General features: G+C 35.3%; 1 protein-coding gene across 1 annotated transcript; it reads left to right on the forward strand.

Moving 5' to 3' along the window:
- The first annotated feature begins 24,926 nt into the window (after positions 1-24,926).
- On the forward strand, positions 24,927-60,546 carry LOC149794875 (ubiquitin-like domain-containing CTD phosphatase 1). Its single transcript, XM_089964525.1, has 9 exons — positions 24,927-25,132; positions 28,971-29,062; positions 31,475-31,560; positions 34,073-34,188; positions 42,248-42,346; positions 48,514-48,650; positions 52,482-52,595; positions 53,695-53,822; positions 58,518-60,546. Exons 1-9 carry the CDS (start codon positions 24,964-24,966, stop codon positions 58,603-58,605), a joined length of 1,029 nt encoding a protein of 342 aa, XP_089820651.1. The 5' UTR covers positions 24,927-24,963; the 3' UTR covers positions 58,606-60,546.
- The last annotated feature ends 7,335 nt before the right edge of the window (positions 60,547-67,881 follow it).

Raw genomic sequence — 67,881 nt, forward strand, 5'->3', positions numbered from 1 at the left:
ACTGGGGCATCATGTCGCAGACATGTAGCATGATGTCCCACCCAGTCACATTATCCTGACACCAGGCCGACCAGTCATAACACTTACCTCTTAATGCTGAACGCCAAGCGAGGTAGCGGTTAGTACCATTTTTGTAAGGGGATCAAACCCACGACCTCCCGCATCCTAGGAGGACGCTCCAACTACTAAGCGACTGGAGCGGTTGTTTCAAAATGTCATTGCACTAGTACGCATTAGTAACTTTATTTGGTACAGTCTTCAGGTGTAGATTTTAAACGAAACCTTTGCAGTACAACAAAGATTTCGTTTCCAAAATCGATTGAACACTTTTTTTTTTAACTCCTTAACAACTTTCGTTACATGCATCTACTCTTGTTCTGACCATTAACCTAAACTATGTTTGTGTGTCAAAAAGCGTATATATATATATATATATATATATATATATATATATATATATATATATATATATATATATATATACATATAAACTAGAAACATCAATGATTAATCATATAATCATTTAAAAATAATCTTGTAAGACTTTAGTATTTTTGTGCTTTTTCTTTGTCTTTTATAGTACGATTTGCCCTACAATTTTTACTGAAAGATAAAGAAATTTGCTATTTTGAAATGGCTCGCTTAATTAATAAAAATTAGTATTTATCGGTTCTCAATAAAATTAGACCAGTCGGTAGATGTTTAAAACTGAACTTCTCATACTTGATGCCTGTTGACTTTGGAGCAAAACGCTTCACGTGAAATAAATACCACCATCGAAGGTGAATTAATATTTCCAGTCGTGGATATAATGTCGATACGGGAATAAACTCAACATAAAATAAAATACAACTTTAATCACATAAAAGAAGTTTATGGTTTGATCATTCTCACGGAGGATTGAATGTCGAGTTCATGTTTCATTGCATACTGAGTCAAGACTGTAATGCAGTTACTATTATTACAGATTTCTTTATTCTTTCATTTGTTAACATTGTTTTTTAAGAACCTTTTCTGTAACCATATGTTTTGACGATATCACTCTAACGTTTACAGCCACGAGGTGCATTCCACCAACCTTCCGAAAGAATATTGTCCACCTATTTTGGATAATAATCGTTTGCTTCCCGACACTTCATTCCCGTTATTCCAACTTGTCTTTCCAAGATTCTCCTTCTGTCATCCCTCTCCCGTATTCCTCACTGTTTGAAAGCTTGATACAAACGTACTTGTCATTGTAACATTATAAGCGCTGTTTATCGGAGCTTCCTTTTTTATTCTCATATGGGTGATATGTTGACACATTCAAGTGTACGAACTGACTTCATATACTTTCACACAACAGCCTTCAATCAGCCAACTAATTGTTCCATCGATCAATCAATGAATCAAAATTTAATTGCATATTCAAGCTCTTAATTTTTATACACGCGAAAAGAAGTTCTTTTATTTTATTTTTTTCAACTTAATTTAACTGTACGTAGGACCTTTGAAGTCTGTATATAAGATCTCTCCATCTTCTCTTTCCACTGCTATTATCTCTGTGTGTCTTGAAATCAGAGGTGTAAACGGATAATAAGAAGGTTGAACTTCTAATTCATGGAAGACAAATTCTCCGTTTTAACTTAACATCCAACAATATCACCTGTCAAATCTATTTTACCCCCTATAGAAAAAAGGTTACCAGGCTATTTCATCCAGTAGGTGCAGTAGATCCAATTTCAATATAATCAACTAAAATTAGCACCATCAGTGAATTTTCCTAATGCTGGTTTGAAATGTTCATAAATCTTGATTCAATTCGTTATTCAGTATTATAAAAGCTGTGGCAGATCAAATTGCTGAAAATTAGTCCTTTGAAAGCGTGGCGTGGGGTGTTGTTATGCCGCCACTGTGGAAGGTGTGTTATGGTTGGGGTGGGGTGTTCCCAATATTCTATTTAAATTATTACAGAAGTCCCACCCAGGCTATATTTTGGATGGAAATTAAATTGGTGAAAGATAGATGTAAAGTTTCAAGCCCCCAATCAGCAATGCCAACTGTTAAATGATTGAATATACAAAAAGTGAAAATTGATCAAATAACAATTTCATGACAATTCAATAGTCAAATGATTAAAATTTCCTAGGTACTCTCCTTCTGCTCGACCCTGTGATAGCCTATTGCATCATTTGATTAGTAGTGTGAGATAGCTTTCCACCTGTCCTTGTATTCAACTCATCTGTTTATTCTTCTCTCCTGTTCCTCCAATTCCTTCCAAAGTAAGCATGTTCTAAGAGGAGTTATCCAAAGAACACAAACTCCATTTAATGAAGGCATCTTTTAGCTAGAGGAACTGCGTCAATAATAATAAAAGTGATCTAATACGTCTCTCTAAAACCAAACATTGTAGTCGTGATATATAGTAAAGCGTAGTTTTTACCAAATTAGTATTACCTTGAACATGTGTTCAAGCGCATGGTATATTTAGTGTCGTTCATGTGAAAGAGATTTGCAACGAACGGTTTATTTGGCTACCATTGGTCAAATTTTGTCACATTCCATTATGAAATTTTTGCCTCGTCTCTTAAAATGTAAAGTGTGTAAAACCGATTGCCACAACAGTCACTTGTCAAATTTTGTCTAAAGCTTTTTCATAGGACTAGTATAGTAGACTACATATATTTTGTTTCATTTTACGTCTTCAAACATTTAATATATCTAGTTTTCAGATCTTTTCAAATCTAAATTCTCAGCTTACGTATATGTAAACCTCGTCATTAATATTACATCCAGAGAGCTGACAACTGATAAGCAATTCAGTAGCTCTTATTAAAATGTGGGAAATCATGGAACCTCCATACCTGATGTCACAAATTCGTTCTATTAATGTATAGCAGGACGTCCTTCTTAACCAAACCTGTAATAATTTGATTTTAAAACATGATAAATAGACAAACACAAAAAATTGGGCATTTTAATAAGGGTGTCTAAAAACATGTAATGTAATTGTCTTGAAACGTTTTTTATGTATCTTCCATCGACAAATTATGAAACAGATGTTTCGTATGTTGTCACCCAAAGGTAGTGACAGCAACAATTGTGAGGTCAACAGTATACAGAAAAGAGCGAAAACAAACAAGTTTTGTAGAAGTCAAAATAAATTTATTTCCTTATAATACAAAGTGAAAATTTCAAATGAACTTACAGTATTATGAATTAAATCCCAAATAGTTCTAAAACTGTTTATCACGAGCCCAACTATTGTTGTGATATTAGAAGGAAAAAGAACTTATTATACCCATCATAATATTCGGAAACAAATTTGTTCGGATAGAAAACAATCACAGCTCCTCCCAGGTAAAGTGAACAGCATTTTACATTTCCATTCCTTGAATCACTGTTAGAATTAAGCAATGTGTCAATCAAGCAATGTTTCACATTTCCTTTCCTTAGATCACTACAAGAAAGCAATGTGTCGCATTTTCTTATGTGTCGCATTTCCTTTATTGGATCACTACATCAATTGAGCAGTGTTGTGCATTTCTTTTCCTTAAATCACAACAGAAATTAAGCAGTGTGTCACATTTCCTTTCCTTGGATCACAACAAAAATTAAGCATTGTGTCACCTTTGTTCTGAAAAATTAAAGAGGTGGTAGTTTCTTTACGGTCTTTTAATCAATATTTAAATCATTAATGTAAAACACAGTCGGTAACGTAATTAGCATTTGAGTTGGTTTTACACCACGGCTGGACAGTGCCACTTTATCTTCATCTTGTTTAATTAATATATGAACCAATACAAAAGTAATACATCCGAGTACTGGTAGGAAGGTAATCCCCACCCTTTTTTCTTTCCCCATATCATCCTATCAGAAAAAGTATTTGAACTGCCATGTTCTCATCCATTTTCTTCAAGTTCAGCAGTAAATATACTATGGGGTTAAGATGGTAAGTTAAGTAAATAATATTTATTAATCCCATTGGAAATGGGACATATACTGGAGGCAGAGATTGACAGAACAGATTTTGAAAAGGAAAAGCACTGTGAGACGGGACATGGAACATTTCAGAACGAAAAGCATTGGGCCACAAATAATGATATCAGGATTAAAAAGTGCGTTGCTAAGAGCAGTATACATCCGCTGGAGGAAACACATGACCCCAGGACCAAAAAGGGTGTTGATAAGTCCAGTACTTATCGACTGGAAGACAACACATGATTTCAGGGCAAAAATTGGATATGTTTATAAGAGCAGTTTTCATCTGCTGGGAAGTCGCATATGACCCCGGAACCGAAAAGGGTGTTGATAAGATCAGTATACATTTTAGTAGCTATACTAGGCCACGGTAATAGCTTTATCCTTTTTAGATGACAAAACCAAACAAGTAATTGCAGGTGGAACACAAAAGACTTTCTCCAGGTAGAAGGTCATAATTAGTTTTGTATTTCTCAGCACTCGTATAATTGATGATTATTCAGCGGAAGTATAGCACACCACTGCGCAGCTGACTTCAATTTTGCAAGTTTATCAAAATTTTGATCTAAAACTGGGACAGTTTGCAGTCCTGTAATGACAGCTGAGATATCATCGTAGTTTAAACCTTTACGGTTTGGATCAATAATTGAACGTTGTGGTCGAATGATAGTAAATGTCACATTTACAGAGTTTCAGAATTTATATCCGGCGTGGAAATAAAGGGTAACAATTCATTAATATTGCCCAGTTTAAAGAAAGACCATCATCAATGATTACAAATAATTAGAAATGCTTTGACCGTCTTGTCACCGCGGTACCTTGTCATGGTAATGTCACAATGGCCTTTAACTTTCGGTCGTTATACAAACACCATGATGTCTGGTCTATTTGAGAGAACCATTGATCGGAAGAGAAGTCCCAGATGCTGACTGATACGTAAGAGGAATTCCAGATGCCTGCATTGATCCGAAGAAAAGTTCCATATGCTTACAGATAAGATTTACGCGGTTTACATAACTGCAGTTGTTGGCAAAATGGCACAGGAAAATGAAATGTATACACACAGGAAGACTATTGAAAAATACTGTAGTTATGTAAATAATAAATGTCTTCCCTTGATTTAAAGTTCAACAATCCGTTATAAAACTGCAACTCATCCATTGTAAGGCATATACACCTCATAACAAAGTTGTAAAAGTAAAATAGGATGGCGGCCAATAAATAGGAGTGGCCACTCAGATACAGGACAGGGGAACCATGTACAACTGCTTCTTCTTGAGAGATGAAATATGGTTAGTTGATCTGGTACACCTTTTGCCTTTAAAATCATTATCTGTGACTTTCAATCCAGTATGAAAGTTGTTACGAATTCTGAATGTTCACTTTTTGAATTTCTACATTGGAAAAGATAAAACAAATGTAAAGCTTTGCCTTTAAAGGACTGTTGAATAAAAAACACTAAAACTATTTTTTTGCTTGAACTGATATTTTTAAACGCTGTGTTATAGAGTATGTATGTATGTAAGTATGTATGTATGTATGGATGGATGGATGGATGGATACATGTGTGTGTGTGTGTGTGTAGGTTGGTACGTACGTACGTACGTATGTTGGCTTAATTACATCTCGCTACATGAACAAAATTGTATTTAAAACCATGTGCTAAAGTTACTCCAAGTCAACAAACGTCCTTCTCCCTTGGATAGATCCTTTGCTTCCATTTCAAATGACTGCCGTCTTGTCAGGTTACCCGGCAGTGACAGACGAAATAAGGGTCACTGGTCAACATGAAGGCCACTTGCCAAATGACCGGCGGTGGTAATAAGTTGAAATGTCTGAGCGAAACGTTTCGTCCTATTCTTGCCGTGACCGAGCAAGCTGTGAAATATGGACAAAAGATTGTCACCCAAACATTTGAAAGTTCTTAAAGTGGAAAAGAGATCACGTTAGGGTTCGTGTTTGATCGCATGACAGATTTCCAAGCACGTTCCGATTACATCATATCTACTATTTTTGTTTTCTTTGCATGAAGACAAGGGGGCATATTTGTGTTATTGCTGTAATTAGTGCGTGGTACATTACAATAATATTTTTGCTTTGTCTAGAATTTCTAGAATTTAAATGAGGTAATTTTGTGTGTAAATGGAAAAGTATATGCAAAACAAATTTAATCTCAAACTCTCGCGAGATCTTGGTAAACGAGTATTATATGAAGATTATTTTGACGATAAATTCGGCAAAAAGTTAGAATATCTGGCTCCCAGTAGATGCTGATATTTCATATTTTGAACAGATTGTAAATTTGATATAGATAAACAAAGATAAAGTCTGTCCAGTTACTACGATTTTCCATATTTCAAGTCTTTTCATCCATTTCTTTTGCCTTTGGTGACAATAGATTTGTGATTTGTGATTTGTATTTTTAACGTAGCTTTAACAATTTTTCAGTCATATCGCTACGATGTCTGCAATGTGGCAGTTTATAGTGATGTCTAGCACTGGGGCATCATGCCGCAGACATGTAGCATGATGTCCCACCCAGTCACATTATCCTGACACCGGGCCGACCAGTCCTAACACTAACCTCTTAATGCTGAGCGCCAAGCGAGGCAGCTGTTAGTACCATTTTTGTAAGTCTTTGGTATGACTCGGCCGGGGATCGAACCCACGACCTCCCGCATCCGAGGCGGACGCTCTAACCACTAGGCCACCGGAGCGGTCTGGTGACAATAGATAACAAAGCCACAAATTCCCACATATCCTACTGTAAACGTTTAAACTGTTAATTCAACCGTTGGAAAAATAGTGCAATTAATCTCTAACTGTGTCTAAAATCCAGCTCGAAGCTGTATATGAGAACATGGCAGTTGGCATTAACTCATAATATACTGTTCAAAATATTCAATTCAAAAAAAAAAAAAAAAGGATGAAATTTTAAAAGAAAAACCTCAGGAAATTCCAAAATTTATTTGCTTGTTTGCTATCACTGCCACACCAGAGTGGAACAAGGAAAAATAAATTGTCCTGACACAGAAACTGTTTGAGTTAGTATAAATGAATATATCTGAGTTTGCCTTTAAAAATAGATTTTGTGTGAGTTTGTCTTTTTAAAAAAAAATATGAAGAAACTGATGTATTGAAATCTGGACTAATTCTCCATCACAGATTCTGATCCCTTCATCTGTCAAGCTCTGCGAGTTATTTTATATAGCTAAAAGACACCAGGTTTTAGCATTCATATTTCATATTTCACGGCAGCCTACGTAAATGTGCATAACTGGGACTAAAATAAATCACTAATCGAATTGTAACTGCTGCATTATAATAAAAGAACATGTAATAACAAGAATAAAAATCTGGTATAGGTTGAACATTAATATAATTATTCAAAAATTAAGAGCACAAACATGTATCCATTTTAGCAACCAGAGTCTGTGTGATTTTCTTATTTATGTTCCCGCACGGCTTTAGGCATTGCTTAATATAATTGTGGAAAGCGGAGAATCATAACTCAGTTACGAAAAGGTTATGACCTCGAGTGATAAATTTAACTTATGCTTCATCGTTAAGAAATATTACAAGGTCTGTTTTCCGGAGTTTTACGAAAAGTTACGAACCGTAAATACCATATCTTTGTTTTCCAAATAAGGTCACCTGCCTAGGAACTTTCAGCTCCCGTTTAACTTCATAGTTCACAACCTTTCCAATACCTGTCCTTTAGATTTACACACGTCATCACAGAAAAATCGGCCCCAGTAGCACCTCATCGTGACTGATGATAAAAGCCGGCCAAGGAGAACTTGCTGATAAAGAAGAGTTCTTCCTGTCTAGACTTGTACAATAGTTCTGATTATATAATTAGCTAACTTAGAACACAGAATGAAAAATTATAATACACATTTGAATTATAGTAATAGAAAAAGTTGCATTGAATACGAATTCCTTAAACTTCAATCCCAACATTTACATGATAACGATTAGATAGAGAATTGTTACATATGCGTATTTTAAAGTGTTCTCGAGTTCAAATAGTTATTTACAAAAGGATATTTGTTCACAAAGTTTAACATTGAAATATTGATTAAAGAAGTGAAGTGACATATTTCTCTCGTTTCAGTTCGCTGTTAGCTTATCAGGAAAGATTGATTCTTTCACCTCACCGAATAGGATGCTCTTTCGTGAGGCTGGCGCTTGGACTCATGATATTAATGATATGAAAGAAACCAGTCTAGAAATGGGTGTGACCATACAAGAGACTATATACGGGGTTGTTTTTTGGCAGCTTATCCTAGCTGTAATTGAAAGAAACAAAGACACTGATGTAATGATGGAATTTCATTCCATTTACAGAGTTGAGTTTGGAACACTCATTACTGAAATTAGCACCTGATTCTTATTAAAGAATTGAAAACACATTCTTCAAACACAGGTACGCCCAGAACAAAGAAGCGGCTAATATAGCTTTCTCTACACAGAAGCCTGCATCAAGGATGTTTCAAGGCTAATAAATATAGATTTTATCATGATCATTCAGAAATTTTAAGTTACTGAATTTTTAATACCATGGTGTTTGCATAGGTTTACTATAGGAGCTGACTTATTACCTTGAGGCCCATAAAACAGACATTATAGCACAAATGTCATCAGGGCAATAAATGGATGACTGTGACAAAGATCTCCTTTAATCATAAGCAGGCGAATTAGTATAGCCGTAACTGAATAATTAAGCGTTAATGCTAGAAGTGATATTTTGTATATATTGAGTCCCCCTTTTTTAAATTGTGAACATGTACACAGAGGAACTGAATATTTGGATAACAAGTATCTTAAATCAAAATATATGCAAAATTTTCGCAGACCATCCTTTGAATGTTATAGAAGGTAATGGAAAATAACACTTGGAATTTGAGTATTCAAGGAAAACGAACACAGAGACTGTGTTACGATTTTTCTTGGCATTATGCCATATCAAAGAAAGGGTGTTAGATCCATTTCAGATAGTTTGTTTGATCCATATTTATTGTGTGCATTTTGAAAAAAATGGATTTGTAGTCATAATATCATCGTAATCGTCGTCATCAGCATCACCATCTTTTATAAAATTTCTAAAGTTGTACAAAACTTTTGCTCTGTATTTTCTTAATGCAGATTTTGCCACATTGTGCAGATGATAACACCCGTGGACCGTGTACTATTAGCGCAGTTTTGCATTCATAGGTTTAACACATGTAGACTGTACTTACACAGTTTGCATCCTTATGCATAGCACAGGTAGACTGTGTACTTAAAGTTTGCATCCAAAGGCATAACACATGTAGACTGTGTAATTGCACAGTTTGCATACTTAGGCATAGTACAGGTAGACTGAGTACTTACAGTTTGCATCCATAGATGATGATGATGATGATGATGATGATCGTCCATCGGTGTCGATGAGGACCATTTAATGTCATCGATTCACTGGGGGTGGGTCCGGAGATGGCTGATCAGTCCGATCCGGGCCCGGAAGAGTCTGTTGCAGTGGGGACATGGATGTGCAGGTTGCTGGCCGGAAGTTGCGTAACTGCTCTTCCTGGATTTGCGCATAGCATATGTAGACTGTGTACTTACACATTTTGCATCCATATACATAGCACATGTAGACTGTGTACTTACACATTTTGCATCCATATACATAGCACATGTAGACTGTGTACTTGCACAGTTTACATTCATAGGTATAGCACAGGTGGACTGTATACTTACAGTTTGCATTCAAAGGTATAGCACAGGTGGATTTTGAACTTGCAGTTTTGCATCATTAGGCATCACACAGGTAGATTGTGTAGTTGCACAGTTAGCATCCATAGATTTAGCGCAGGTGGACTTTGTACATGCACAGTTTGAATCCGTAGACATAACACAGGTGGACTGTGTACTTACACAGTTTGCATCCTTAGGCATAGCACAGGTAGACTGTGTACTTACAGTTTGCATCCAAAGGCATAGAAGAGGTAGATTGTGTTAGCATCCATAGACATAGCACATGTAGACTGTGTACTTACACAGTTTGCATTCATAGGTATCAATCAACGCCATCATATGTTGCTGGATATGTTTTGTTTATTTAATTTACTCTTATAAACACCTACAAGGAATAATTTTTTAAAAATAATTAAACCAATCGTAGAAAACGAAGAAGCACATCAACGTTAGATTGTCTCCTATTTGTACACATTGTATCTGGATCACCGCGGCATTGGGAATCATTTCCGAGTTTTAACAATATTTGTTTAGTATCATTAAATGATGTTTTGTATTGAAATGGTGGGCATGGCGATGATATGAAATGCAGTGATTAATGAGTGGGTGATACAAACGAGCGGTTGATTGGGCATGGGCACTACAAAATAAATTGCTGTAAAAAGCAATATAAAGTCCCATTGAAATAGTCTGATCCAAACACGGCACCACCTGTCAATCAAACTGTCCAATGCAATCTTTACCATATCAGACACTATAGGTGGTCACAAGTTTGATATCAAGTCATATGGTCTCTCCAAGTATATGCAATGTGCTAGAAATAATTTATTTTGAGATCTTTCAACACAAAACCAAAAAAGAAAATAAATTAAATTATTTACATAATTAAACAATAGAATAACGCCTCACACAAGATATAGAAGGAAAAAAAAGAGGGTGGGACAAATAAACGCTCTAAAATACCAGTATAATTGAGATATAACTTCATTAGAGATACAACTAGGTACACTAGAAGAAGATTAATTTCTAATCATCTTTTCACCTACTTTTTTGATTTAGGATGTTTCGTCCTTTAGATATCTCGTGTCTGTCCTCCCTATTCACCATTTTCTTTTCTGAAATATTGGATAACGTTTCTATAATACAAATTTTAAATTATATAAAACAACTTTAAACACTGGACTCTTTGGGGCTAGAGCAAGAACTAAAGCTTATGAATATATATATATATATATATATATATATATATATATATATATATATATATATATATATATATATATATATATATATATATATATATATATATATATATATATATATATATATATTGTTACTAATCTATGGTCTGAAACTAAGTAACATAAAGAAGTAAAACTAACAAGTTTAGTAAAATCAACAAATAAATTTATTTCTCTGTGTTACAAAGTGAACATTTAAGAGGAGCTTACAGCATTGTGAATTAAATACCATATAATCCTAAATGTTTTTTCACAAGTCCAAAAGTATATATTGTTCTGAATGAATTCCATTATTGAATGTGCTGACGTACCCAATGGTCTTGAATAGGTTGACATAACAACATTTTTGACGTATCAAAATGAAATAATCCAGAATACACTTGAATGAATACACGATAATCCTAAAATACAGATTTAGTCCAAAATGTCAATGAGCACTTTGTAATTCTAATGAATAATTCTTAAAAAAATGACTCTTCTTAAATTATATTTGAACACAATAGTAAATAATTCTACAGACTGAACGTAAAGTAGGAATGAATTATTTTGTTGACCGCAACCTTATATAATAACCTAAAACACAATAAAATGACCATGATGTGGACCACAAGCTCACTTCCAGAACATTCTAAGTTGTAAATAAGGCTAGACCTTGAACTCAAATATCAGTAAACAATATGTTTAAAACTATAAATGTCTGGTAGACCATAACTATTATACCCTTAATCACTTACAAAGGTCAAGCACACAAAAGATATAAAATATACATAGCAGTACAGATACTGATGTACAAACAAATCTTGCAAACAGATGGACAAACATAAAGACGTTCACTCCATCGAACAGCCTTAATTACAGATAAAGGATGGGATACACATATGTTGTGTCTTTTAAATCTGATAGTGAATGAACAACCCGTCAATCATGTTTGTGCGGTCTTCCTGTCACATTCTAAAATTTTGTTAGTTCAGTTCGAACCTTCAAGCTTTGGTAAATTGCCCACGACGAGAAAAAAAGGATATTAAAAATAGGCTTTTATAATTTCTCCTGGCAATAAAATTGGAGAAAGGCTCTTTCTATCAAGGCATTTTTAAATATCAGTAATACAAATTTCACTCTACTGAGACTCTAATATTTTTAATATGGGGAAAATAGCAGTGTAATTTAAAAAACTAATATCAATAACCTAACCAGGTCACTTGTGTTACATGAGGTATCTAGTTTAAGAGCTCCTCTTTAAAGAGGATAACAAGCAGGGTTTGGTTGTGCACACCTGCGTTTTTCTTTCTCCACCTAAATGAAATCTGATAACCTTAGCTTAAAGTGAGAAAGGCTATCAACCACCATGCTGATAAAATGATTGTACTGACATTTCACATGAAACATGTACAAACCTCTTGTACTAATCTTTAACCATGTTGAAAAATAGAAAAGAGACGTGTGACTCTAGGGACAGATGATAAATATTGGTATCCATAATATTGATTCTCTCTCTCTCTCTCTCCGGGCGTCACATTTGTAAATTGTTTTTGACAACTTGAAGAATTCTAATACATACACAGATTTGTGGAGAACATTGTATTGTAAGGAAATACAGGCAAAATGTGTCCATATATGGGCTTTGCTGTTACATTTCACACACACACACACACACACACACACACACACACTTTGTCACAAGGCAAAAATTATTTCGTATTTAAATAGATTTTCGATACTATAAAGAATTACAGTGGATAAGAAACATTTCCAAGAAGAGTGATAGAAAAGGCATTAAACAACCTCTACTAATCCCATAATATTATTGTATGAATTACAGTGGATAAGAAACATTTCCAAGAAGAATGATAGAAAAGGCATTAAACAACCTCTACTAATCCCATAATATTATTGTATGAATTACAGTGGATAAGAAACATTTCCAAGAAGAATGATAGAAAAGGCATTAAACAACCTCTACTAATCCCATAATATTACTGTATGAATTACAGTGCATAAGAAACATTTCCAAGAAGAGTGATAGAAAAGGCATTAAACAACCTCTACTAATCCCATAATATTACTGTATGAATTACAGTGCATAAGAAACATTTCCAAGAAGAGTGATAGAAAAGGCATTAAACAACCTCTACTAATCCCATAATATTATTGTATTACTGTATGAATCTAAAGTACAATTCTTATTATCTGTTTTCTCCCTAACATAGAGTGGTCGGTCACATGGCTCTGTCATCGACACCAGGCTGAGTAATGAAAGGGAAATAAATCGTTCAAAGTAAACTACTTTGACGTTTTGTGTTGCCTCTCTTTCTACATCTTCGTTTAAAGATTTACGTTTTCGGAGCATTGACATACATATAACCGAAACAATAACAACTTAGTAAGACAAAGGGGACTAAGAAAAGACAAATGCCATATACCATGTATTTTCTTAGATAAGCATTGTTATAATTTATTTTCTCCTCCTTCTGTATTATACAGGGCACAGTGGTACCACACACACACACACACACACACACACTCGTCCGGTCTGAATGTGTCGTTCGGAACTTATCTTGTAATAAAGTATTGGACTTAGCCTTGGTTTTCGACGTTGTAAAGCTATTTTAGTATAGAACTTATTTGTGAATTTTCTTGCATCAGTTAATTGTTAATCTAATGCGGTGATTTTTATATTTGTTAATCATGCTGGTCGATTCCGGCGCACCACAACAGATGAAGTCAACGACATAAAAACATTACAATAGCAGTTTTTATATTATAAAATTAGAGAATAATGTTTATTTCACAGTGAAAGGTTTACTAAAAATTCTTCTCCTAGCATGCAAGTATTACTACGATAAAAACAGCAGCAACCAGCTCCATAGACCTACTTTCTTCTCAGCGTAGAGGTGAGGGCTTCACACACATACCTTTCACACCCTACCACCCTACCATCAAAACACCTTCAAGAAAATTATATTAAATTATGTTTCCCGGAGAATACTTACCCGACCAAATTAACATTAGGCATGTAACCCGAAAAGACGACAAAAGTTTGTTTACTGTCTATGTCATACAAACAAATGATAATAACTCTTGCTTATTACCTCCCCTTGTGACAATTCGGTGTCATTAAAACCAGATAATATCGACGTTTCGAACTGAGAAACCCAACAGCTTTTCACGTGTGTACGAACTGATCCGATGTTGATTGGCGACATCCTTGAATCAACCGATTTCATTCCAAAACTGGAACACAAGATTTGATGACATCACCGTTGTAAACATAAGAAGTCCACACCATTCTATATCAGATTGTCTTAAGCCCTAGATCGCCTTTTAAAGAATTACAACGCCCAAGGGATTTCACCCCTTTCTTAATTTTATCTAATGCGCAATTATCTTCTCAGAAGCATTTTAACAAAGCGGGCTATCAAGTAGAGTTTACTAATTGTACTGAGACTACTTTGTGGTACCAGGACAACAACATGGATATTGACTCTGGCTAATTGCCTTCTTCGCGGGCATACCTATCTTCATTCCATCTCGAATCAATTTGTCCTCTACGTGCGAATGTTATTGTCATTAGATTATACAAACTGGAAGACTGGACGTTGCTTTTTAGGATTACACTACTCACCTCCGTTGCATGCCGAATGGGCTAACAAATGTGCCCCAAACATGCCTGCTTCGCCTTAACCCTGGTCAGCATACACCTTAGAGATCGAAAACCTAAAATGGAGACAAATATCACGAAATTTACCTTCGGTATCTGAGACGTACGCACACTTATGGGCAGTATATCTGCAGATAGACCAGAGCCAAGAGCAGCTCTAGTCTGAAGGTAACTGGCCAGAGTCAACATCCATGTACTTGCCCTTAGGGAAACTCGCATGCCCTGGTACCACAAAGTAGCCTCAGTACAATTAGTAAACTCTACTTGATAGCCATTGAGGATAACATGAGTTTGAAACCGTGTTAGCAGAAATGTAAGTCGACCAACAACTTCATGCACAGACAGGGAACCAAGAGGTTAAAGATCCAAAACAGGCGATGAATTTACATTCAATAAAAATTTGGTAACTTTGCTTGGGAATTCACTCACACAATGATCACCCTTTACACTAGACAAGGAGTCAGAACTCACCGGCCGGCTCAAGAGCCGGCTACAACTTATTCTGGACTAATGAAGAGCAATGTGAAATTGGTATTTGGTTTGCCATCATATCGCATCGAGTCAGCAAGCTCATAATCCACCAAAGGGCGTGAAAGACGGACTAATTTTGGAGAGTACTCAAAGTGGGGCTATTAAATGAAGCCCTGGTCGTGAACATATTTTTCACTTCTGTGTCTTTATCCCACTCATCTCTTTAATAGTCTTACTCATTTTAAACAACATTATCCTCATAGAGTGCATATATATCCAACTTTTAACGCATTTTCCGCGACCTATTTATTGTCTGCATCACGGTCATCGTTACCAGTCCATAAATTTATGTTTTTACCTCCCATATTTAAGGGATACGTCAACGTAGTATCCATTTTTAGAACCATGTTATCCTTCACATACCATTTAATAACTCTTCTTTTCATACATTTTAATTATATCGTCTTGAGCATTTGCATAACCTTTTTCAACCCCACTGGAAGGCTGATCTTGGAAATTCACGCGTTCTTTTTACCGCTGCACCTACATAGTACTCAGAGGTTGCATCCTGAGAATCCACCGAGTTATCCATGTGAACGACCTGGAACAATTTTCCAGATTGTGAGTAGTCATAGTATCTCTGGTCTTAGGACTCTCCTCATAATGTTTTGAAGAAGGTCCTATTCGGCTGCATTCGAGGTAGGTTTTAGGACCTCATGTTCGGCCGGAAATACTGGCGTATTAGGCAAAATCTGGGGTACTTTCAACGAGTTTGAAAGGATACTTTGAATAGAAAAATCTATTGGTGATATATTAAGTCCAAGAACAGCTATAATCATCGAAACAGTATTTCCATGCTTACGGAAGAAAGTCCGCAGTCTTTAAGTCAGAGGTGGATATACCTCCAGACGCGTTCCAGCGATTCTTTCAAAAGAGTAAGTTTTGTATTTATACTTTTGCTTGATGGTACTAATATTTCTTGATGTCAGATGTTTGCTGAAGCTAAACTATTAACTGTTATCTATCTTCATTCTGAGAACCACCAAACCGTGATAGTATTAAAGCTTTGATAGTATAGAAGCTTCTTCGATTGACAAAGTTTCTTTTTTTGTTTGCGTATTTTCCTTAGCAGTGCGAATATTTTTGAGAGCGGTAGTTTCTATCTTAGTATTACATACATTTAATTCCCACATTTAATAGTTCTGATAATATAAGATTTACATCGGTGCTAAAAAGTTTCTTACAGAGGGTTTACTTGTGTTATGACTCTATGTTCATAAACACGTAAAAGCAAAACCAACACGATTCGTTAAATTCAACAAATAATTTAATTCTTAGAACAAAAAGTGAAAATGGAAAGGAAGATCTGAATTAAATCCCGAATAATCGTAAATGTTATATCACAAGACCAAGAGTAAATAGTGTTCCGAATGAATTCCGTCTTGAATGTGCCCATGTACCAACAGTCAGAATGCTGTTGAATGAATTCACAATAATCCCAATGTAGTTTTAGTCCAAAAGTCAATGAGTACATTGTAATTCCAATAAACAATTAATAAATTATCCTTTCAAATTATAATAGAAGATAATTAAAAGTGATTTCACTAGATTGATATTAAGATCGGAATGTACAACCTTGTTTATCAGAACCCAATATATAAACCAAAGGCACAATAGAATCTTGGTCATAAATTCGCTTCATGAATATTCTAAGGTCAAAATGCCATGTCAACACGTTTACAAATATTATCTTAAAAGTACATCCCTCAGTCATATACACAAGTTAGCTATAAAAACGTATTTTTACAAATGTCCATTAGCTTAAACTACAACCTATAATCAATAATAAAAGTTAAACACACAATACAGATATACCTCACATTTGATTAGTTTACTCTGACGGTATTATTACTTATGGTGGATTTCTTACTGTTGGCGCCAAAATATAAATATCTTCATATACCGTCCTTATCGAATTTTCCGACTCCAACTATTCCTATACAAAGGAGGAGATGAGGATCGATTCCGCTATGATCATGCCCTGGAATCTCTTCAAGAAGCGAAGTCAGAACACCAACACCGACAAACTGAGCATTACCTCTACCTTTCTGAGGAAACACCAGGAGCGTTAGGACTCTGCGAGTATGTGTGGTGGACTCTCTTGCATGAAAATACATCATGACGAAACATTAGCTCGTTTAGGTAGAGCAGTAGGACCAAACCAAAATTTCGGACTTTTTTTTTACATCAAAATATGAACAAATATTTATTTTGGCGCCTTGGCTGTTGTTGCAATCGTCGCCTTGGTGTATTTATAAGCGATAATATAATTACGATTTTGAAAATAATGGAATAGGTACTAAAGGTGTGATGCCAAAATTATGAAGTTAGCGGACGCAGCTTTTAGTGTCGCATGGCAAAGCAAGGGCTTGGCTACACAAACAAGATACATATCAAATTTTTCTTGCGGCTTCTAAAAATATTTCTAGGCCTCAGTTTGGTGTATCCGTTACCAACGAGTTACATCTGGCTTGCGTACAGTGTCGACCTCGCTATAAAACTGGGAAATAGAAGTATAAATACGTAGTACATGCTATGTTTAAGAATGGTTCGCTACGGTGGCTTCCTTTTCAGTATGTTGATCCCCAATATAGAGTTTATGAAATAAGCGTCTCAACTGTTGGCTAAACATCGTGTCCCGTTAAGGCGAGGTAAGGCGAGTATCCATCAGGGACATACAATAGTAAAGCGCTTTAAAAGCAAGATGCATAACGATTGTTTTGACGCTAGTAAGCCCAGGAGATATTATTATCAGTGACTGGCGGTGTCGAATTAGCGATTGGCAGTCGTGGCACATGCCTTAACAGTAAGGTAACACGGTCTAGTGGTAAAGTGCCCACAGGCGCTATCAACGATCTCCCATAGCCTTTACCATGACAAAACGGAACACGTGGAGGAGCTGCGCCCACCCGTGTTTTCCTGGATACGCTCTCTGTATGCGCCCGATGAGTTGGAAGGCGGTTTGCGTCGTGCCACTGATTCGATACGGTGTCTGGTGGTTTACAGTAAGACTTTCCAGCTCTTACGGGGAGTGCGATATTAATGTGAGGGTCGAGGCTACAGTCTTTTTAGAAGTGACCAGAAATTCCTCAAAATGTTAGTTATAAATAGCACGTCCGTCTTGAGGTGTGCTGATGGTCCTTTGAAAACACTGGTCAACAGTGAAATCATTACTGACTTGAAAAGGCCCTAATCTGTAGTATTTTGGTGTGCCGAACACGAATATAACCGTGAAAAATTTGTATTGGCTCTCGTTTTGAAGATATTCATATACCTCATTTTCTATGTTTCACTGTGTAAATTTCTCCAGTAGGACTGCAGCAACATCCGGAATAATGATGTAACATTGCATAATACCATCATGCTCACATCATCCACAGTTGATTGCATCATTTTCTGATGCAATGCAATACTAATGCCATGCGGCTGCTGAAGTAAGTTGACGTCAGCAGTGTACTAGACATGTGTAGGCCTATTATACTAATGCCAGGCGGCTGCTGAAGCTGACGTAAGCAGTGTACTATATAAAGCCCAATCAGATAGGTTCAGCATTTAAAATATTTTAGACGTTGTGCGAGACAGTTCAAGCTACTGTTACATAAAACTTATTATTTTATCCATTTACGTACAATAAAGAACAGTAATGCCTCGAAAGTGTGTTAATACCGCGGACAATTTTTGCTATATTTGTGGGGAAGTGACATTTGCCAACCAGAAGAAAAGTATCAATTCTCAAGTGAAGAAGGCATATCATCTTTACTTCGGATGCAAGGTTGGTGACCAAGACAAGCCTTGGGCTCCGCATATATGCTGTGCTACATGTACAACACAGCTTTCACAGTGGTTGAATTGCAAAAGGTCATCAATGCCGTTTGCAGTCCCAATGGTGTGCAGAGAGCCAAGCAACCACCTAAATGACTGTTACTTCTGCTTGGTTCCTCCTCTTTCCGGCGGAATAACGAAGCGAAAGAAGTCGAGAATAGTCTACCCAAACATTCCGTCTGCATTGAGACCAGTTCCACATGGTGAGGGACTTCCTATTCCAGAACCTCCAGCAGAATATTCTCTTGATTCATCTGACGAAGACAAAGGTGAGTCGACCTGTTCTTCTCCTGGTCCATCAGCATGCAGTGATCCAGATTTTCACTGTGGTGCATCATCAACCCCACACAGAATAACACAGGAAGAACTAAATGACCTGATTCGTGATTTGGACTTATCAAAGAACAAGGCAGAATTGCTAGGATCAAGACTCCAACAATGGAATCTTCTAGAAGAAGATGTCACAATTACTGCATATCGAAAGCGCCACCAGCAATTGGAGCCTTTCTTCAGAAAGGAAAGTAATCTGATATTCTGTTCCGATATTGAGGGCCTCATGAATGCTTTAAAAATCACTCATGACCCACAAGAATGGAGACTATTTGTGGACTCTTCGAAACTGAGTCTCAAGGCTGTGCTTTTGCACAATGGAAACATTCTTCCATCTATTCCAGTAGCGTATGCTGTCCACATGAAAGAGACATACGATAACTTAAGGCAGCTACTGAATTCCATTGAGTATAACAAGTACAGCTGGCACCTCTGTGGTGATTTGAAGGTAGTTGCCCTTTTAATGGGACTGCAGCAAGGATATACAAAATACATGTGTTTCTTATGCGAGTGGGATAGCCGAGCAAGGGAAATGCACTACATGAGGAAGGAATGGACTCACAGGCAGAATGTAGCCATTGGAGAGAAGAATATCCAACACCCAGCTCTGGTTGAGGCTCAGAAAATCTTGCTACCACCCCTTCACATCAAACTAGGTTTGATGAAGAACTTCGTGAAAGCCATTGACCGGACTTTGCCAGCATTCCGATACTTGCATGAAAAATTCCCTCGACTCAGCGAAGCAAAGATTAAAGAGGGAGTTTTTGTGGGTCCTCAGATTCGAGAGCTTTTCAAAGATGACCGGTTCAACAACTTGCTGGAAGGTGACGCGAAACAAGCATGGAATGCTTTTCGCCTAGTTTCTACAAACTTCCTCGGAAATGTTAGGGCAGAAAACTATAAGGAACTAGTAGAAGACATGTTGATGAAGTATAAGAAACTTGGCTGCAATATGTCTCTAAAGATTCACTTCCTTCATTCCCATTTGGATTTCTTTCCTAGCAACTGTGGTATTGTTAGTGATGAACACGGCGAACGTTTTCATCAAGATATCGCAACAATGGAACAAAGATACCAGGGAAAATGGTCCACTACAATGCTGGCTGACTACTGCTGGACACTCCTCAGAGATGCTCCCGAACAGCTGTACAAGAGACAGGCGAAGAAATCTAAGATGTAGTCAATGACTTGATTTTTTATAGGTAGGCTATTACAGTTGACCTTTTACTATTGGAATGCATTTCGTTATGTAAACATTAATTTCTTGCAGATTACAAAAAAACTAGAGCCAATTTTGCAATTTGACTGTCATATTCGTGTTCAGCACATACAAATTGATAAGAATTGACTAATTTTATTTCAGTAACATGACTTTTGTAAAAATTTGTTGTCCAGTGAAATCTATCCTTGCGGTTGATGATGTTACGTAAGGCCTGTAGTTGCGCGTCATCAAACCGATCCCACCATATATACACTGGTACAGATATGCATTGCTGGTAATTACACGGGGAACATAGTGAGCTGTATATCGACGGGTTATACGGTATTCGTCCAGACGGAGGGTACCAGTGAGCTTCGCATGACTGCAGGATAAGATTTAATAGCTCTTTATAAATCGAAACTAGACCAAGCAAATGGTCATACAGTGTTCCATGTTATTGGAAATGGTATCAATGTCTGCCTTTAACGTCGCTTCCAGAACTGATATAAACAGATGGCCGTCGTAGTACTGTAGGCTTAATCGTAGCCGGAGGCTACAGCTTTCATGGTAGGCCCTTCGGTATTAACCGGTAATAGTGCACTAGTCTCTTGCCCTGGCATCACTCAGTCACTTTTGGTAGATGTGACAGACCTGAGCCACTTCAAACGCAACAGTGTTTACTGGATTCATTACCAAAGGTCGATGGTTGGCTACTTCCTCTCTAAGGCTTACCATTTCATTCTCCAGGCATTTGATACATTGGCCTAGCACGTCTGTCCCGCATTACGTTACTGCTGGTCTATATCGCTGAGCAGTTTAAACTACACCTTGGGTTTTGACAGCAATGCATCCCGGGCCATTCCGGGCGATGGAATGCCTCGATCTGTGTTCACGGAATTTCAGTAAACATTTCCCTGTCGCTCGTGTACGCGCAAGGATAGATTCCTTTACGAGTGAGCAAACTGAACTCCCTCGTGTCTGTAGGAAAAGCATCATCCTATTGACAGGGCTGCTCACTAGTTTATCAAAACCGGAATTCAGAAACTTAAGTGAGTCAGTGAACTGCATACAGTTGGCCGAGCCAAAACGTCATAGAGTTTTCATGTGTTTCGGATTACAATTATTGGTACATTCAATATTGTTGCAAGTGATTCAACTCTTAAGTGTCTGAAGCACAGCAAGAGTTCTAGTTTTGTTTGAATAAATTCGTAACTGTAGATTGCAAAGGCTGTGTGCATTCCCTCTATACGAACGAGTGACGTGTAAGTGGGCACACACTTTTCATCGATAGAGCTGGAAGGTTTGTTGTAGATACATCAGCGAGTGTCTCTGGAAAACTAGCTAAAATGTTTACCTTTTGTAATGATCATATAAGAGAACGAGAATTGTCGGTGTCTGATCCATTTTACAGTAACCTCGAGCAAATAAAGAAACATTTCAAAAGAGACCCGGCCAAAATATTTAATTGGTGGCTCATTCAATTCATTATATCTAACTACAGTGAAGCAAAATCCGCAGGTTATATATTACCAGCTGAAGACCGGTTCATTATATTATTCCAACAGTCAATAAATCAATCTTTGGCGACCGTCGATGACACACAAGTTGAGAAATTTGATTCACTTCCAAACGCGACTGAGAAAATTAGATCAGAGCTGTCTGACAAATACGAAACAAAAAAGATTGAGAATGTGCGTGTAAGACATTTGAAAAAAGATTATGTCCGATTGTAAACCACTTGATTCATTCAAGGATTATATCAAGGACGAAGTCAAAGGCGAAGTCAGTGGGTGAAAGTGAAAGCGCTGTCGCCAGTGACTGTGGTAACAGCTACACAAAGTAAAAGTTGTGACTGATTATGAAAGTGAAAGTAGTGACAACGTCACTGGCAAAAGCTAAGCAAAGTGAAAGTGTGAAACAATGGAAATAATTCGTCTCTGACTATAAGTTAAAAAAATTATTTTTTTCTGAATCAGAATATTTGTTTTTATTTTTATTATTTTTATTCTGAACCAGAATATTTATTCTACTATTTGTTTAAACTTATCAAATTTAGTACAGGAATGTGCATAAATCAGAAGCTGATCTCTATCACATACAGCCGTAATAATATGTTCTCTTTGCAGTTCATTTAACTGGTAAAATCTAAAAAAAGTGAAAGAGTGAAACAATGGAAATAATTCATTTCTGACTATAAGTTAAAAAATATATTTTTTTTGTTCTGATTCAGATTATATGTTTTATTTTCGTTATTTTTAGTCTGAACCAGAATATTTATTTTTTGTTCTGAATCAGAAAATTTGCTCTAAGCTTATCAAATTTTATACAGGAGTGTGCATATTTAAAATCAGAATCTGGTCTCTATCACATATAGCCGTAATAATATGTTTTCGTTGCAGTTCATTTAACTGTTCTTGTGTTAACACATATGTTTCATCGCCGTATTAATCAATAATTGTATTAACACTAAATTTCTTTTTGTGGTGGAGTGTCAAGATTGTTCTCACTGCACTTTATAGTACCTCTTTATTGTATACAAATACTCTCACGTGTTGGTACATTATATAATACAACACAAATAATTATTTGCGAGTTCGTAGAACTTCGACTCAATAGCAGAAGCATTTTTATATTTTACACAATCCTGTATAAGCGTACATACAAATTTATATTAAAAAAATATCCTCTTCAATCAAGGTATCCGCGCTGGTCAGTAAGTTTGAAATTTATCCATGACAATAGCGGATTATGACATCGCAAAATAAACTGGATTAACGGGTGCTAGCACAATAAAAAATCCGGGTGGCGTTTGAGGTGTGAATGTATATAAAATGTATCCCTGCTGGGCCTGACTGGAATTTTCAAGGTCTACTTGATAACTGCCATCAATTGCATCACATACATGATTAACTGCGATCGTTAATGTGATCGCGACAGCACCTGGTGATATATGACAACATCCAACGTAAGGATCATTGTTGTACTTGATGATATTTGCCGGTGGGGTTATTTTTCCCCATGCTTCAATCATTTTTGGAAAGTTTTCATCGATATCATTGGTGATTTTTAATAGCTCGAGGAAGTAAAATCCTGGCATCGTGAATCTTCTTAATTCTGCTTCGGTTATTTTATAGTGTTCGAGAAACAACAGTTTAAGTGTTGTTGTGTGTGTGATGGGGTGTGTGGGGCGAAAATCAACGAATTTATCACCGGTGTCAATCACTGTTCCGACGATAATCCGATTAACAAAAAAGAGGTCTGATTTAACATTTTTTAGATGTTGTATCGTTTCAATGATCTGTTGACGCGTATCATCGTTGTAGCATTGTGCTATACTGGAAAATAAACTTTGTTGATAACCGAATACCCATTGGTATTTAGATTTAATTGCGTCGGACAATGATTTTATAAGTTTTTTCATCTGTGATCAGCATTTTATCCTCGTCTTAAATATATAGAGTTCTCGATAATCTAGGAAGCCTTTCACCATCAGATGCAATAAAATAAGTGGGTTTTTTTTTCATCGTTTACCCATGTATCCCATGTATCCACGTATTTCCACGGAAATTTGTTTCGATACTCTTGAAGTTTCAAAAATATTTGATTATCTAAAGCATAATGAAATCGATTCAGCTGAGGAATCTCTGTAGGTACTGGTGGTTGTATCTCCGGCCATTCTAACACAGTTTGGATCGACGACTGATATACTTGCATTTGATTTAAAGATAAAGTCTTGGGGCTTAGACCTACAGCTGAAGAAATTTCCTAACTCCCCATAATGATACTACTAGATGCAGCATTAAAAACACTGTTTAGACTGTTTATTATTATTGAACGTTTCATGTAGAGTTGTCACTGATGTTCAGAAGTGGTTCTTTGTTATTATAATGTGTGCATATTTACGGGAAAAATAAACTTGTTGCCATAATTTTTACAGTTAAATCAGTAGTTTATATATTATGGCAAATATGGCAGATAGGCAGTTCTACTTTCAACGTACATTTTTCAATTTTCTTTAACTGACGCAAGTTATTTTGTTTTGCAATTTGTGGACAGCTATAACAATATTAATAAATTGAAATAACGCTTCTTCTGTAACTTCATCTCTTTTGTGCTTCATTACTTTTCATCGCAGACCACCCCGATGGCCTACTGGTTAAAGCGTCCGCCTCGGATGCGGGAGGTCGCGGGTCCAAACATCGGCCAAGTCATACCAAAGACTTATAATAAAAATGGTACGAACTCGGAACTGCTACCCGCACAACGCTCAGCATTAAGAGGTTAGTGTTAGGATTGGTTAGCCTGGTATCAGGATAATGTGACTGGGTGGGACATCATGCTACATGATGTTAATTTATAGCATCGCTAAGGTCATTTCATGTTGTCAGAGATTTTGACGTACTTTATTGATAAACCGTCTGAATCAGGGGGTGCTACGATAAAATACAGGAGAAACTACAACATCAACAACAACAACGATGGCGTCGGACGCTGAAGTAGCAGAGTTAACTATTAAATGGAGTGGCCAGGAGTACAAGATAGGTGGTCTCAGTGGAAACAAGACAGTAGCGGACCTAAAGGAAGCAATACAAAAAGAGACAGGAGTGCTTACAGATCGTCAGAAACTTTTAGGCCTGAAATATAAAGGTTATAAGTTACCCACATTCTTAATATGTATAACCAGTTTTCGAGGTTGCATATTTGGTTTAGAAATACGTCTCACTTCTATGATTTATTTCGGATTTTCATACATCCTGTCATGTCCGTAAATGATGAGTAGATGTGTTTTTTAAATATAAAACGGTATCGATGGAGATTGACGAAAGTAAAATACTGCAATGCTTACCATTCGAAATAAGACAATTGTCACCAGAAAATTCAGTTCAAAATAATATTAATTTTGGACACACGGGATACCACCAGCGTGTTTTCATGACTCGCCATATGTCGGCCTATTCTGCGCACAGCTTTGAAAAGATGTTTATCCATCGGGCTATAGAAATGAAATACATTACTTTGGACTGTTTCTGTCAGCAGTTCAGTTGAGTAATTAGGTCAGGTTTATAGCTAATTTTACAAAATTCAACGTTGTTGTTGTTATTGTAGGGTTTAACGCCATTTTTCAGCACACGATAGGCTATACATGGCAGCCATTATTAATGCAATAATGGTGGAGGAAGAACCAGGAGAACCCAGAAATAACCACCGACCCACGAGAAGCTGCTGGCAAGCTTTCTCACGTAACAGTGCCAATAAATGGAAAGAGTTTTAAGCAAACTTAACTGATCTTGTACAACTTTTTAAGTAAAGTTCAACATTTTTAACAACAACAATGAATAGGATGTAATGTGTTTGCAACATCTTGTCTATGGGGAAGAATTACTAAAGAAGTTAGAAACAGACTATGCGCCAGAGAATTTCTTGAGCATGGTGTTATAGCAGCAAGTTGACATTGACTCATTGGCAACCACTAGTTCTTCTTATCTGGAGATTTAGCTACTTCAGGTATGCCCATTAAGCTTCTAAAAGGGGACTGCAAGTTTTGCTGGTGGGACTCCTATTTTTCCCCAAATAGATGTCCTGGACTCCTAGTTTTAAATTTTAGTGAGACCTCTGGATGTAATTAGACTCTTGTAAAGCAAGATGATGGATAAGACTAGTCCTGCAATGTAAGATGCCTCCCCAGATATTTGTTTTTTAGGTTGCTGTCTTGCAGCATAAATAATGGCACTGTGTAGCTTGTTTCAAGTTAGATTAACATCTGGACGAGAGGTCAGATTTTCTGGAATATCTCAAACACTTTGCAGCCTATATTGATGCTTTTCTACAAATTAAAAGTCATTGCTTTAAACAAAATTTCCTTACTTTGATTTCTTTTTTTAAAAATAAATTCAAATTCTCACATTAGCAAAAGGAGCTGTTTTAAAGTTTCATTAACCTACATTTCTTAGCTGGAATGAGATGGAAGCCAGGAATACTGAAAGTGGATAAAGTTGAAGTATGTTTTTAACTGAAATGAATAAAAAAAATATGCAAATATTGAAGAAATTGTTTAGATAACTGCATTTTGTTTAAGATACTTATCAACCTTTCAACTGATTTTGGCATTCCCTGCTTCAATCGGATTCCAGCCAACTGAAATGTAGGTTAATGGCTCTTGAAATCATGTCCATTTGCTTGTGTGAGAATTTGCTTTCGTAATTCAGAATATATCATCCTGACTGTACATTAGAATCCATGTCACTTTGATGAACTCCAAAATGAAAGCATGATCCAGTTGAAATAAAGAATATAAATGAATGTTACTATTCACAGTTTCAGTGTCACACATTTTTTTACCTGAAAACAGAGTAGTAAGTTAAAAGTCAAGAAAATTCTTAACATCATTCCTGATGATGGTTAAGGAGTTTAATCTTTATTAATAATTCTATAAGTTGGCACTGACAGTCCCCAAAAGAGTGGCCCAGAAGTTTATATTTATTAAACTGGTGATAAAAATTCCTATTAGAATTACATATCTGGTGATTGAAGTTTTTATATGGTTTGCCATATTTTGGTCCAAAAGTTATTCTGCTTTTGCAGTGCAACATTTTATAGCTTTAAGAATGACATTAATAATTATAGGTACTACTTCTGCATGTTGACATTGCATTTTCCAGTTTGGATTACAAGCCTAACCCATTTAATTCAGAACTCAATTTTAGGCAAGGCGCATTAGCTAAAATTGTCAAGAAATATCTTCTGAAAGGCGAAAAAAATGTTCTTTCTAAACCTGTATACGTTGAGTGCAAATTGGAACATTTCATCCCTCCTTTACCACCTGACAGCATGTACTAAAATTATAATAAAGCCAGATACATAAGGATTATGGGTTTTACTTTGCATAAATACCAATAATTCCATGCAAAAAGTTAAAATATGAGCACAGGGAATGGAACAAAAGTAGTCCTGTTTTGGAGTCTAGATCAACTATTATTTTCTGAAAGTTGCTTCAGGTTATTCTTCCGTTGCTTGAACATAGCTAAAAATAATAAAATTTGCTTTTAGATGTAACTCATTATCCTGCAGCAAGATTTTTCAGAGAATAATCTAAATTTACTCTCTTGCTTTCTCTGTAGTGTACTGAGCCAATTATTATTTTTTTAAATAACTGTAAATATATTAATATATCCTCAACTTGCCATGCCCTTAACATGACTTGTAACAGTTATTTGTAATACTGTGTGAAACTATTTAATTTGCCATAGAAAGTGTTCAGCTATATCTACTTCATTTATTTTTGTAAAAAGTTTATAAACAATACACATTTTTTGGCAGCTACTAATTTTCCTAGCATGTCAAAATTTGTCTATTTCCAGAAGTATGTCCATGGTTCGTGCCCCTGAAATAAATGCAGTATGACATAAAATTGGAATATGACAAGTAGGCCAGGGTGTAGAAATCAATAAATTTTGATGTTGCTGTATTTTTAATATATGCATCTGTACTAGATTTCTCTCAAATGCATATTAACTGCAATAAAGCACTTGTAAATGATAATGACAAAATATCTAAGATTTAAATACATGCTACAATTCAGATCAAAGAAAACACGATGAAAATGTCTATGTTACTAATGCCATAGCTGTCACAAGTTTGTGGCCTGGAGTGAGTGCTAGCTGTTCAAGTCAGGTATTTTTCACATGTTGGTTTACTTCACCATTTGTTTGCAGGAAATCCACAACAGATAATTTTTTGACAGCAAAGGCAATGCAGATACTTGGTTACTATAACATGCACTTTTTATATCACATTAGGAAAAAATAAATCTAATGGAAAACTATACATTATGAAATTTTTCGTGTAACAGATATGTGATTTCTTATGAAAACTTGCACTTTTCATGATGTCAGTTCCAACATTTTGTGCATTAACTGTCATTTTCAATGATAAAACAAGTGATATATCATAGTTTCATTTACCATTCAGCAGAAAGGGACCAGTTTATTATGTATTTTCTGTTTGAACAAAATAGTATCCACACCAGACACTGTTATAAGTGGGTTCTTGAGTTACCAGGGAGCAAGTTATTGAGGGAGCAGTGTATTAGGATGTCTGCCATTTTGGATGGGCATTACTGATTGTTAGTTTATGCACATGAAGATTTCAGTTTTAAATGACACCATCTTTCTCAGAATATATATCTGTTAAAAAATAAGAAAGCAGTCTACATTTTTATGATGTTCAGTATGTTACCATTTTTATGTGCAGAAATAAATCCATGACCGTGGAACAGTGAGATCACCAGAATTATTAGAAGACTAGTGGACTACATTAAATTTCAATCTCCATGCAAAATGTGTATGGTATTAACTTTTTGTCGATATAAAATGGTAGACAGATTTCATATATCAGAGAATACCCAAGAGTTTGAACGCTTATAGTGACATTTTCAGAATTTCACTGCTAAGACATTGTTACATAACCAGGTGCTTTTTACATTTAGGAAAAGTGCCAGATGATGATGTGAAATTGAGTGAATTGAAGATTAAACCAAGTACAAAAATTATGATGATGGGATCAAAAGAAGACGACATAGTAAGCTTGATCATTTTTCCATTTGTTCTGGCATGAAAAGCATAAAAAAGTGATGCCCAACACATGACAGTATTTAATCATGTATTTTGATACAAATAAAATATTTTATAGTTGCATATTGTAAGCATGTTTTGGTTCAGAGAAAGTGTTTTAAAATAATAGCCCATGGCAGAAGCAGTGCTAATTTTCCAATGAAGCGTTGATAAGTGAATATGTTGCCATGTCATTGTTAATCCTGTGTCTTATCAAACAAGTTGCTTTGTTCTATGAATTGGTCATTTGCTTCCAGTGTTTACTAAGGCCAGTACCAATACTCATTGGTCTATAACTACAAATCTTAATTGAAGTTTTATCTAACACATTCACTCAGAAAACAAGGTCATACACATGCAAGCAGATCGCACACTGTCAAGCCACTGAAGCTACCGCTAGGTAAAACATTTACACACAATCCTAGGTATATGAGTTTTGGTTCCAAATTGAACAGCAGTGTGAGGATAAGGTCTTCATATGTAAAATATTCTCACCCACTTTAATTCATATGGACTTTGGTTGACCATACATATTTGTTGCTCAACTTGGAGTGACCATACTTTTTTTATATGGACTTTGGGTGACCATACTTATTTTATTTGGACTTTGGGTGGCCATGCTTACTTTGTCAGGACTTTGGATGACCATACTTATTTTGTATGGACTTAGTGTAACCATATTTGTTGTATAATCGTAGAATTTACTACCAGTTTTAGATGTCAATTTTTTATTGGAATTGGGGTGGGGTTAATTGATCTTGCGCAAGATAGATCGCTATGCCTACCAAATCACGTGACATGACGCCTTGCTAACCGCTGACAAACATGCAGTATTTGGCAAAGAAATATGTTTCAGCTTAAGTGAAATGTTTATTGAAAATGATTTGTATTTTTGTGAACGATTTAAAATTTCAAAGTTGCATAAATTATACTGCAGTAGACATTATTTATATCTATTGTTAGTATAGTAAAAATGTAAGTATGTTATTTCAGTAAATAAATAAATCAATTTTAAAGCTGTTCAAGAACTTGTTCATTTACAAGGAAATTTGCTTCAAAAGCTTCTAATGTATTTAGTATATAATCTTATCCTTACAAATTTTATCTGGCTTATGTTCATGCTGCCTTGAAAGTAAATGAATTATAAATTAATAACAAAATCGTAAATAATTGCTATTTAGAAGTATACTGTTGTACATAATAATTTTAAAGTTCTACTGTGTTCATCAGATGGAATTTTGATCAGTGATGTCTGTTAATGTAAACATGTAGATGCATGTTTAATATATCGGATGATAATTATCAGAAACCATTGTGTTTGTATTTCTTGATCATTACATTTTTGTATCCCCACCCCTTCTTCAGACCAATGAGAAATTAAAGAGTCACACAGATGTTTGAAAAATTGAGACGATAAATCATTATTTTTGTAACAAGTGAACATCAAAGTGTAAATTTTCAAACTTTAAAATAATGCAGTTTGGGGTTCAGTGCTTTTTATACAAGAAAAATTATATTCATCAAATCCCATAAGTTGGGGTGGGGTTTCCACCCATATTCTAGAAATGTTTGTTTTTACATATATTTTTCAATTTCAGTTCTTTGTTTTACTTCAAGACATTGATGGGACATTCTTTTCTACATACTTTTATGCAAACAAATGTTGTAATTGCCATCATTTGTTTCCATATTCAGCCGATCATACATGCGATCACAAAATAGTCTTTATCCATCAAAGTTTTGTCTGTGTTCCAGGAAAGGAATAAATCTAATTCCTCCATTTAAACGGTCTGGATATTGACAGTCAGAATTATGGGGCTCCTATTCTTTTTACCCTGATCAATCAAGAAATCAACAAATCATTGCAAAAATTGTAAATACCTATCATAAGTCATTGTTGCCACAAGTAGCTTGTTGGAGGAAAATGGCAGATGTAAGCAATGTGTGGAGGTGTGTCATATTTACACTCGCTGATTGGTTAATTGATCAGCATGATTGACAAGTGGTTATAGGTCAGTTTATCCTTTCCTTTGTTCATAACCAGCATATTAAAATATTAACACTAAAGCCTATAAATATAAATTCAGTCTTTATTTTAAATTATTTTATTGCCACTGAAAAAATGAAACACACACATAAATTTTTTTAATTCATGATCAAATACCATCAGATAGTTTTTGTTTATCATTGTGGTACTGTGTTTATTTTGTATTTACAGTGGAACTGCTTCAAAACATTCGGATTTAGCCAAATGTTGGGATCTAGAGTAATTTATATCCAAGTTATTATATAATTCATTTTCTGTAAAGAAATTTGTCGTTAACAAACAAATATAACTGTTCCCTCTGCTACTGTGCATGGTTTGCTTTTTCTTTGACAGAAACAGATGTCTGAACCTATTCCAGATCTTCCAGATGTGATCAATGATTTTGATATAGAAGAAGAGGAAATTTCCATTGAGAACAGGTTACACAATAGGAACAAATCCTGAAACATTATTAAAAACATTGTCTAAATAGTTTTTTCGTGTTTAAATTTAAAGATCTTGCACACTTCATCATTGCATGTGTATATGTGTTCTCATTCATCTGTTTGTATGTGTGTCTACACAGGCATCCTTTTTAAAGTCAGTGAATATCAGATCAACATTTGTTAACATCCTATTACAGAAAATATAAAATTTGTACACAAATTTATTCATTAGACAAGGTCACATTGTAATTTAGTCATTAGATGAGGCCTTATTGTAATTTAATTTGTATATGAAGACATGTTGTTATTCGGCCAGTTGATGAGGTCATGTTGTAATTTAGTGGGTGAGTTTATATTGTAATTCAGTCATTAGATGAGGCCATATTGTTATTTAGTTTGTATATAAAGATACAGTGTTATTTGGCCAGTAGATGGGGTCATGTTGTAATTTAGTGGGTGAGTTTATATTATAATTCAGTCATTAGATGAGGCCATATTGTTATTTAGTTTGTATATAAAGACATGGTGTTATTTGTCCAGTAGATGAGGTCATGTTGTAATTTAGTTAATGTATGAAGACATGTTGTTATTTGGCCAGTGGATGAGGTCATGTTGTAATTTAGTTTGTATATGAAGACATGGTGTTATTAGGCTTGTAGATGAGGTCATGTTGTAATTTAGTTTGTATATGAAGACATGTTGTTATTTGGCCAGTGGATGAGGTCATGTTGTAATTTAGTTAATGTATGAAGACATGTTGTTATTTGGCCAGTGGATGAGGTCATGTTGTAATTTAGTTTGTATATGAAGACATGTTGTTATTTGGCCAGTGGATGAGGTCATGTTGTAATTTAGTTAATGTATGAAGACATGGTGTTATTTGGCCAGTGGATGAGGTCATGTTGTAATTTAGTTAATGTATGAAGACATGGTGTTATTTGGCCAGTGGATGAGGTCATGTTGTAATTTAGATAATGTATGAAGACATGTTGTTATTTGGCCAGTGGATGAGGTCATGTTGTAATTTAGTTAATGTATGAAGACATGTTATTATTTGGCCAGTGGATGAGGTCATGTTGTAATTTAGTTTGTATATGAAGACATGGTGTTATTAGGCTTGTAGATGAGGTCATGTTGTAATTTAGTTAATGTATGAAGACATGTTGTTATTTGGCCAGTGGATGAGGTCATGTTGTAATTTAGTTTGTATATGAAGACATGGTGTTATTAGGCTTGTAGATGAGGTCATGTTGTAATTTAGTTTGTATATGAAGACATGTTGTTATTTGGCCAGTGGATGAGGTCATGTTGTAATTTAGTTAATGTATGAAGACATGTTGTTATTTGGCCAGTGGATGAGGTCATGTTGAAATTTAGTTTGTATATGAAGACATGTTGTTATTTGGCCAGTGGATGAGGTCATGTTGTAATTTAGTTAATGTATGAAGACATGGTGTTATTTGGCCAGTGGATGAGGTCATGTTGTAATTTAGTTAATGTATGAAGACATGGTGTTATTTGGCCAGTGGATGAGGTCATGTTGTAATTTAGTTAATGTATGAAGACATGTTGTTATTTGGCCAGTGGATGAGGTCATGTTGTAATTTAGTTTGTATATGAAGACATGGTGTTATTAGGCTTGTAGATGAGGTCATGTAATTTAGTCATTAGGTTAGGACACCTCTCAGGTGATATTTCATTTTTGTCATTAGTTGAGGTCATATTGTTGTTTAGTAGCTGAGGTCATATTATAATTAATAGCTGAAATTATATTTTAATTTGATCAGTAGATGAGGTCATATTGTTTATTCTTCAGCAATATTATTAGTGCATTTTTTAATGCTACGCAGCATAATAGTACATCATGCAGTGATTGTGTACATTGCTAAGATTTTAATTTAAATATAACAGTTATGTCATTTACTAGTATGTGCATTTGATTTTCTCAAGAAAAGAGAAAAGCATTTTCTGTAACAATTAGATTAACTTAATTGAAAAATTTAAACATGTCCAGTAATTTTCTGTAGCAGTTGTAGCCCTTTAGTGAAATAAAGTTAGGAATTGTCAACACACAAGACAGTCAAAGGAAATTGCCCATTACATGTTGGCAGATAAAAAAAGAAGCTATGTATTTACCCATTTTAATTGTTTGGTTTTACTTTACTTATCAAGTGTACTTGTAACCCTTACAGGTTGGCATCAAAAGTCATGTTGTCACGGAGAGACAAGATGTCTCAACAATGCATATAAAAATGCTTTTTTCAGAAATGAATTGCTGTGCAGGTGCCTATTAAGATTAATGTCATCTGCATAAGAAGGTAATCACTTGTTTCTGTTTTTGTTTATGGGGGAAAAAACTTCAGCAAAATTTGCTCCCTTCTCCTGCTGGAAATTTATGTTTGCATCACAAGTTCATTATAGCACAGATGAGGACTTGGCCAATATTTATGCGAAATAACAAAAAATTTATTTTCATTTTAAAAAAATCATTATTGTCTAATTGCAGGGAGGAATACCTGGCAAAGATAGAGAAGCGAGTACGAGACCTAAAAATAGATATCCTAAATGAGCCACGTATAGGAAAAAAGCTTTTAGTTCTAGATGTAGATTATACCTTATTTGGTAAGAACTGTAATTTCGAATGAATAATGATAGAAAGCACAAAAGTTCCATCATTGATCATAACTGTACTAGGGGGAATACAATGTACTTTTTTTGTCTATAATCCTTGATATTTATTGATTGCTGCTGGCATTCTGTTAAGTAGTTGTAACTGAGGAAAATGACCTAGTACTTCTTTATTGTAATGATGCACATTAGTGCCACAAATACAGTATTAAATGATGTGAAACCAAATTTTGATCGGTTATCATCAGCTCAAAGATGATATCAGATGATGCATAAAGTAGTACGGATAGAACTTACTATAGGGATCCATGTACATTCTTGCTGTATACAGAGAGGTTTATTAGTAAGGAACAACTAATAATTCTGATTGTGGCATCGGTCATAATAACTTTCAACTTTCAAAGTATTCAGTGATGTGAGTGTACAGAATGCAAAATATTGAAACTAGAAATGTGTGGGGGCTGCTTAAGCCAATCTTTGTAATATAAAATATGCTCTGACATTCCGCCCCAACAACTATACAAGTATCGCAAATAGGCATGTAAATGGTCAAAAGCTGATTTTTGACATTACCTAACAGGATGTTGTTAACACATTGAGTTGTGATTTTGTTTATATATTTAAACCTAAATAAAATTCTGATGAAGCTAAAAATTGGCAGTTGGCATCACAGTACTCATCATAATAATGTCATACCTAGTTTTACATTATCACATGACCATCTTCGCTTGTGTTCAGAATTTTGGCATTAAAGGTTTCTTTTTATAAGAGTGCTATTTCATTTTGGGATTTAGCTGCTAAAAAATAAGAAAAACATGGCTTTAATGTAAATGAGCACAATGTCTCATAACATTAATTTTGGTTTTCTGATGCAGCCTTTGATGTCAACATTGAAACTGATCCAATGTAAACCAGGTAAAACACTCCCAGTCCTCCTGGATATATAGAATCTATGCTGGGGTTTGGACCAAGACAAATAATGTAACCCCATGACTGGGATTTCCTTGTCTTGGTTCAAACCCCAACGTAGATTATTTTTCTCACCCAATGTTTTCCTTTAAAGTAAAAAATACGCTTCACTAGTGTAATATAGTACATGACCATTGCATCAAAAGTACACAGCTTATATGCATGAGCAAAGAAAAATAACAACATAAAACTTCTCATAGTAATGAGGTATTGTCACGTTTAATAACAGTAAATAATTAATATTTATTACAATAAAATGTTTCATTTTCATCAGTTCCAATTTTGAGAAGTTTTATTGTAAATAATGAAACGATGCTGGGTGCACATCTCTACCATAGTTATACTTAGTACAAGCTGTCACAAAGAGTAACATGGTGCATTAGATTATTCTTTGGTAATTAGAGATTTGTGTCACTATCATATATAACTTTCCTTTTCTTTGGAGGAGGTGAAACTGTTTGTGACATACTTGTGTTGTCCTTAACATTGTAAAATCAACCCCCTGTAAGAAAGACCCTCCAAATAGGTACTACATTGAAATTTTCTTATGGATTAATGTATTGATGGATAAATGATTCCTTCTGGCTGGTAAGTGCATTATTTGTCATTAATATTGTAGGTATATTTTTCATTCAGCAGGAACACAATGGAGATGCTTTAAAAAATTAGAATAAAGCATATTTGACATAACACATTTCTGGCTGTTACTAAGTTTTCCATTGTTAAGAGAGTTGAGATGCTATGAAGTATATAGGTCTATAGTCTGTGTGCATGGATTAGTGTTTTCTGTCGTAGTTCATTTCACACAGCATTGAGAATTGTATCCTATCTGTAGCACAGTCGATTTTCAGGTCAGCATCATTAAATGTAGCTGACAGTGTATAATTTGTTTCACATAAAGTATTTAAAACTAGCTAGGTAGCTTTAGCTACATTTAATGATGCTGACATGAAAATGTACTGAGCTGGGCATGCATATAGGATAAAATTGACCATACTGTGTGGAATGAACTAGCATAATACGGAAAGGCTCGACATCATGTGCATGTGTCTTTGTCTCTCTCGAAATGTTTTTGTATGGTGTGATCTCAAAGATGGATTGGCCAAAAGTTACTATGTTTTTTATGTATTTGTTGTTGTTGTTTGATTTTAGAACAACTATGTCAGTGGACAGCAACAAGTTTTTTTAAAAAAAAAATAATTCTGAGTGGGTGGACACCTTGACTGAGGCGACTGGTATGAGATGACTAGACTGAGATAAGAAAAATAAGGTTAGCAAAACAGCTAGATTTCTCTGACGCAAGGGTGAGAAAACTTCTTTTGAACATGGAAGGGGATTTCAGTGAAGGTCAACAATACAAATCCAGTATAAAATCTACTGAAATATAACACAACCTGAAATCCATGGAGGGATTAAAGGAGTAAGTTGATAATTTGAAATGAAAGTTTGTATTTGTCAAACTAGCTACATATATCTTTCAAAGCCTACTGTAAAATTTGTTTTAGAATATAGCATGCATTTCATGGTATATTCGTTTTTATTGCAGAAGTTTGTTTAGGAATGTCCTGAAGATAAACACTGTTAATACTATGAAATGCTTTAAATTCATGGAGTTCCAATTTTCATGGTTTTCTTGGGTGAGCCAGACCATGAATTCAAAGTCAAAAAATATCAACCAAACTGATATTCACCTTCCCTTCTCTATATATGCAATAACCTGTTTCTTTGTTTTAATACCATGGCTATCCATAGTGCGGAAAATGTGAAATATGCATTAGGATAAGTACATTAGGGTTGATGTGGTACCTTGAAAAGTATTTGAATTTCGATTCATTCTTAAAAAGTAATTGAAAATCATTTTTACCTTGGAAAATAATTGAAAAAACCTCAGTCCTTAAAATATATAAAATTAATTGACAAACAATGTACAAAAGTTTCTTTTCATACCACTGTGTCATGTAAATGAAATAAAACTGTTTGCTATTGGGTGGTTTACAACATGTGATCAGACAGATATTTATGATTGCACATGGACCTGATTATAGAGAACATTATAAAGTGCACAGATCTTTTCCAATGATCACTCTTCTTCGTTGATTTATTTTCTTCTGCATTGCTACATCTTTGTACTTCAAATCATGGTGAATCAGCTGTTCAAACTCTCGAAACAAAGATAATGAAAAATATGTATAAAAATGGTTGCAGTTGGTTCTTATTTTATGTCCAAGCATCAGATTTTAGGCCTTTGATCTAAAATTAGGAAGTCTGCTGAACGTGTATTATGGACGTTTTCGGTATCGCAATCAAACTTTGGGCATAAATTAGGGCTGTATACCTGTTAACAGAAAGGGTGCTATATACACAAAGTACTTATATCAACGCGTAAATGAAACTGTAAAATTTTGATGAGCGATCATGCGACAGCAGATATAAAAAATTATACATGGCAACATGCGGCATACTTTTGTGGCAGATGATTTTAAGATGCCATGTGAATGCATCATGTTATTCGAGAAATTGATTTTTTCTGCCACTGACAACATGAGGTATGCATAAATTATGCAAACTGTTATGTACGAGGTCAGCCAATGTGTTTTCATGAAGTGTGGGAGAGAAAAGATGGGCTTTGGCAATCATCATAAACTCCTATTGCTACCAGATATTCAGGCAGCTGCATTCATACCCACCAGAGAATAAACACATGTACTTGGCATTGAGAATACGGAAGATTTATCAGGGTATTCTGAATTATAATGTCTCAAGCCTATTGCACAAATATTAGGAAGCCCCTTGTCAGGAAATTACAATGGTCTCACTAATCCTTTAAATGGCCATTGATAAATATCCCTGAAGTGCACTCTGCATTGGGGTCCTTGAAAAAATTGGATAAAGTCCTTGAAAAGTCCTTAAATTTTGTCACACCAAAGGTGTATGAACCCTGTATATGCATGACAAGACACACACAAAAAATTGATTACAATTGAATTTGAATGCAAAATTACATGGAGTCTTTTGTCCCTTGTCTTTATTCATCCATCTAGATGTGGAGCCCTTAAAATCTCAGCTTGACATCTTCCAAATGCTACAGCAGAATTGTTAATGCATTGGAGAAGGCATCAATCAAAATGTTGAAGTTGAACATTCAATTACAGGTTAGACTGTGTCATGTCCCAGCTCAGGACATCATCTACAGAGAAGGCAGCATTCCTGACACACTTAATAAACATTTGGCAAGTATGGTTTTTGATTCACAACATGAACAACCTTAATTCCCTAGTATGGTGATGGATGATCAATGTACAGAAGCTGAACCTTACCCATCTAGGTATGGAACCCATAACAAACTTTAACTTTGCATCTTCCTCCCAAATGGATTGAAAGAAATGTTCATGCACCAGGGAAGGCATCAACCAAAGGCATCAAAGTTGGACCTTCTATAAGAGATTAGGCATCATTACATCCCAGTTCAGGACATCTTCCATGAAGAAGGCATTATTCATGGAAGACACACTACAGAAACCTTCAGCAAGTATAGTCCTTGGTTCACAACATAAATACTCTTACTGCCCTCATTTACAGTTTAGGGGGATTACAAACCTGTGAATCATCCAGTTTTTGTGGAAAACTCTCTGAATCCAACTGTTCTCCTATGCTAAATTTTTTTAATCTTTTCTCAGAAAAAGATCATTTCATCCCCCCAAAACAAAAATCAGGAAAAAAAATTGTAAAAATGATAAAATTTATTTTGTACAAAAAATCAGGAGAAAAATTAATTTTGTTTAAAGAAAAACCATTTGAAACTCCCCAGCAACTAAGTTCTTTAAAAGAATACTAAAGTTGTTACAAAGTTTAATCCTTATGATTGGTTACTTATTCTACAGTGTTTAAAATAAAAGGAAGATTGCGATGAAATTGGAAAGTTAAAAAATAAATTAAAACTTCTTTCCAGGCTTCTTATAGCCTGGAGTTTCCATGCTTGACTCATAGTAGTAATTGATATGTAATGTGTTGCAAGGCATGCAACTCAGGTTTCAGTGTTGCCAGTGTTAGGCGTGATGATTGTCATTGGCATCTCTTGTCACAAAAGTGTTTGATCCTGCTGTTTATTTTTCTTAATTTTATGCCTCAAATTATAATCCTTCCTGAAATAATTTAAATCTTCCAGAATTTTTTTCCAAATCTACCTTGATGAGTATCATAGGGGTGGACAGGGCTGTAGTTAGCAGTTTAGAGTTATCTGTTCTCCATCTAGGTATAGCACTCTTAACATATTAACTTAGTAGTGTCTTTCCCCCCCCCCCATAAAAATAATTGATAGTATAGCTTATGTGTTGGATAGAGCATCAAAGAAGATGTTTAGGTAAGGATGTTTCTTCTAGTTCCTCTGCATACTGTGTGGGGGATGGACATGTTACAATGCCAGATGATGGGTTTGGAGAGCACACTTACTACTGGATTTGCAGTGTTCAGTGGCACATGGATGTTTCAAGATGAGGCCATTCATATCTACCTCATTCTCAATGCCTTCCACATGTAGGTGGAACATACCTCGGTAAAATTGGTCCAGATAATGTTGGATAATTCGACTGTGGTGACGTATGTCTGTGGGGGAGAGACAGTCACTAGGCCTTTGCCTTGTATATACATGTATTATTGAAGAAGCATATTTGGCTGTAGCGTTGGTTTTTACATTGCATGGTCATGTGATCCAAATCTTGTGGCATATATTTTGTTGTCGTAGGTCAATGGATAATATGATAAAAACAACCTGGTTGTGACATGATCATAAAACTACATGGCCAGTCTTGTCTTGCATGAGTTGAAACTGTTGACTAAGACACAACCTTGAAAATTGAAAGAATATTTCATTAAAATGTCTCATCCAACAGCAACGTATGGTTTTCTAATGCAGACTCATACCATCATTGAAATAAGTTCAAGCATAAACCATGTAAAATTCACACAATTGTCCTACATACCTTTTTGAGAAATTGCAGAGGGATTTTGGCAAGTGTAAACTATTAAAAACAAAAGTAATCTTGGAAGGGATTCTTTGTTTCTCTAACCATCTCATTTCCAAGAATTCCTGATTTTGACATCTATTTTAAATTTGCTAAATCATTGAATTTCTTGTGCTGTACTTCCTTCTTCATTGTTGCAATTTGGGCCATAACTTACTTTATGCACACCTTGTAAAAAGACACACTAGACTAAAAATTACAGTAGGGGCTTTAACATTCTTCACATAAACCATGCAAAAATGACACTATACTATACAGTAGAGTCAACAGGGGCAATTAAGATTCTTCACACATACCATATAAAACAGATGCTATACTATATGGTACAGTAGAGGTCATGGGGACTTGTAACATTCTTCACACACACACACACACACACACACACCATGTATAGACATGCACTTCTGTTTAGTACAGCAGAGGCCACTAGGGACCTTTACTGTTTTTCACAGCATACTGTTTTTTATACTGTGTGTTTTCTTATGCTGTGTGTGATGAATGTTACAGACCCATATTATCACCATTTTTGAAAATGGATGGAACTATTGTGTAGCATGCTCTGAATATCTTCCAGTGAAAACAAACAACAGTGATATCACACTGCACTAGTAGAACTTGACTTTCAGACTGGTATACAGTTCATTCTGCAGGACAGACTAAATTGTATGCTAAATGGTGTGCTAGTCAGGACATGAACACACACAGGCACCAATGAAAATCCAGAACACAGAAAAATGAATGAGATTTGAAACGGAAAATTCTAGTCTTGATTTTCTGTGAAAACATTATTGTTAATACCATTTCAGCATTTTTTAAAAAAGTGTTATCAATGCAGACTTTTTTAAAACTTTTGTCTTTATTAGAATATGTAGGTCTGAAACATCCAAAATGCTTAAATTTATTTTGAACGTTCACATTAAAATGAATGTTTCATAAATATCTATTGTCATTTGAATGTACTGTGAATTCATTTATTTTCATAAATATCAATTTGCATAGTGTTGAAGAAGAAGTAAAAATTATCAGTAATTCAGTTGATGAATGTTGCTCTGTCTGGTAATGGCCTTCACAGACAGATTATTGGTTGATAGTCTTTAAAGCAACCAGGACACATGAAAATTGGAACCCAGTGATTCAAATAGTATGTAAAATTTTTTTGAATGTTTATATTGATAGTATTTCATGTTGATACAGAAGTCTTTTAGTAGTAACTTTTTCATGAATTTTTTTAATACCTTTTCTACAGCCTCATTTCTCAGCTGTAGCCAGTTTATCATAATAATCATAGGATGTCTTAGCAAACATGGGACATTGTTGCATTCTAGAAGAGTGTTGAAAGTCTTAAGCAGGTGTAAATGTCTTTTGAGGATTTCTGTTTTTTACTAAGGTATTGCACTTTTATCTTTCCATAGTTAATTTTTTGACTCAGCAAATGTATCAAGAAGGACAATCTTGTAGACCATATTGTCCTCTGAACAAGTAACTTCATATGCATGTATTAATTAGAAAAATATTCATAAAATGCTGTGACCGCTCCGGTGACCATGTGGTTAGAGTGTCTGCCTTGGATGCGGGAGGTCATGGGTTCAATCCCCGGCTGAGTCATACCAAGGACTTATAATAAAAATGGTACTAACAGCTGCCTTGCTTGGCACTCAACATTAAGAGGTTAGTGTTAGGACTGGTCAGCCAGGTGTCAGGATAATGTGAGTCGGTGGAACATCATGCTGCATGTCTGCAGCATGATGCCCCAGTTCTAGACATCACTATAAACTGTCCCACTGCAGACATCGTAGCGATATGACTGAAAAATTGTTAAAGCTATGTTAAACAAATCCAAATCACGCTAACACACACACACACATAAAATTATGTCCATGATGAGGTGCTTGCTGAACTATTTGATTTTCAATGTCAAGGGAAGAAAGAAAACTATAGGTAAATCTCTCTTGACTGCCCCCTTTTTCTCTCATTTGTTCACTTTTTGTTTTATGGCCTCTTGTGACTCCGTTAATTAAACTTCAACCTTTTTGCTTTATGTGTGTATTTTCACCTACTTTCAGATCACAGATCTGTAGCAGAGTCAGCAGGAGAGTTGATGAGACCTTTTCTTCATGAATTTCTTTCAACAGCATATGAGGACTATGATATTGTCATCTGGTGTAAGTGCAAGCATTATTCATTGTCAGATGATGTCATCACTCAGACATTGCTTGGAAGTGTTTGAGACTTTACGATGTAAATGTGTTAAATACTACATAAGTGTATCATACTGACACATCACATTAGGTGATGGTCCCCCTCATGTATTTCCATGCCTTCTGCACTGGGAAAGTTGCCTTATACGACGGGTGACCTTTCCATTGGAGGAGTATATTTGTTAGAAGAAATTGAATGAGTATGAAGTAATAAAGCTGCATTAATGTAAGAACATTTAATATCTTCATTTCAAAAGTTGTATTAATTTTCAAAAGGTTCTTCTCGTCTTAAGAAGATATTTATTTCAAGTGAATATACATTATTAGTCCTTAATTCTTGATAGGGATGTTCTTGACATGAACAGTTCAGAACCATTCCAAAACCTTGTCATTTAATTCTTGGTATAAAAATTGCTTGGCATTCAGAATCATTCTCTTTCCCTTTACTCCGTTTTATGCTACTACAGACATTCTTATTTGTTGCAAAAAAAGTTTTATTTTGAGTCTTTCCAACATAAATTTTTTCTGCAAGAACTCTTTAACTCTCCCTACTGTTGCGCAGAGTGAAATAAGTTTTATTTATTTCTAAAGTAAGAATTTTCCATTTATGTGATGAACTTTTGTAATGACTTAGACTTATTTCTTTTTTATTTTATTATACTGTACTGCAGTTTAACCATGCAGAGAAAACCTTTATAAAGAAGATGAAATGTTTTGTTTATAATGGAAGTGATACATATATATTGTCACATGAGTTTTCCGTCCTCACCTTTACCTGCTTTTGTTCAAGGTTTATTTTCTTTTTTTGTGAACTCCCAAAAGCTATATTTATTCTGTGTTGACTTAGTTATGATCTTAATAGTTACCTTGGGACATAATCATCAAAAAGAACTCAAGAATTGTGTGAAGCCCAATACCATATCATAAAACTGTTGAGCCCATACATGCTAAAATGTATTATAGCTAGCAATTATCAAGGTAACGAAGATCTGACATATGGAAACAGACATTAGATGACAGTCACAGCTGTGAAATTGACCTGGGTGAATGAGAGTACCAGTAAAGTTGTACATAAAGATATGGATGCCATCAACATAACTGTAGACACTGCTTCCATTGCCTGCTTTCTTGAATCCAAATCTTTGCAAGCAGAAAACTCACTCATCCAGAATAAATCTGTCAGTCTGTGCCATCATGGGCTTTTCTCACAGCTACAGTTCTGCTGTTGCCTGCGCTGCCAGAACCAGTACCAAAACACATCATGGCAGAATCCTCCATCATCACTGGCAGTTTTTCCAATACTGGCTAAGGTGATCTTTCCAGAGTAGCAAGTACCAGCCATTGGTACTTGGCATAAGCTGGCCTGAGACCACATCTGCTACATCACAGCCTTGATCTCTGTCTTCAGCTACCGTGACTGGTTACCTTGCTGAATAGACACTGGCCCATTCCCTAAACATAGCATCTGACACATAGTCATGTAAGAACCAGCTCTTTCAGGGATGTTCAGTAAAACCAGAACTGGATTTGGTGAACTGTTGTTTACCCTGGCTAGTACGGCTTTGCATAGAAGTATTGTGTACACAGTGCAGGCACATCTTTGGTCCTAGCTCCATAGCAATTCCATACTTGGTATGGTAACTCACTATATCAGACACTAAGTACTCACCTGGCACTGTTAACAATGCTGGAATAAATGCCTTGAGATTACTATGACCTAACATTGACAGACTCTCAGCTTTTTTCACCATCCCTGACACACTGCTTTGCCAGCTGAATATATACTTCTTGATAAGTCACTTTTCATTATTAAAAAGTCAGTATAAGTAAAATAGGGCATGTGACATGTCTATTTGATGCAGTCAAACTTTCTGCTGTTTTTTAAAGGGACATTTACATTCCAACAATTTTAAGAAGTGGATTATCATGATTCAAACTGTATATTGTTATTTTTAGAAAAATGATTTCAGAATATTACACTATAGCGAGAAAATGTTTTCTTGTGTTCATATCATCTTGAATCAGGGTTCTGACTTTACTGAGAAATGGGAAAAATGTCAAGATAAAGAATAAATTATACCCAAGCCATTTAATTTCAGATGTTTTATACATTCTCTGATCACATTTGCAGATGCTCTGCATTATCTCATATTTAGCACGAAGACAAAAAATTGTCTTTATTGTCTATATTCTGCATATAGAGGAAAGGAAGAAACTATCCCAACCCATCCCCTTACCTTCCCATCACCACCACTAAGTTAATACAGTGGATTATATACCATCCATTGACAGAATTGTTATAGTATTTTTTGATATTCATGTAAATATTTTCACAGCTGTGGACTTCTTTGTTTTTGGTATCATTGGTACTCAGTGTATGTTGTTTATGCACACTGCATGCATTTTCACTTGTTTAAATAACAAGTTTGGTTATTGTTAAATTTAAGCATCTTTGGGTTGTTATTTTCCAATGTTTTTGTCATTCATTTAATTTCAGATAAATAAATATATGATACAAAGTGCAAAGTTTTAAATTGACATGGACACATAATGATGCGTGATCTTCCACTTTTGTTATTGCTAAATGTGAACACTTTCCAATTGTTAATTACCAATATTTGATCAATATTATAATTCCATATTAAACAGTGCCATTGTTATGTGTTAAGAATCAATGAAGACAAGCTTTTTTCATGTCTCTCATGTACAGTGTTCTTTGAGTGGTTTTTGTTATATGCAGTTAGAGTTATTTCCAATTATCATTGTTGTCAATCTTGTCATTTTAGATTACATAACAGTAACATTATGTGCCAACATCAACATAAACACACGTGATATATGTCACTTGTGCAGATTGTTCATCAACTTCTAACTGCATTGTACACCACTCCCTAACTCGCACCCTGATAACTCGCGAACCTACTTATAACGTGGGGTCAGTCATGGATTCCAATTTGTTTATACTAGAAAGTACCAAAAATTTGACCCATTTTTGTTGAACATGAAGAAAATCAGAATCAAATTTGGTATCTGAAACCATAATATATTGCTTGTTTTATCATCAAAAATGGTTGATATGACCTGAAAATTTGAATCAACATTATGAAATGATCAACTTTAATAAGAAATCGTGTATTTTTTTAAAATTTCTTTTCCAACAACGTTCTTGGTACACTGTAAATAACAGTATGCAACAAAATGCTGATCAATAAGATTGTCACTAACGGCTACATGAAGCAGCACTTTAATAAATAAATACCAATTAAATATGTTTTTTATCAAGTGAAATACGTGTTTTAGTTATATCTCTTAGTTCAGTTTAAGTGTAATGACCATAAATACAATATTCAAATGTGAAATATGTCAATCTACCGTGACGGCTATGTCTGTGAGCATTTCTGTAAGAACCTAATTAAGTGCCAATGGTGTTTTGATATCTAATTTGAGTAAGTATTTGTTGTATTGTTGCACTGAATTAAAAGCTGACCTCCTTGTATTATCATGTTAATTACATCTTTGTATCAAAGAAAGGGGGTGGACTAATTGGAAAGTTAAAAGGCATGCAAATCCGATTTGCATAGGCTAATGACCCTGGTCTAGTATCAGGTCAACTCATTTCAAGCAATCACATGGGCACTGCTAAACAAAATTTGAGAGAATATAATATAACATTAACTAAACTTTCTTAAATTAGCATACTCATTCACAAATGTCATCAACAGTAGCAAGACAACCAAGCAAAATGAATACTTGATGACATAACATTTTGTTTCACAGATACACTTTTTTTAATGAAAAGCTAGTTTCAGAGTTTGTAGTTAATTTGTAATTCCTGCATTGACACTTGGAGATTTCCTCATGGATGAGAAGAAGTTTCACTATTATTTGCAATGATATCCTGGAATCATTAGTTTATTATAGAACAATAGAAAAAATTGACTTTCGATGATGACAGTTTGTTTCATGAACTAAATGTTCTGTTTTTTTTTTAAAACAAAAGGAATCTTGTTTGATTGTAAATCTGAATCAATAACTAGTCTGGTTCCCTGCATATTATGCTCCTTGAGTTGCATTCCACAAGAGTAGAGAGTAAGCCTGGAGCATAAGGATCAGGGAACCAGACTACTCAACAGCAACATAAAGCAGTGATGTAAGACACAATATTTTCACATACACATGAAGGTTATTGAAACCAGTTGGAATAATGTTAAGGATCTTTTAGTGGTTGGACATCTTTTAAAATAAAGGTCTTTTTTTAAAATATGTAAAATCAATTTTTTTACGAATAACTTTGTTAGTAATAGTGCTTTATTGACAAATATTCCCAGTGCGATTTTAAAACAAGTATTGAGCCATTAAACAGATTTGTTCACTCTCCCTCCCCCCTCAGCGGTTTTTATCTTTGTCCAGTGAGGATGTTATCATTTCATTTTCTTATGGAGGTCCCTCGATAACATGCTGTTACAAAATGCCTGTTATGGCCTGGCTAGATCACCATAGATTCCAGCATTATTAAGGTGATGTGTTTGGTGCACCATAGTATTTTTGTAAGTGTACTTTTTCCTTGCATCACGTGATGCCTACAATGCATGCATGGCATGTGCGTAATACATGTTACTGTGAACAATTATATATATTACTTGGTGATCTTGATTGGGACAGCCATTAGAGGGAAGCTCTTTGTATGTTTAGCTGTCAGGGCGGGATTGGCATTATGTTTTGCCTAGTTCGAGCCAACAAGTTGGATGAGTTGTATTCTTTTTAGTTGAAATTAATTTTCAGTTTCACCAGATCAGATGTTTTTTCCATATCGGCTCCTGAGGTTAGTGCAGTTGCTACTGGCATAGCATTTGGGAGCAATGGATTTGAGAAAGATACTATCCAAGCCATGGAATGGAAGGAAGAGATGAATTCTCTGGCTTGTAGGACATCTCAAAGGGCTTAGTGTATCAGCAGTATCAGCAGCATAACAGACTGCTCAGGTCTTTCAGCACCTTTGTAATTGCATGAGGTTGTCTACTTCCACTAGATTTGTGGGAATTAAAAACTTTTCTCAAGACCAGTGTTAACCCAACATCATATCTCACTTGAAACTCGAAACTATGTCAAACACATTAGGGGAACATAGACAGACTTTTACCTATTCTAATAAAGTTTTATGATCACATAATAAGTCTTTGAAGTAAAATATATCTTCAGTATTATATACCATATGGGTTCAACCTCCAAGGCTTTTTCATTTATATCCATCGAAAATCATGCAGTCACTCCAGTGGTAAGGGGGCTCTCACCAGTTATTGTGTACTTTTGAGAAAGTGACATATGTAAGGTGAAGTTGTTTGCATTTTAAACATGCATAATGGAGAGAATGTTGGCATACCTCTATGCTACATTAATGTAATGTGGATGATATTCCTTTGGATATTGTACTTTTGGAAATTGTACATGATCTAAGCACACTGCTAACTAAAATGACTGCTCCCTTGTGCTAAAAATCAGCCTGGATTAGTCTAAAGTACACTATCCATAGCAGCTATTAAAATAGGGAAAATGAATTTTTCCAGACTAGACAATACCAGCTTCTAAAAGCGCAATGAATGAATTACCAAATATATAAAATGTAAAAAAAAGTTATTGGCTCTTTTTTATACCATTTACCTCTGAAGTTCAGGAAGTGAAAATGACCAAGTGGAGCTAGTACTTTTTTGAAACATGCACATTTGGAGTAATGCCAAGCTATACTCTATAACCCTTATTACACCCATCAGTCATACACCAAAATAAAGGGAATTAAAGGTTCTTTGAATTATACCTAAGATAAACAAGGTTCTTTTTAAATAGCCAGTATAACCAGTGAGGAAAGCTATGGAAATTCTTTTTCTTTAAAATTCTAACCCTGTGCAAAATACAAAACTGTAGAACGCCACCTAACTAGTAATCGGCGCAATTCCTCTAAGGGGAGACCACTCTCATCTCACTTTTAGCAAACAAATAACATTTTTAGTGCAGATTTTGTGAATTAATGGATATACTTCTATTCTATTATAATCAGCTAGTTATTATGAAAGAAACTTATTTAACTTTAAAAAAAATTGTTATCTCCTAAATTTTATACTTTATTTTTTTGATAGCTGCAACTGATATGAAGTGGATTGAAGTGAAAATGAAGGAGCTGGGTGTCAGCAGTAATCCAAATTACAAGATATGTTTTATGCTGAGCAGTTCAGCCATGATCAGCATCCACACGCCCAAATATGGAGTGATTGAGGTACACTTGATGGATCTATGTATGTGTATGTTGTATATTATTGTTCAGTGACATGTCAGCATCCACATGCCCAAATATGGAGTGATTGAGGTACGCTTGATGGATCTATATATGTGTATGTTGTATATTATTGTTCAATGACATGTCAGCATCCACACACCCAAATATGGAGTGATTGAGGTACGCTTGATGATCTATATGTGTATGTTGTATATTATTGTTCAATGACATGTCAGCATCCACATGCCCGAATATGTAGTGATTGAGGTACGCTTGATGGATCTGTATATGTGTATATTGTATATTATTGTTCAGTGACATGTCAGCTTAACAATGGGTAAATGTTACCAACTAAAGTTCTAAAAAAAATTGAAGATGGAACCATGGTGACATGACCACATCATGATGAATCTTTCTGAGCACTATAAACTAAACTAAGTCTCAAGACTTTAAATCTGCTTACTATTCTACTGACAAGAACTGAAATGTGTAAACATGTAAAGCCAATGGTACAAATCTACTTTTGAAGTTATACTAAATTTGTGTTGTGAGTAAAAATCATTGAAAATTAGAAGTTTTAATTATTTCTGTCAGAGTTCAAATGAACATATCAAATAATGGCTGTTTTCTGCCAGATTTTAATTCTTTCTTGTTATGATGTATATTACAAATAAGTGGTTTCATTTTATTTCTGAAACATTTTTGTGCTTGTATTTTGGTTACTCTGAAAATGGCTGGTTGACAAAAGATACAACAAAACATAAAATTTTCAAATTTTTCCATGGAATTCTTATTGCTGTGCCTGTCTATAAATTTTATTCACTAAATTGAAAAAGATGATATATTTATATCATTTTCTGTTGTGGAGCTTCATATAGTATTGAATTAAAGAAAGAATACAGACTTGCTCCTACAATTCAACAACGGGCCCCGATTGGCCGAGTGGTCTAAAGTGCTCTTCATTATGGATCACTGCCATCTCACCTCTGTCTGCATGGGCTCAAGTCTCAGATTCGGCCAATGTGGGTATGTGAGAAAGCTTGCCAGTAGCTTCTCGAGGGTCGGTGGTTCTTTCCGGGGATTTCCCGGGTTCTTCCTCCACCATTAATACTGGCCACCATGTATAGCCTATCGTGTGCTGAAAAATGGCGTTAAACCCTACAACAACAACAACAACAATGAGTCAACAAATTTATTGCAAAACAAAAGCTGTCATTAAGTTTGCCTTAAAGGTAAACAGATAGAAATTTTTAACAAGATGCTCAGTGTGTCTGGGAATCCAATCCTGTTCTAGTACATAGCAGGCAGCCTTACTATCTGAACAATGCTGTGTATATTGTTGTACACTGTTAAATAAAATGCTGTGTATATTGTTGTACACTGTAGCTTGATGAGGACACTTTTCTGCATTGTCTTACATGTTTACACTATAGCCTTACATGTTTATAGTGTAGCTTGATGCTGAAGACACTCTTGCACTTTATCCTATATGTTTAGTCTGTCTTGATGCTGAAGACACTAGTATTACATCTTACGTGTTTACAGTGTAGATTTGGTGGTGAGGACACTGCTGTACTATATCTTATATGTTTATAGTTTATATTGATGCCAAGGACATTGTTGCATTGTGTCATACATGTTTACAGTGTACCTGCGCTGTGTTACATTTTATTTTTAAAATTAATATTGTAATGATATGAAGAAAGATTGAGTGAATGAGCTTATCATTATTTTAAATGCAGCAATAGCTTACCCATGGCTGCTGAAAGACGATAAAACTAATGCGTTGATGAAATTTGAGCTGGTACTAGCGATTTCGATTGCTAGTCACTCGAGTGCACAGAATCTCACAACCGTCATTTTCAAATATTGTAGACAAAATATTAAATGAAAGTCGTATACTGGTTGTAATGAAAATACAAAAATGAAAGAGCACAAAATTCTATATATTTATTCCGAGACAAACTTCACAAGTTTTTTTGTATCACGTGACTATCAAGTTGACGTGCTCTTTCATGCAGGGAGCATACGAAGCAGGGAACCAGACTAATCTGCTTGATGAATCAGACTGGCCAAGTTTCTTGTAGTTGTTCTCAAAATAAATATGTTGAGAATTATATGTTCTTTCTGGTTTTTACAAAAGGTACCGGACTATCATTTAATATAATTGAAATTTTGTGCGACAAAAAATTAAAAAGGAATTTGTTGTTGATATCACGTGACTATTGGACTTCTGATGTCGTTGTGTGAGAGTTGTGAAGTCATGTGACTATTAACGCAAATAGCGAGTACTGGGTCAGGTTTCATCTATGCAGAGTTTCATCTAGTCTGTCAGCAGATTAAAGACATAACGATTATAATCCTTGCCATTTTTGAGAAAGTAAATAATTTTCCTATTGAATTCATGCAGGTATAAGTCGATATAACAAAGTTTAAATTTGCTAGGTCCACTGGTAAGCTATCTTACACTGGCGGCAGATTCCAAATTTTTTATATGTAGTTGCTCTGAACCCATACTCCATCCTAAATGTCTAAGTGAAAAATGAGGCTGGAATATTCAAAGGAAACCCACATTTGAAAAATTTTGAATCTCTGAGCTGAACTTCGGTGCGAAACTATTACAAAATGACATGTAGCCTGAAGCATTGGTTTCAGATCTTAAATAGAACACAGGAAAAATGGGAAATTGTCGTCCCTTTTATGATATATTAAGAAACGATAAGAGTCCATGTATCAATACAGGTTTTGGGACTGGTTTATTAAACTACAAGAGGACAAGTTGATTTTACAGAAAATTCAGTCCTTGTTTATTCAACAATAAATAATTTTGAAGGTCTTTTGTCAAAAATTGAAATCAACCCTTTTGTAAATGTCTTTAAATGATGGAATTTTTAACCAGATCATCTTAAGGAGTTTAGGTTGGTTGAAAAATCTTGAGATTTTATTGGCACACATAAATTCAGGGTTAAATGTTTTTTGTTACAAGATAAGATTCTAATACTTTACATTTATTGGGGTTTTTTTTCATTCTGTGATAGGAAATGTTTGCTTTGTATAACAAGCACATATATTGCTCTAGAATTGTTTTGAATTAAAGGTTTGAAAGGAAACAAAATAATTTATGGTCATTATGTTGTTTCCACATAGCAACATAATGCAGGTAAGCAAAGTTAGAATTTGTATTTTGTACATTGAAATGGCTTTAAATGCCAATTTATAGGAATATAGTCAGATTTGTTTCGTGTGACTCATTTTGTGGTTTGTACATGATCATCTTTCCTGACATATATGTTTTGGAGAGTCTTGAAAGAGAAACATCTTCTAATTTGAAAACTGCATGTTTTATAATCCAAAATGTTCTTTAATTCCATTCAGTAATGGTCATATATTAACCTTGAAAAAATTAATTTCATCCTGGAAGAAACCTGGAAAAGACCTGGAAATTTATATTTAGAAAAGTGTGGGAACCATGATGTTCATCACAGATTGATTTTTTCATCTGACTTGCATTAAATCTACATGAATGCTACAGTATACATGAAAAGTGTTAAAGTTGTTTTGTGATATCCTTCATATTTAAATGTTGTAACAGATTCCAGTCCTTTGTTTTCATTTTGATGGATGAGTTTAAACTTTGATTTATTTACATTATGTTGCCATGCAGTTCACTAAGTTTACAGTAGGATAGCACAGCATATGTAAAGGTTATGAAGCAAATAATGTTTACATCAGAACATATTTCACACAATGAAATTTTTCAGCTGGAAAAATTTATTTCACAAAACTTGATTTATAAAGTTGTTTTTTACAGCAGACTGTCTTTAATTTCAGGTAAAGCCCCTGGGTGTAATATGGGGTAGGTTTGAGCAGTGGAGTGCTAAAAACACGGTCATGTTTGATGACATCAGGAGAAATTTCATCATGAATCCCCAGTCAGGCTTAAAGGTGGGTAATGTCTCTTTGCATAATCAAAGCAGCAGTGTTCAGTGGTTAAAGTATGTGAGTACTGACCAGAATGGTGTGGGTTTGATTACCACCATCAGTTCATCTTAGCTTGGTTGGGGTGACCTTGGGCAAGGCACTTTACTTTTAACCTTACAAGTATTGCAGTGCTGTACAATACCAAACCAACCAAATAGTATCCAGCTTAGCAGGTCACAGACTGTACTTCATGGTGGCAAAATTGGGGAACATAATCAGCTTGTACCAACTTGAGTCTTGACTTATAAGACTGGGTTTATGATTCCCCCAAGAATAAGATATCAGTCAGTTTCAGTGTTAAATCCCAGTGAATCCTTTATCCATTTATTGCTTAATAAACATGAGAATGATGTTTGGTACATGACCTTGTCTATGGAATAACTGATGCCCACAATCATCTGGACAGTATTATCACTACAAAATACTGCCTCTGTTACAAAACTATTACAGACTCTGAAATCATATGAAAAAGTTAAATATTTTATGTAAATTAAAATTATTTGATAATTTCTTGCAGATGTAGATACTGAAACCAATGGAACGAGTCTGTAGTATGGATTTTCATTTCTGTTACCTTTCATGCTTTATTGTATGAACTGTCTTGAAGATAGCATATTTACCTGAATCACAAAAAGAGACACATTTTCAATAGACAGTAAATTGTAGATTGGAAGTTGAGGTCCTTGTGTTTGCTTTAAGAAAATTATTGCTGTGTAATGCATGATTTGTTCTAAGTAGCAGTATTTAAAAATCTATAAAAATACAATTAAATTGGGAATGAAAATGCACAAAGCAAATCCAATCCAGTCTTCAGTGCCCATAATGAGGGTGTGTTAAAAATGTTGACCAATCCTTTTCATTTTGAAACTTGTTGATACAAATATTTAGTGCTGATCAATAAATAATGGTGGTATTTTAATCCAAGTGTATTTCTCTGTACAAGTGTGCTTGCATTTAGACAGGTAGGTGTCTGATGAACCTGGTAAACACCTCTGATTTATCCTGGATTCAGACCTGTAAATTTATCTGTCCAACAAGCATATATTATATGTGTTTGTTTCAGATTAGACCTTTCCGTGAGGCTCATTTTAGCAGAGATAAAGACAGAGAACTGGTACGTCTTGCAAGATACTTGAGAGCAATCGCATCTGTGGATGACTTCACAACTTTGAATCACAGGAAATGGGAAAAGTAAGTGATGGATCGAAATTCTTTCCAACATTATTTGTACGCAAAAGAACATTCAAGAGTCACAGCTACACCTGTAAACAAGATGGCTTCACTTTTTCCCATTGTATGACAAAATTTGTTAAAGTTATGGCCCCTGTTTAGCTTAGAACTTTGCCCTTAAATTGCTGTCATATTTGTATGAAAATCTGTGTCATATGGAAATGTCTTGTTTGAGAGAATTACAGCTTTTGATACATTTACTTGCAATGTTCACATGTTGAACAGATCAGAAATATCAAACATTTACATGCAGTATTATATCCTAACTATATAAAACGTTGAAGGTACAAGGATTTTGTCTGTCTCCTAAAGAATATGGAGTCCTCTTTTTTTATTTTCCATTTCTTTATGCACAAGTTTTATGACCAGCAGTGTTTAAAGAACAAAACAAAAAAATTACCATTTGTTACATAATCTTGTTGATGGACATTTGGCATCATGGATTTCCTCACAACATCTCTTGATAGAATGATGTCCCATTAGAGTTTTTAGTCTTCCTGAAATGCAGGTTCCTTTGTGGCTTTTGACAAATTTTCTGCCTTTCATGATGATATAAATATGAAAAACATTGTTTTTTATATCACTTTAAATTTGCAGTTGTTTGTTTCATTTTTGATGTATCACATTTGGGAATAATAATGATTGGAACAATGTATTGTGCAGTTGTGCAAAATGAATGTTTGTCAGAGAAAACAAAGAATCCCTCTTTGTGTCCGAATTAACTGACCATTAATGCTAAAAGAAGGTCAAGTGTTTGGAATTGTACGCTGAGAAAAGTTAAGCACTGTATACCTAGTCATGGACTTAACATTTCCCATGGTGTATATTATAATTCAGGTGAACCCAATGGGGACTGCAAGTATGTCTATTTTTAGTTACACCTATCCAGCTAGGAAAACCTTGCCTACTGGCTGATGTTGTTGTTGTTTGGGTTTTAATGCCATTTTTCAGCATAAAATAGGCTATACATGGTGGCCAGTACAACTGGTGGAGGAAGAATTGGGGAAAATCCTGGTAAGAACCACCAACCCACAGGAAACTACTGGCAGTTTTCTCACATACCCACATTGGCCAAGGATGAGACATGAACCCACAAGGACAGAGGTGAGATGGCAGTGTTCTGTAGAGGCAATTTAGACCATTCAACCATCTAGGGTCCCATGTACTGGCAGAGTTACATGCTTTGTTTGGGAATACAGTACTGTACTGTTGGTAACGGTATTGGGAAGTGAGAGACTTTCTTCTTTAAATACATTATCCAATCATAATACCTTCAGAGAACTACTACTACCTGGCAAATCCAGCCCTCCCAGATACTACTTTTAGCTAAAGGGTGCTAAAAGTTGTCTACCGACCTATGTGGCGGTTGGGCAGAATGATCTTCCCTTACATGTAAGACTTGGCGGCAGAGCCTAAGAATACATCAGTTACTTCTTCCACTCATGCCAAGAAGCTCACTCTCGTCCCAAGAGACCTTACAAAAGCCAGAATCTATGTGAAAGATATACCATCACAAGATGGAGGAGTTTTTCACTTTGAAGGAAAGTATGCTCCATCTATATTTCCAGCCTAATTTGGCTCATGGTGGGTATATATATACCAGTACAACTACCCGAGATAACAGTCTGTACCAATGCAAGTATGGAAGGCTGGGGAGCCCACCTGCTACCATCCTTTTGGGAACTCATTAGTGCATGCTTTCCCCAAGAACAATATCTTCATATCAGTAAATTACGGAGATGATGGTCATTGTGCCTTTCACTAGTGGCAGGAATATTTGCATGATGAGAGAGAATGCATTCTGTCTGACAACTCTACTTATCACAAATGACATGGAGGAACCAAGTCCCATGACCTTTGCATCCTGTTGTGGTCTTTCAAAAGTGGTGTTGTCAACAACAAATCCATGTAGAAGTTTGCCATATCACAGTACTCCTAACTTACTAGCTGAAGCTTTGTCCCAGATCAAGCAACTAATGCAGTCAGAATGGTCTCTTCATACTTTGGTTTTCATTCAGATTTGCACCCAGTGGGACTGACTGTTAGTGGACCTGTTTGCAACAAGGTGGAATACCAATTCCCAACCTTCATATCCCTAGTTCCAGACTCAAAACGCAGGCTTTTGACACTCTATCAATAGACTGAAAATGGTCTGGATGCGTATGCCTGCCCTCCAACACCTCTGATTCCAAAAAGTGATACAGAAAGCAAGAGAATCAGAGCATCACCTTATCCTAATTGCACCACTCAGATAGGAGAAATAGTGGATCATTGACCACATCAGTCTTGCAACAGGAACTCCTTGGGGACATCAGACTTTCCATCAGTTTCTCAAACAGCCATGACATCATTTGTTTAATTCCTAATCAGAGCTGCGGAACCTGCACATCTGGATCATATGAAACAGGCCCTCAGAAATAAACAATTCTCACAACTAGTCGTGGAGAGAATTGCTTTAGCAAGAAGGTCCTCCATTCTGAAAGCATACAAAGGCAAATGGCACATGTTCATCTGTGGTGTTTAAAGGAACAGATACCTCTCTAGGCATCTATACCACAAATAGCTAACTTCCTCTGGCTCTTTCGCACTGTGACCTTTTTTCATGACTATAGAGAGGATGTCAGACAAAACAAGGACTTATCTGACCTACTCTCCAACTTTAAGTATACATGACCATAAATGTTAGCTTTGTACCCATTGTGGATCCTAGCTGAACAAGACATGTTTGTACCACTTTCAAGGGAATCTCTGGCAAACCTTTCATACAAGACTTACTTCCTCGTGGCATTTGCAATTGCGCATATAATTAGCAAAATACATGCCCTATCAGCAGATCCGAATTACATGCAATTCTGACAAGACAGGTTCGTCTTACTCATGACAGCAGTCTCTTTCATCACCAAGAACCAGTTTCCTTCCAAGGGTAACCAAACTTTCTTCAGGAAACCAATGTCTAGTCTGGGCACATCAGCTGAAAGCCACCTACAAAACCCAGTTTGAGCTTTCAAGTGGTTATTTAATAGAACATAGCTTTTGCATTGAAGGAGATCACGCCTTTTTCCATTTCTCAAGAAAGAACAGGGGAATATTTCCAAATCAGATATCTCATCCTGGATTAATTGGGTTGTTCACTCACCATAAATAGAAATAACCCCAGCTCAAATGAATTTATTATGCAATTCAGCTCACAAGGATAGAGCAGTTGCCACCAGCCTAGCATTCAGCTGGAACTGTTTGCTAACCGACATTTGTAAGGCTGTTGGATGGAGATTGGAGTTCACATTATCTTGCTTTTATCTCCGAGATCTGTCATCCTTGAGGGCCCAATTTGATCTGGTACGACCTATATCTGCATCTCAACAGGTCACCCTTCCTGGTCAGTTGACAGTTTCTTAAGGTATGGCTTCATGACTTCTGCTGGATTTGCCAGGGGTGGGTGGGATTTTTTCTCCATTTAAGCTGAGTTACCTAGAAGCTGTCTCACATACCTTAGGGGACCGAAAATGGTATCTCCAGGGTAAGGGGATGTACCTCACTCCACCTCTTACCTATTCTCCTAAGGTATTATGATTGGGTAATTTATTCAAAGAAGAAACCAATTTTTCCTAGTAAAATATGTTACTTTGAGAATACCTACCTAATCATAATACATATAGACCCTCTGGGCCTCTCTGCAGTTATATCCATGGAGAGCGTGCCTTCCACTCCAGTAGTAACTGATATATTCTTAGGCCTCTTATATATAATGGGAGGTCACTCTGCACAACCACCACATAGGTTGGCAGACAACTTTTAGCTCCCTTTAACTGAAAGTAGTTTCTGGGAGGGCTGGATTTACATGGTAATAGTAGTTCTCCTAAGGTATTGATTTTGTAAATATTCTCAAGCAAACATATTTTACTAGGAAAAATTTGTTTCCCTAGTAATGTCATTCTGACACTAAATCAGATCCTGAAATTTGTAATTTTACCAAATTTGCATTTCATTTGCACTGCATTTGTATTTTATGTGTGAATGGTTTACATACCATTCATGTTTACATTTCATTTTTCTTTTCTTTTCATTTTATTAATGATCTCAGAAATGCATTCTGATTTATTGTTTATTTCTTCTTGTTTGATTTTCTTTAATTTGTAATGCAGGGAAGGTCAGGATTTCCGTTTTTAATAGAACTGAATGTTAATAGCTATTGCTTTCATATCTAGTTTTATTAAAAGTGGCTTTAATCCAACAGAAATACATAGAATTCAAAAGACAGTATGCTGGTCCCCCTCTTATTTGGCCCCCTCACCAGCAGCCACTTCTGTAAAGCTAGTTGTCTTGGCTCCAACATTTTTTTTTTTTACAAAAGAACCCAAGTGGCCACCCAGCTGATGCTGTATGAAACCAGCAACCTTTAAATTTCTTCTTTGTTATGAGATTGTTGATGCCTTCCAAAGATTTTTTTCAAACAATGAAATACTTTGATGTTTTTACAAGCTACCATCTTCAAGTTAACCACGTCAATTTAAGCTGTAAATGGCATCCATTTATGTATTTTTCTAATATTGATTCAAAAGTCCATTTTATCAACTGAATAATTTTTCTGTTTCTGTCGCTGTAAAATTGACCTTATATTATTATTATTATTATTATTATTATTATCATTATTTGCAGGTTCAGACCAAAGAGGAAACATAGAGAAGATGTTTTGGATGCCCTTGGTGATGAGCCACCTTCTTCCCCTAGGTCTGAGACAGGATGATGGCCCTGTTCTAACAGACTGCTGATGTACAGAAGAATTTTTATTGTGTTTTATGAATGCTTAGAAATTTGTTTACTGATAAAGAGACAAGTTCCTTAAAAATCTGTTGTTTTACTTTAAAGAAGTATTATAAATTGAATTTATATGTTTGTTGACGACTTGCTTGGAAATGAAATATGAAATTTTATCTGGTTCATAGATGTCCATATCTAGATACATGCATTGATCATTTTCTTTGTTAACTCCTTCAGTAGTAGAAACAGAAATCAGTATTTGCAGTTGATGGACTGGCAGAATCCAAGGACAATTTATTAAAGATAATTTAAAAAGTTTAACCACATCAAAAGACATATGCATTCTTTATTTATTTTGCTTGATCAGTATGGTAGTTTGACTTTAGCTTAACTGGTCATAGACCAGAAGAACTTAAGGGATGGTCTGTTATCCACCAAGTATCCATCCATAAGGCGATGTTTATTCTTGTTACTCCTCCTAATCAACTTGGAGGATTGCATTGAGACTTCACACATGCATTCATACCACTTGAAATGGAAATGGTTCCACTTGGACATTCAATAAGGCCACCACAATGGCCATCATGGAAATCTTATTACCACTTATGAATGGATGGTCATATCAACATGGGGTTTTCACTAAGAGACTTCTTTTGGTGTCTAGTTGGGTCCTAAATGAAAATAGTGTCAGTTGGTCCTTGGTAAAAATGGTGCCACTCTGATATCCAATATTGCAGCCACAGTAGCCATCTTGAAAATCTAACCACTATTCCTCCTAAAGGGATGCTCATATCGACATGTGGTTTTCACTAAAAGACTTCTTATGTCTTGTTGCTCATCAGTGACAATGGGCTTATTTGATGTTCAATAAGGCCATCACAGTGGACAGCTTGAAAATCGTGTCACCACTACCTGTCCTGAATGGAAAGTCATATTGACATGAGGTTTTCAGTAAAGGACTTCCTATGATGCCCAGTTGGTCCTAAATGAAAATGGTGCTGATCTGATGTAAAACATAGCCACCACAGTGACTTTCTTAAAAATCTTGTTATTGCTAATTGGTCTGAATGAAAAGTAATATTGCCTTACGGTTTTCACCAGAAGACTTTATATTTTGTCTTGTTTGTCCAAAATGAAAATGTGTGCTTATTGGATGCCTGACATGTCTGTCACAGTGGCCATTTAAAAAATCTTGCTATTGTTAATCATCCTGAATGATAAATAATATTGCCATGGGGGTTTTACCAGAATTCTTGTGTTGTATATTTGCTCCAAAATGAAAATAGTGCTGATCTGACTTTAAATATGGCTAATACAATGGCCATCTTGAAAATCTTATCACTACTTGTCCTAGATGTCTGGTCATATCAATATTGGGCTTTCAGGAAAAGACTTCTTATGTTGTTTTTTTGGTACTAAATAGAAATGGTGCCAGCCTGTTATCAAATTTGGTCACCAAGGCATCTATCTTGATAATCTTGTTATCATTGCATCTTCAAAATGGAAAGGCATATCAACACGTGTTTCCACCAGAAGACTTCCAATGACGCTTTGTTGGTTCTAAAAGAAAATGATGCCAATATGTTAAACACAGCAGCTAATTTGTAAATCTTGTTATAGCTGAAGAATAACAAAGATGGTTTCAACACTCCATAATTAAAAGGAAGAAATGGCCTTATCTTGAATTCCTTGAGAGAAAAAAAATCTCAGCCATTAGAGTGTCAGTCCCATCTAGAGACTCTTGATACTTATTGATGTCATCAATCACAGTTATTATAGTGTTGAGCAATCAACTGCCTATCCTAATATACTTTTGATTTTCTTTTGTTTCTTCATATTGTAAATGTGCACAAATAGATTTTTAATGTTATTACTTTTACATTACCTCTTATGACATAATTTGATATCATTAAATTATTCAAGATAAGCATTATGTTTTTGTTCTGTAATTTATTAGTCTGATAAAGAGTAGTTGTCAAGACTTTGTGTCTCTTTAACGAGCAGTTTATTGTAAAAGATAATGACATTTTGTGTTAAAGTTTTTGACAGTCTGATAATTTCTACATCAGTTTGCTGTATTCAATTTTGGTACAATATAACTTCTAGTCCTGAACAATAAATGTAACATGACTGATATTTTCTCCTCTCCTCCTCTGAACCACACCTCATAACACAAGGTGAGCTGAATGACCTTGTCGGGGATTTGGAACTATCCAAGAGTAAGGCAGAAGTGTTGGGCTCCAGACTACAGCAGTGGAATCTCCTGGCAGGTGATGTTAAGGTTTCCATGTTCTGTTACCATCAAAAGGATTTGTCCCATTCTTCTTCATGGAAGGTAATGTTGTAGCCTGCAACAGCATCAGTGGTGTGATGGCAGCCCTCAACATCATTCATAATCCAAATGAGTGGAGACTGTTCATTGATTCATCAAAGACGAGTCTTAAATCTTTTCTGCTGTATAATGGTAATGTTTTGCTGTCAATTCCACTTGGTTATGCAGTCCATATGAAGGAAACCTGTGAAAACATGAAACAACTTTTGAAGTGCATAAACTATGGCTAACATCAGTGGCAACTTGATGGCCATTTGAAGGTTCTTGCTCCCTTGCTTGGTCTGCAGACTGGATACACAAAGTACTGATTTTTTTTTCTGCAAATGGGATAGTCGTGCAAGAGATTCCCACTACATCAAGAGAGATTGGCCACTCCAACAGTCATTATAGCCTGGGAGGAAAAGTGTTCAGACTCAACCACATGTTGAATAAAGGAAGATTTTGTTACACCCTTCCACATCAAGCTGGCTATGATGAAGAACTTTGTCAAGGTCATGGACAAAACACAAGCAGCTTTCAAGTACCTCTGAGGAAAGTTTCCATGGTTAAGTGAAGCCAATATAAAGGAAGGTGTCTTTATTGGTCCTCAGGTTTGTGAACTTCGCAATGATGCATTTAATCTGCATTGTGTGGCAATTAAAAGACAGAATGGAAAGCCTTCCAGTTAGTAGCAACACATTTTCTCGGAAACAACAAGGCAGACAACTACATGGAGTTGGTGGAAAACCTCCTGAAGGCATACAAAAACTTTACTTGTAACATGTCACTAAAGATACATTTTTTGCACTCCCATGTTTCCAATGAACTGCAGAGCAGAGAGCAACAAACTTGATCATGCATATCATGTGAGACATGATGTGGAAGAAATGAAAGACCATTTGATAGAAATTAAGCTTGAGGTTAAGGAAATTTAGATAATTAGAGTATTTTATTTGGACATTTCGATATAAATTCCACCAATCAATGGAATTTTTGTGTTGCCTACTTTGGTTGGATAGAAATAGTGACTTGATCTTGAGTTACCTGTAGATTAGTGAACAATATTTGAAGTTTGGAGCAGCAGGAACAACAATTACATTTCTCCAAAATCATCCCAGTTTTAGTGTAGTAGAAAAGAGAATGTCAGGAAATCAAATATAGAGGCAAAGAGACAACCAGAAGGTGGTTACTATACTGTGGGAGGAGCAAAAAATAAATTTGGCCACAGATTAAACATGAAAAGAAATTTAATACCTCAATTATAGGTGATGGCATTTAGCAGCAGGGCGGGTGAACAGACTCTAATAGGTATACCCTGGAATTGTCATACCCTGGAATTGTGAAAAATATATTACCTTGATTCAGTACTAACATGGAGTCACCCCGCCCTGCTGCTATATATAGTTTAAAATATTTTTTCAAGACCAATTTGATATCTTGTTCGAGGGTCATACAAATTTATTGTTATAAATCCATGTGGAGATAACTGGGCCTGACTAAGTTTCTGAATTTAATTATGTCCATATCACCGCTACACCAAGTTTGGTGAATATTTCTTAGTGTGTGTGTCTATGCTGTTAAAAACCGCTAGAATGTTGTTGTTGTTGTTGTTGTGGGGTTTAACGCCATTTTTCAGCATGATAGGCTATACATGGCGGCCAGTATTAATGGTGGAGGAAGAACCCGGAAAACCCCGGAAAGAACCGACCCACGAGAAGCTACTGGCAAGCTTTCTCACATGCCCACATTGGCTGAATCTTTGACTCGAACCGCCGCAGACAGAGGTGAGATGGCAGTGATCCATAACGAAGAGCGCTTTAGACCACTCGGCCACTCGGGGCCCCCGCTAGAATGTTACAATTATCCCTAATTACTTTTGGAATTTGCGTATATCATTGAGTAACATAAATAACATCAGTATATTTATGTCTACCTCGAGAAAATATCCTAGCAGGATTTGATTGTTTGTCTAACATCATGTCATCTCATACAACTAAATTATTAATAGAACCATCAAGATTATCAACTGATGGTGCCTCATCAATGTCAGTGATAAATTTGATAACATCATCACCGTGATCATTTAGGAATCTCGCATTTTCATTAAAATCTTTTAATACCTCATAACATCGCTGACCATCAACTGATGGTGCTACTAAATATAATTTATCCCATTTTAACCATCTCATTATCAAATTAAGCAATAATTGTGTTTTTATACTACCAGATGGACCTATTATAATCATTCTAATAGAATTTGGTAACGCAGCATGATGTTTAACTCGTTCTTGTTTTTTGTGGCGGAAAAATCAATTATATTCATGATATAATTATATTCATGGATTTATATTGTGTAAAATGTTGCACGTGCACACCAACAACCGGTCTAACTAAGGTTGTAACGCGCAATAACAGATCAGCTGCTACAGGTACATGTACTCGATGTGGTACAAAGAAGTTTAGATTTATTTCATCTGGTCAGCAACGAAAACCAGCCCAAAAAAAATAGTTAAAAAAAAGAAAAAATACAGTGGTGACATTGCAGCACAATTAGCAACATTACCTGGAATACCTTGGGCTAAATATCCAGAAGAAAAACGCCTTCCAGGATATAATTATTGTGGTCCTGGAACACGACTTGATATTAGACTTGATAATCATGATTGACCAAAATTAAATGAAGAACCTGTAAATGCGATTGATAAAGTGTGTTATGTTCATGATATTGCTTATCGAAGTAATGATTTACAACAAAGACACCTCGCGGATGTAAAATTGATTCATACATTAAATTCTATTCCTAATAAATCAATCAGGGAAAAATTAGCTAGTTGGTTAATAAATACTGCAATGAAAGGTAAATTAGCACTAGGTGCCGGTAATTAATATTATGGAATCAATTTATTATTCTCCAGTTGGATTTTGGAAAGGTAAAGCAGCAATTAATAAACTCGCTAAAGCTGCAAAAGGAAACGTTTCTACTGCTGCTAATTGGTTATCCAAACAAGCAATATGGCAAATTTATCTACCTCCGCCTAAATGAATCGAGTACGCACATTTTGATGTTAGTGTTCCTAATGAAGTTCATCAAGCTGATATGTTTTTACCACATGATATTATTAATCAAAAAACATACAAATATGTCCTGACAGTAGTTGATATTGCAAGTAGATATAAAGAAGCAGAACCATTATCAACAAAAACCGCCATTGACATTGCTGATGCATTTAGGAAAATTTATCAACCAGGACCTTTACGATGGCCAAATTTACTTCAGGTTGATCCTGGTAGGGAATTTTTAGGTGCAGTATCATTTTTAATGAAACAAAATAATGTTGAAATATACGACGAGGACATACTGGGATTCATAATGATCAAGCAATTGTTGAACAATTTAATAGAACACTTGCTGAGCGGTTATTTGGATATCAGTATGTGAGGGAATTTATTCAGGATATGAGATCATACGAGTGGGTCGAAAGATTACCAAATGTTATATTCGCGATAAATAATGAAAAAACACGAGCAATAAATATAACACCGGCGATCGCAATTACAAAAGCTAATATACCAATACAACAACGCGATTTTTCAACACAACCTGTATTAGGTAGTATTATCATGAGATATTTAAATAAACCAGGTGAACTTGAAGGTGGCAGAAAAAGAGCAACTGATCCTATTTGGAGTATCACAACACACAAAATATCTGCCGTGACAAGATCAACTGGTAGACCAGCAATTTATATACTTGATTCACTTGCTCCTCAATGTGGATTTACATGTGAAGAACTACAAGTAGTTCCTGCTGATACTCAATTACCACCTGAATCACTCAAATAGCACCAGCTCCACTCCGATTACACTCCAAACACGCCAACGTGACATTTTCTCGTGTATGACCAAGATTATTCTTTCTGTTTACGGTAAATTGTCTTGAATCATTTTTTTGATACCTCCATAACATTATACAATTACAACCTGAACAGTGATTATCTTCTTGTTGTTTCAGCGACATAATAAACTCAACATCAAGGTCAAATTCGTGATTATTTTTTTTATCAGATCATTTGTAGCTGGATAATTTTTTTCTTATTACATCATCGCCTCGATATTCATCAAGGTCATCGTTGATTATCAACCTGCTTAGAATAATTTGTCTTAATTGAGACATTTTTCTGACCCTAGATACAGCTAAATAAACTAAATTTGACCACTTGATGCGATCATCAACAATCCAAACAACTGTACCAGAAATAGTTAATCCCTGAGATGAATGAATTGTCATTGCATATCCAAGTGTCCACGGAGATTTGTCCATATTTAGTGCTTCGACAAAATTAATATCAACTGTGACAATATCATTCAATGCTAAATTCTTTTTTCCTTGCCCCGGTACATCAACGTTAATATTTTGTCGTCGTGTATCAACCGGTCGATAACCTAACAGTACTGGTAGCATTGGAAATTTTTCTTGTTGTAACTGAAATAGTTCTCGTTGAAGTGTGTCTCTGACTATTTTTCTTCTAGCAACTATCAAATCATTTGGTTTGCACGCAGATAAAAAATCATTCATGGATGTTTTTGAAATTATCTTACGCATAACTTCACACTGAATTTTATACGGTTGTAATCAAATTAATTTTTTAAATTCACTTAATTCTGCATCAAGTGATCTGTAATCGGTATCAACTTCTTTGTAGTAATCAACAAAACTCTTTAACCAATAATGTGGAGATGTTCCATCAATCGGACTAGGTTGACCATGATCACCACACATAATTATAGCTGTATTTTTCACTGATAACCAATCGAGAAACGTTTTTAATATTTCCAACGAAACAGTACATATTTCATCCCAAATAATAACTTTATTGATGCATTTATCCCCCATTCTATCAGAAGTCCATGTACCACTGCTGTATTTGAAAAAGCTATGGTAAGTACACGAATTACCTCCTCGCTGTTGCTTCATTTTTTTGCGCGAGTCTGTGTGTCAGCGTAAACACGATCATATCGGAATTTCTAAATAATTCTATCACTCGTGTTGTTTTACCAGAACAACCTGGCCCGTTTAGGTAAACTGTTTTATTTCTTGAAGCTGGATCATATGCATACGGAGATGACGAAATTTCTGATATTTCATCGTGATAATAGTTATCCCTAATTACAACATCAGCTGATTCACAATAATTAAGTATGTTTTCGTTTTTAATTCTCCACGAACCTCATGATGAACCATCACCTGTTAGTCCTTCTAAAAGCGCTGAATGTTTTTTATCGATATAAAACGAATCAGTAGCTACTCTAACTGCGTTACTAGGAAATTTATTTATCATCGAAAGTAAATTTATAGAAACATAAGCTAACATTGAAGATCTTAAATGAGTATACTGGGGAGATTCTCCCTCAATGTAACTGACAACTGTACCTAATTTATCTCCACATGGCAGGTAAATGTTTTCTCGATTACAAAATATATTTCTCGCGGCGGTATCAGCGATTATAAAATCTAATTCAGCATCGTCCATGATCAATCTAGAATGATGTCGTCGGTGATCATATGCTCCACCTTGAGTAAATTTACCGATTATTTTCTACCTAAATCTTTTGTTGTTCCATCATCGTGTTCTGTTGGCAACCAAACATCAGTTTGTTTTTTATACGATATAATTGCTTCGCTGACTATGAACGAAGTTAATATCGCAGAATCAAGCATATATCTTAACAACGCTGTATGAACCCAACGTCGTTCTGAAAAATGTCTACCAAACCAAATATAACAAATTTTATGAAGATTTCTAGCAAACTCAAATGATATTACACGAGCGAGTCCGGTCTAAGGAAAATCTGGTAACGGACCATTAATTGATACTCGTGTCATTTCGTCGCTGGGATGTCCAAATATTTTAAAGTATTTAGCGCACTCACCTAATCCTAGAAAACTTCCTGGATAACACGCGACCATATCAACATATATCATATCGATATAATTGTATTTAGTATTCCATAATCCGCCGTGTCCATATTCGATGCAACTTTGTTGTACATCTTTAAGAAACTCATTTCTTGTTGGTTTCCAAAGATTTTTTTCCCTAGCAGCGTGAGCAGCAACTGATGGAACAGTAAAACAATTAACTAATAATTGTTCAGAATTTATTGAATATTTTTCTGCTAAGTTTTTCATTTCTTCGTGTAATGATTCATTTCTGTATAAATCACCATTAGGTCTTAGAAACTGATCATATTTCTCTTCAGAGCTTTTAAATAGCCACACTGACACAGGATCGGATTTACTTATTTCGTAAATAAAATTAAATATATTTTCTGACGAATAAAATTTAACAACACGATCTCGTGGAAATATTGTTACCGCGGATGTCCACGCATGGAAATTATGATCAATGATTATAATTGGTGCTCCTCGAGATTTATTTACTGACTGATATAAAATTTCCCCCGATAATGTCTTTACTATCATGGGGATTTTTAATTTACTTGACAACTCAGCAACATCTTTTTACGTCTTAAATCAGTTAAACCTGCCTGATCCGCGTTTTGTGTTCGCAAAATGTTCCATTACTCGTTCGGCTACACAATTTATTCCTGAAGAAAGTTTCATCGGAGCAAGATCTCTAGCATCAGGTTTATTATTTAGCTGATAAATTCCATAAACAACTGCTGTTACAAGATAAGATCGTTCGTAATACGGTTTATCAATACCGGTTAATAAACCTGGTTTAGAATCACCACTAACAATAACAGCTTTTTTCCCGCCAAATACAGGATCACGTTTATCACGAATAATCCACACGTCATTGTCGATCATCTGCCCGATAAATTGTATTCTAAAGATAAATTTTTTATCACGGTGATTACTACCGATATAATCGATTATCTTTTTCGCTCTGGTATCATTCATGGTATTATCAATGATACCGTTAACACCAT

The sequence above is a fragment of the Sinohyriopsis cumingii genome, chromosome 7, assembly GCF_028554795.1.
Source record: "Sinohyriopsis cumingii isolate HCF-2022 chromosome 7, ASM2855479v2, whole genome shotgun sequence".
In the NCBI taxonomy this organism is placed as follows: domain Eukaryota; kingdom Metazoa; phylum Mollusca; class Bivalvia; order Unionida; family Unionidae; genus Sinohyriopsis; species Sinohyriopsis cumingii.

Coding starts and splice junctions, on each gene's coding strand:
- LOC149794875 (XM_089964525.1), top strand. CDS start 24,964: ATGGCGTCGGACGCTGAAGTAGCAGAGTTAACTATTAAATGGAGTGGC. Junction 48,651..52,481: donor CCAAATATGGAGTGATTGAG/GTACACTTGATG, acceptor CTTTAATTTCAG/GTAAAGCCCCTGGGTGTAAT. Junction 52,596..53,694: donor ATCCCCAGTCAGGCTTAAAG/GTGGGTAATGTC, acceptor TGTTTGTTTCAG/ATTAGACCTTTCCGTGAGGC.